Source organism: Pecten maximus, chromosome 17 (assembly GCF_902652985.1).
Source record: "Pecten maximus chromosome 17, xPecMax1.1, whole genome shotgun sequence".
NCBI lineage: Eukaryota > Metazoa > Mollusca > Bivalvia > Pectinida > Pectinidae > Pecten > Pecten maximus.
This window is the reverse complement of record NC_047031.1, coordinates 143,361-210,264: the sequence shown is the minus strand read 5'-3', so window position 1 is coordinate 210,264 and position 66,904 is coordinate 143,361. Positions and strand designations below refer to the sequence as shown.

General features: G+C 33.6%; 1 protein-coding gene across 1 annotated transcript; it reads left to right on the top strand.

Annotated features, from left to right (window-relative positions):
* Positions 1 to 14,189: 14,189 nt before the first annotated feature.
* On the top strand, positions 14,190 to 50,510 carry LOC117315834. Its single transcript, XM_033870237.1, has 7 exons — positions 14,190 to 14,352; positions 16,719 to 20,219; positions 37,311 to 37,528; positions 38,688 to 38,799; positions 41,151 to 41,271; positions 47,489 to 47,604; positions 50,159 to 50,510. Exons 2-7 carry the CDS (start codon positions 16,812 to 16,814, stop codon positions 50,192 to 50,194), a joined length of 4,011 nt encoding a protein of 1,336 aa, XP_033726128.1. The 5' UTR covers positions 14,190 to 14,352; positions 16,719 to 16,811; the 3' UTR covers positions 50,195 to 50,510.
* The last annotated feature ends 16,394 nt before the right edge of the window (positions 50,511 to 66,904 follow it).

Genomic DNA, 66,904 nt, shown 5'->3' with positions numbered 1-66,904 from the left:
AGATCCTATCTTAAGTCGCCTATTATACTAACTTGTTTAGAGTGAAGAGATAAGATTCTAAATTAAGTCGCCTATTATACTAACTTGTTTAGAATGAAGAGATCAGATCCTAAATTATGTCACCTATTATACTAACTTGTTCCGAGTTAAGAGATCAGATCCTATGTTAAGTCGCCTATTATACTAACTTGTTCATAGTGAAGAGATAAGATCCTTTATTAAGTCGCCTATTATACTAACTTGTTCCGAGTTAAGAGATAAGATCCTAAATTAGGTCGCCTATTATACTAACTTGTTCCGAGTTAAGAGATCAGATCCTAAATTAGGTCGCCTATTACACTAACTTGTTTAGAGTGAAGAAATAAGATCCTAAATTAAGTCGTCTATTATACTAACTTGTTCCGAGTGAAGAGATAAGATCTCATATTAAGTCGACTATTATACTAACTTGTTTAGAGTGAAGAGATAAGATCCTAAATTAAGTCGCCTATTATACTAACTTGTTCCGAGTGAAGGGATCAGATCCTAAATTAAGTCGCCTATTATACTAACTTGTTTAGAGTGAAGAGATCAGATCCTAAATTAAGTCGCCTATTATACTAACTTGTTTAGAGTGAAGAGATAAGATCCTAAATTAAGTCGCCTTTTATACTAACTTGTTTAGAGTGAAGAGATAAAGATCCTAAATTAAGTCGTCTATTATACTAACTTGTTCCGAGTGAAGAGATCAGATCCTAAATTAAGTCGCCTATTATACTAACTTGTTTAGAGTGAAGAGATCAGATCCTAAATTAAGTCGCCTATTATACTAACTTGTTCAGAGTGAAGAGATAAGATCCTAAATTAGGTCGCCTATTACACTAACTTGTTTAGAGTGAAGAGATAAGTTCCTAAATTAGATCGGCTATTATACTAACTTGTTTAGAGTGAAGAAATAAGATCCTATATTAAGTCGCCTATTATACTTACTTGTTTAGAGTGAAAAGATAAGATCCTAAATTAAGTCGCCTATTATACTAACTTGTTTAGAGTGAAGAAATAAGATCCTATATTAAGTCGCCTATTATACTAACTTGTTTAGAGTGAAGAAATAAGATCCTAAATTAAGTCGCCTATTATATTAACTTGTTTAGAGTGAAGAAATAAGATCCTTTATTAAGTTGCCTTTTATACTAACTTGTTTAGAGTGAAGAAATAAGATCCTTTATTAAGTCGCCTTTTATATTAACTTGTTTAGAGTGAAGAGATCAGATCCTAAATTAAGTCGCCTATTATACTAACTTGTTTAGAATGAAGAGATCAGATCCTAAATTAAGTCGCCTATTATACTAACTTGTTTAGAGTGAAGAAATAAGATCCTATATTAAGTCGCCTATTATACTAACTTGTTCCGAGTTAAGAAATAAGATCCTAAAATTAGGTCGCCTATTATACTAACTTGTTCCGAGTTAAGAGATCAGATCCTAAATTAGGTCGCCTATTACACTAACTTGTTTAAAGTGAAGAGATAAGTTCCTAAATTAGGTCGCCTATTATACTAACTTGTTTAGAGTGAAAAGATAATATCCTAAATTAAGTCGCCTATTATACTAACTTGTTTAGAGTTAAGAGATCAGATCCTAAATTAAGTCGCCTATTATACTAACTTGTTTAGAGTTAAGAGATCAGATCCTAAATTAGGTCGCCTATTATACTAACTTGTTCCGAGTGAAGAGATAAGATCCTAAATTAAGTCACCTATTATACTAACTTGTTTAGAGTGAAGAAATGAGATCCTAAATTAAGTCGTCTATTATACTAACTTGTTCCTAGTGAAGAGATCAGATCCTAAATTAAGTCGCCTATTATACTAACTTGTTTAGAGTTAAGAGATCAGATCCTAAATTAAGTCGCCTACTATACTAACTTGTTTAGAGTTAAGAGATCAGATCCTAAATTAGGTCGCCTATTATACTAACTTGTTCCGAGTGAAGAAATAAGATCCTAAATTAAGTCACCTATTATACTAACTTGTTTAGAGTGAAGAAATAAGATCCTAAATTAAGTCGTCTATTATACTAACTTGTTCCGAGTAAAGAGATCAGATCCTAAATTAAGTCGCCTATTATACTAACTTGTTTAGAGTGAAGAGATCAGATCATAAATTAAGTCGCCTATTATACTAACTTGTTTAGAGTGAAGAGATCAGATCCTAAATTAAGTCGCCTATTATACTAACTTGTTTAGAGTGAAGGGATCAGATCCTAAATTAAGTCCCCTATTATACTAACTTGTTAAGAGTGAAGAGATCAGATCCTAAATTAAGTAGCCTATTATACTAACTTGTTTAGAGTGAAGAGATAAGATCCTAAATTAAGTCGCCTATTATACTGACTTGTTTAGAGTGAAGAGATAAAGATCCTAAATTAAGTCGTCTATTATACTAACTTGTTCCGAGTGAAGAGATCAGATCCTAAATTAAGTCGCCTATTATACTAACTTGTTTAGAGTGAAGAGATCAGATCCTAAATTAAGTCGCCTATTATACTAACTTGTTCAGAGTGAAGAGATAGGATCCTAAATTAGGTCGCCTATTACACTAACTTGTTTAGAGTGAAGAGATAAGTTCCTAAATTAGATCGGCTATTATACTTACTTGTTTAGAGTGAAGAAATAAGATCCTATATTAAGTCGCCTATTATACTTACTTGTTTAGAGTGAAAAGATAAGATCCTAAATTAAGTGGCCTATTATACTAACTTGTTTAGAGTGAAGACATAAGATCCTAAATTAAGTCGCCTATTATACTAACTTGTTTAGAGTGAAGAAATAAGATCCTAAATTAAGTCGCCTATTATACTAACTTGTTTAGAGTGAAGAAATAAGATCCTTTATTAAGTTGCCTTTTATACTAACTTGTTTAGAGTGAAGAAATAAGATCCTTTATTAAGTCGCCTTTTATACTAACTTGTTTAGAGTGAAGAGATCAGATCCTAAATTAAGTCGCCTATTATACTAACTTGTTTAGAATGAAGAGATCAGATCCTAAATTAAGTCGCCTATTATACTAACTTGTTTAGAGTGAAGAAATAAGATCCTATATTAAGTCGCCTATTATACTAACTTGTTCCGAGTTAAGAGATAAGATCCTAAATTAAGTCGCCTATTATACTAACTTGTTTAGAATGAAAAGATCAGATCCTAAATTAAGTCGCCTATTACACTAACTTGTTTAGAATGAAGAGATCAGATCCTAAATTAAGTCGCCTATTACACTAACTTGTTTAGAGTGAAGAAATAAGATCCCAAATTAAGTCGCCTATTATACTCACTTGTTTAGAGTGAAGAGATAAGATCCTAAATTAAGTCGTCTATTATACTAACTTGTTCCGAGTGAAGAGATCAGATCCTAAATTAAGTCGCCTATTATACTAACTTGTTTAGAGTGAAGAGATCAGATCCCAAATTAAGTCGCCTATTATACTCACTTGTTTAGAGTGAAGAAATAATATCCTTTATTAAGTCGCCTATTATACTAACTTGTTTAGAGTGAAAAGATAATATCCTAAATTAAGTCGCCTATTATACTAACTTGTTCCGAGTGAAGAGATCAGATCCTAAATTAAGTCGCCTATTATACTAACTTGTTTAGAGTTAAGAGATCAGATCCTAAATTAAGTCGCCTATTATACTAACTTGTTTAGAGTTAAGAGATCAGATCCTAAATTAGGTCGCCTATTATACTAACTTGTTCCGAGTGAAGAAATAAGATCCTAAATTAAGTCACCTATTATACTAACTTGTTTAGAGTGAAGAAATAAGATCCTAAATTAAGTCGCCTATTATACTAACTTGTTTAGAGTGAAGAGATCAGATCCTAAATTAGGTCGCCTATTATACTAACTTGTTTAGAGTGAAGAGATAAGATCCTAAATTAAGTCGCCTATTATACTAACTTGTTTAGAGTGAAGAGATAAGATCCTAAATTAAGTCGTCTATTATACTAACTTGTTCCGAGTGAAGAGATCAGATCCTAAATTAAGTCGCCTATTATACTAACTTGTTTAGAGTGAAGAGATCAGATCCTAAATCAAGTCGCCTATTATACTAACTTGTTCAGAGTGAAGAGATAGGATCCTAAATTAGGTCGCCTATCACACTAACTTGTTTAGAGTGAAGAGATAAGTTCCTAAATTAGATCGGCTATTATACTTACTTGTTTAGAGTGAAGAAATAATATCCTATATTAAGTCACCTATTATACTTACTTGTTTAGAGTGAAAAGATAAGATCCTAAATTAAGTGGCCTATTATACTAACTTGTTTAGAGTGAAGAAATAAGATCCTAAATTAAGTCGCCTATTATACTAACTTGTTTAGAGTGAAGAAATAAGATCCTTAATTAAGTCGCCTTTTATACTAACTTGTTTAGAGTGAAGAGATCAGATCCTAAATTAAGTCGCCTATTATACTAACTTGTTTAGAATGAAGAGATCAGATCCTAAATTAAGTCGCCTATTATACTAACTTGTTTAGAGTGAAGAAATAAGATCCTATATTAAGTCGCCTATTATACTAACTTGTTCCGAGTTAAGAGATAAGATCCTAAATTAAGTCGCCTATTATACTAACTTGTTTAGAATGAAAAGATCAGATCCTAAATTAAGTCGCCTATTACACTAACTTGTTTAGAATGAAGAGATCAGATCCTAAATTAAGTCGCCTATTACACTAACTTGTTTAGAGTGAAGAAATAAGATCCCAAATTAAGTCGCCTATTATACTAACTTGTTTAGAGTGAAGAAATAATATCCTTTATAAGTCGCCTATTATACTAACTTGTTTAGAGTGAAAAGATAATATCCTAAATTAAGTCGCCTATTATACTAACTTGTTTAGAGTTAAGAGATCAGATCCTAAATTAGGTCGCCTATTATACTAACTTGTTCCGAGTGAAGAAATAAGATCCTAAATTAAGTCACCTATTATACTAACTTGTTTAGAGTGAAGAAATAAGATCCTAAATTAAGTCGCCTATTATACTAACTTGTTTAGAGTGAAGAGATCAGATCCTAAATTAAGTCGCCTATTATACTAACTTGTTTAGAGTGAAGAGATAAGATCCTAAATTAAGTCGCCTATTATACTAACTTGTTCCGAGTTAAGAGATCAGATCCTAAATTAATTCGCCTATTATACTAACTTGTTTAGAGTGAAGAGATAAGATCCTAAATTAAGTCGCCTATTATACTAACTTGTTTAGAGTGAAAAGATAATATCCTAAATTAAGTCGCCTATTATACTAACTTGTTTAGAGTGAAAAGATAATATCCTAAATTAAGTCGCCTATTATACTAACTTGTTTAGAGTGAAGAAATAAGATCCTAAATTAAGTCGCCTATTATACTAACTTGTTTAGAGTGAAGAGATCAGATCCTAAATTAAGTCGCCTATTATACTAACTTGTTTAGAGTGAAGAAATAAGATCCTAAATTAAGTCGCCTATTATACTAACTTGTTTAGAGTGAAAAGATAATATCCTAAATTAAGTCGCCTATTATACTAACTTGTTTAGAGTGAAAAGATAATATCCTAAATTAGGTCGCCTATTATACTAACTTGTTTAGAGTGAAGAAATAAGATCCTAAATTAAGTCGCCTATTATACTAACTTGTTTAGAGTGAAGAGATCAGATCCTAAATTAAGTCGCCTATTATACTAACTTGTTTAGAGTGAAGAGATAAGATCTCATATTAAGTCGACTATTATACTAACTTGTTTAGAGTGAAGAAATAAGATCCTAAATTAAGTCGCCTATTATACTAACTTGTTTAGAGTGAAGAGATCAGATCCTAAATTAAGTCGCCTATTATACTAACTTGTTTAGAGTGAAGAGATCAGATCCTAAATTAAGTCGCCTATTATACTAACTTGTTTAGAGTGAAGAAATAAGATCCTAAATTAAGTCGCCTATTATACTAACTTGTTTAGAGTGAAGAAATAAGATCCTAAATTAGGTCGCCTATTATACTAACTTGTTCCGAGTGAAGAGATCAGATCCTATCTTAAGTCGCCTATTATACTAACTTGTTTAGAGTGAGGAGATAGGATCCTAAATTAGGTCGCCTATTATACTAACTTGTTTAGAGTGAAGAGATAAGATCTCATATTAAGTCGACTATTATACTAACTTGTTTAGAGTGAAGAAATGAGATCCTAAATTAAGTCGCCTATTATACTAACTTGTTTAGAGTAAAGAAATAAGATCCTAAATTAAGTCGCCTATTATACTAACTTGTTTAGAGTGAAGAGATCAGATCCTAAATTAGGTCGCCTATTATACTAACTTGTTTAGAGTGAAGAGATCAGATCCTAAATTAAGTCGTCTATTATACTAACTTGTTTAGAGTGAAGAAATAAGATCCTAAATTAAGTCGCCTATTATACTAACTTGTTTAGAGTGAAAAGATAAGATCCTAAATTAAGTCGCCTATTATACTAACTTGTTTAGAGTGAGGAGATAGGATCCTAAATTAGGTCGCCTATTATACTAACTTGTTTAGAGTGAAGAGATAAGATCTCATATTAAGTCGACTATTATACTAACTTGTTTAGAGTGAAGAAATGAGATCCTAAATTAAGTCGCCTATTATACTAACTTGTTTAGAGTGAAGAGATAAGATCCTAAATTAAGTCGCCTATTATACTAACTTGTTTAGAGTGAAAAGATAATATCCTAAATTAAGTCGCCTATTATACTAACTTGTTTAGAGTGAAAAGATAATATCCTAAATTAAGTCGCCTATTATACTAACTTGTTTAGAGTGAAGAAATAAGATCCTAAATTAAGTCGCCTATTATACTAACTTGTTTAGAGTGAAGAGATCAGATCCTAAATTAAGTCGCCTATTATACTAACTTGTTTAGAGTGAAGAAATAAGATCCTAAATTAAGTCGCCTATTATACTAACTTGTTTAGAGTGAAAAGATAATATCCTAAATTAAGTCGCCTATTATACTAACTTGTTTAGAGTGAAAAGATAATATCCTAAATTAGGTCGCCTATTATACTAACTTGTTTAGAGTGAAGAAATAAGATCCTAAATTAAGTCGCCTATTATACTAACTTGTTTAGAGTGAAGAGATCAGATCCTAAATTAAGTCGCCTATTATACTAACTTGTTTAGAGTGAGGAGATAGGATCCTAAATTAGGTCGCCTATTATACTAACTTGTTTAGAGTGAAGAGATAAGATCTCATATTAAGTCGACTATTATACTAACTTGTTTAGAGTGAAGAAATGAGATCCTAAATTAAGTCGCCTATTATACTAACTTGTTTAGAGTAAAGAAATAAGATCCTAAATTAAGTCGCCTATTATACTAACTTGTTAAGAGTGAAGAGATCAGATCCTAAATTAGGTCGCCTATTATACTTACTTGTTTAGAGTGAAGAGATAAGATCCTATCTTAAGTCGCCTATTATACTAACTTGTTCCGAGTGAAGAGATCAGATCCTAAATTAAGTCGTCTATTATACTAACTTGTTTAGAGTGAAGAAATAAGATCCTAAATTAAGTCGCCTATTATACTAACTTGTTTAGAGTGAAAAGATCAGATCCTAAATTAAGTCGCCTATTATACTAACTTGTTTAGAATGAAGAGATCAGATCCTAAATTAAGTCCCCTATTATACTAACTTGTTTAGAGTGAGGAGATAGGATCCTAAATTAAGTCACATTTTATACTAACATAGTAATAAAGCGTGATGGTACCTCACCTCACTTCGAACGACTTAAAAACATCTATTATAACAGATATACTACATGTATATACTATGTACGACTGACATCCAGCTTACTCTCTATCATCTTACTCACTAGAGATTTTATGTCTGACTCATAGTAACATGTTAAAACATTCCTGACTTTTTCCTTACAGCGTCCTTTCCATATTATTTGGAATTACCTGAACGTCAAAAATATCTATAGACAATGCTATAGGTGAATCACACTTATATGGAATGTAAGTAGAGTGTGTATTGCTGTTCCATGACTTAAATTTCAAAGTTAAAGGCTGTTGTTATGGCTAATCATCCCGTTTCTACCAGACACGAGATCAACGGTTGTCTGAATGTATTCAATATGATCATCTCGTTGATCAAACCTGGTATAATTTGTAACAAACCTTTAAACATAACAACAGTTATCGATGTTTTTCACCATCAGATGGAAATACCTAGATTGTTATGCTTGAATAAGTAAAATCCGACCTAGTTTGTTATGTTTGAATAAATAAAATCTGACCTAGTTTGTTATATGAGAAAAAGTAAAATCTGACCTAGTTTTTTTATATCAGAAAAGTAAAATCTGACCTAGTTTGTTATATGAGAATACGTAAAACTGACCTAGTTTTTTATATCAGAAAAAGTAAAATCTGACCTAGTTTGTCAAAATGAATAAATTCTTACCTAGTTATGTTTGAATAAATAAAATTCGACCTAGTTTGTTTTGTTTGAATAAATAAATTCTGACCTAGGTTGTTATATTAGAATAAGTAAAATCTGACCCAGTTTGTTATGTCAGAATAAGTCAAATCTGACATAGTTTGTTATGTCAGAATAAGTCAAATCTGACATAGTTTGTTATGTCAGAATAAGTCAAACCTGACATAGTTTGTTATGTTTTAATAAGTAAAATCTGACCCAGTTTGTTATGTCTTAATAAGTAAAATCTGACCTTGTTTGTTATATAAGACGTAAAGTCTGACCTAGTTTGTTATAGCAGAATAGTTATATAAGAATTTATATCTAAAATAGGATTATCTACAGAAAATTGTATCCTGACTTGGTGATATTTAGTGTGTCCTGTACATGATATATAATCACAGCTATATACATCATGAATAAACAGATCCGATATTAAAGGGCATACGTCAGCTCATGTTAATATGTTTGATACATTATAAAACGTGAAAGGGGTCTCTGTCTGTCATAGATAATATAAACATTTATTATTACCAGTTATATCAGTTAAATTATGAATATTTTAGTGAAAAAGTCATTCATACGCACGTGTAAAAACTTACCCAGGTACCCTGTGTGTACCTGTGTGTACCTGTGTGTTCCTGTGTGTTCCTGTGTGTTCCTGTGTGTACCTGTGTGTACATGTGTGTACCTGTGTGTACCTGTGTGTACCTGTATGTATGTCTAGAATTAGAGCCGTATTTTCTCTTAATCGATCTACAATCATAATTAAATGTATAAAGGTAATTTCAACCGTTTGACAGGTAGGAATTATGGTGAAAGCATTATTTCTATGGTATGCAGTGTCACTAGGTGGCATGACGATCTGTTATTTGCACGTGCAAATTTCTAAAGCGCGTTACTTTTGTTTACATCAACAAAAATATTGGGAGCAAGTTCAGACGGACATAGAATTCGAATAATTAGATTAATTTCATAATTGATTTACATATATTGGTAGTCAGCGATATGGAGAGTAGTCTGCAAAAGTATTCACAATGGGGGAACTGTGTGTTTAATTTATAATCATATGTAATCCTTTGTCTATAACATGAACTGTTGTGTATCAAACCACTTCGTTTATGAAATCAGTCGCATTGCCTCAGACGCAGTGAAATACATGTCTCTATCTGAAATTAAATATCTCTATCCCAAAGATAGAATTAATCTTGTTTTGACATACACGTATGTTGTAAATTAAGTTTTCCTGCTATCTTACCTTTTCGGTGGGCTTCCATTTTTCGCTGTAGGCAAAACTGAATATACCAATTATAGTGTACATTTTTTTTTTTTTTTTTTCATTTTTTATGCATATCATAATACAGGAGTTATTTGCTTAACAAAAAATTCGCTCCATGGCCAGCCTGTCCTATTGTAGTGTGCTACGTGACACTTTATCACTAGTCCTCCATCTCTGGGTTGCAAGTTCGAAACCTACGTTGGGCAGTTGCAAGGTACTGACCGTAGGTCGGTGGTTTTTCTATGGGTACTCCGGCTTTCCGCCACCTGGCAAACCTTGCACGTCCTTAAATGACTCTGGTTGTTAATAGGGCGTTACAAAAAATAAACCATAAAATTGGTACTGACTAAACAAATCTGGCATGACAGAACACCTACCTGGCATATTCCAAAACAAAAATGGTTTAGTTCCGTATTGATGTTCCACTCCGTCCGTACACAACTTTACACCTAAAATAAAAGCATCTGCTGTAAACTAAAGGGTATAAAAAACCTTTCTAAACCAATCATATTTGACTTTACAAATGACTTTGGCTGAAACTTTCATTTAATGGCCATGGATGTGTAATTTAGCAAAATGACCAGTATAATTGCCGGTCGGGTAATATCAAGGTTTCAAGGTTTTCAAGGTTTTATTGATATCACTCTATCACTGTCAGGGGATATTCTCCAAGGTCACTACCAGGGGATATTCTCCAAGGACACTACCAGGGGATATTCTCCAAGGTCACTACCAGGGGATATTCTCCAAGGTCACTGTGAGGAGATATTCTCCAAGGACACTGTCAGGGGATATTCTCCAAGGACACTACCAGGGGATATTCTCCAAGGACACTACCAGGGGACATTCTCCAAGGTCACTACCAGGGGATATTATCCAAGGTCACTACCAGGGGATATTATCCAAGGTCACTGTGAGGAGATATTCTCCAAGGACACTGTCAGGGGATATTCTCCAAGGTCACTACCAGGGGATATTCTCCAAGGTCACTACCAGGGGACATTCTCCAAGGTCACTACCAGGGGATATTCTCCAAGGACACTACCAGGGGATATTCTCCAAGGACACTACCAGGGGACATTCTCCAAGGTCACTACCAGGGGATATTATCCAAGGTCACTACCAGGGGATATTATCCAAGGTCACTGTGAGGAGATATTCTCCAAGGACACTGTCAGGGGATATTCTCCAAGGACACTACCAGGGGATATTATCCAAGGTCACTGTGAGGAGATATTCTCCAAGGTCACTGTGAGGAGATATTCTCCAAGGACACTGTCAGGGGATATTCTCCAAGGACACTACCAGGGGATATTCTCCAAGGACACTACCAGGGGATATTCTCCAAGGTCACTACCAGGGGATATTCTCCAAGGTCACTGTGAGGAGATATTCTCCAAGGACACTACCAGGAGATATTTACTGAGATGTCGGTGAGTTTTAATTATTTGTATGTGTGTATGTGGAGAAACTTAATGTTTCGCTGAAAATTATTTATCTGTTGCAGGATAAAATTGTTTATCGGCGGTGATGTGATATACATGTTGTTGTGTTTTGTTTGTTTGTTGTTTGTTTGTTCCGCCATATCAATCAATCAATAGGATCTCAATGAATATCATTTGATGCAAATAATTAAAAAAAAATCCTATTTAGCTATTTCTCAATTTATATACATGTGTACATGCAGTATGTATTGTGAAGAGGCCCTTAGTAATGTTGTAATAACTTGTGCCTAATCCTTTATACGTTTCAGAGACCTGTATACTATATAGATCTCTGTACGTTTGTAGTAAATACAATATGCTAAAAAATACATCTTATACAAGTATGTATATCTGTGTGTAAAGGGGTATGCACAATGCGTGTATATGTTCATTTATGGAAAGAAAAATATGCTCACTGAAACCGATATCTTGTCCCTATCCGCTGGTCTAAATCCGAACGCAGATATGATTACGTCACTGTTCAGTGTTTAGAGTACGTCACTGTTCAGTGTTTAGAGTACGTCGCTGTTCAGTGTTTAGAGTACGTCGCTGTTCAGTGTTTAGAGTACGTTACTGTTCAGTGTTTAGAGTACGTCACTGTTCAGTGTTTAGAGTACGTCACTGTTCAGTGTTTAGAGTACGTCACTGTTCGGTGTTTAGATTACGTCACTGTTCAGTATTTAGAGTACGTCACTGTTCGGTGTTTAGATTACGTCACTGTTCAGTATTTAGAGTACATTTTGTACGTCACTGTTCAGTGTTTAGAGTACGTCACTGTTCAGTGTTTAGAGTACGTCACTGTTCAGTGTTTAGAGTACGTCACTGTTCAGTGTTTAGATTACGTCACTGTTCAGTATTTAGAGTACGTCACTGTTCAGTGTTTAGAGTACGTCACTGTTCAGTGTTTAGAGTACGTCACTGTTCAGTGTTTAGAGTACGTCACTGTTCAGTGTTTAGAGTACGTCACTGTTCAGTGTTTAGAGTACGTCACTGTTCAGTGTTTATAGTACGTCACTGTTCAGTGTTTAGAGTACGTCACTGTTCAGTGTTTAGAGTACGTCACTGTTCAGTGTTTAGAGTACGTCACTGTTCAGTGTTTAGAGTATGTCACTGTTCAGTGTTTAGGTTACGATGATTTGTACTGTATCTTTACTGCTATCCCGATATAAACACATGTATACCATCAATATGTATGTAACCAGGCAATGCATGTTACCATACATGTGTAGTTCAACTTTTGTAATTTTACCGAATGCTGTGCTACATCTAACATGTAGTTTGTGCAATATCTTGATCCCCAAGGGACCTGATATTTGTTACAGTTTTTTTTTTATTCAGACCTCCCATATTAGTGTGTATAGAAACGAGGGTGTCATTTTATAAAATTTTAATCTAGGCGGCAAAACAAGTCTTAGAATATGTTATAAATGTGCTTTACGCAATACGGACGGTCCAATACACGTACATATATATATAATGTACATTCAAACGAATTATCATGTCCCTGTGATACACACTACGGATAGTCAAAAAACACGTAGATTATAACGAATTATCATGTCCCTGTGATACACACTACGGATAGTCAAAAAACACGTAGATTATAACGAATTATCATGTCCCTGTGATACACACTACGGATAGTCAAAAAACACGCAGATAATAACGAATTATCATGTCCCTGTGATACACACTACGGATAGTCAAAAAACACGTAGATTATAACGAATTATCATGTCCCTGTGATACACACTACGGATAGTCAAAATACACGTAGATTATAACGAATTATCATGTCCCTGTGATACACACTACGGATAGTCAAAATACACGTAGATTATAACGAATTATCATGTCCCTGTGATACACACTAGGGAAGTTACAATAATCGTTCAAAGTCCCTGTGCCCCACTTTTAGCAGTTGAACAAGTTTTCCTTTTTGAAACTGCTTTGCACTTTTTTCAATAAAGATATAAACGAAATCATTTAGGGTACTGCAACTTTTTATCTAAGACGTAAAACCATACAGTAGGCCGAGATACCTCGGTAGCAATACTTGATTGGCAGTATAAATTTCAGCAGTAAGGGAACCCTAACGTGACGCAGTCAGCCTAACACGAGAGAAATGAGAGAAAATATTTGTTTTGGTCAGATCAGAGACTTGTATATCAGGTATATACGTCAAGTGAATTCCTCTCAAAGCGAAATCGACAAAAGTACGTAGTCTTGACATTAATTTTATAATGTATAACATCAAGTGCTTTATTGAAAGGGTATAGCTCTAATTGAAATGTATTTCCTAATTATTATTTTTTCTGCAATTATCTGTTTAAAGGGTCTAATTAATTCGAAGTTGATAAACATTGCCAATATTTCACAAAAAGTGTCGTAATTTTGTAAACAATCTAATTTCATGTATCACAACGCTTTCCGGAAATCAAATGCATGAAGAAACTATTGAAATCTAACCATTTAGTCCCTTTGAAATGTTTAATGTTATAAAACCTTTTTTTTTTTTTTTATATTTCAAATACATCGGTTACTGTGTAAGTGGAGACAGAGCAGACATCACTGGTAGGGCTATCCCCAACCCTTAGACAACCCTGGCCGTGCTACAGTGTCCACACTTTTTTTAACAGACATATTTATCTAAATATCTTTCAAATCTAAGCCATATAATTCACAATCAGTTACCGTTGTATACACTTTTATGTTTGTTTTTTTTTTAAAGTTTTATCTATCTTATTCATTTTGTATATATATGTGCATGTCTTTTACTATTTTAGTCGGTTAGAGCAGAGACTTGTATATCAGGTATATACGTCTCTGGTTAGAGCAGAGACTTGTATATCAGGTATACGTCTCTGGTTAGAGCTAATGTTAATTTGTTATGATATGTACCGACTATAAATAAAGTTTGAATTGAATTGCATAAGTTGCGTTGCGGAGTACTTTCCCTTGTCAGAACTCTTTTTCGTCTAGAGAGCATAAGTGGTATTGATTTCCTTCTCGCATAAATTGGTGAGTTTCGCCGACTAGAACCAAGAACATTGATGTTTTTGAGTTAAAGGAATGACAGGCAATACCAGGGCGTCCAGGAGTATCTGATTATTGTTCCAAAAAACGGTATGCACAATTAATTTGGATTCATTGTTTGCTTAGATTTGGAAATTGCAGTGGATGCGTTATGTCTCGACTCCATGGAGCCAAGTGAAGCTCGGCCCATGGGATGATGCATACCTTGGTAGCATCACGTAGATTTTTCGCACAATTAATACTTATAAATGTTTATGATATAGTACTTCAGAAGATAATAAAACATACAGAGTTGATTTAATTACGATTTTATAACTTAGGAACTGCTAAATTAATTATGATAATTTACAAATAAAATCTAATATTTTAACCTAAAAACTAGCTGATATAGATACGTATGTATATATATGTATAAATCTTGCACTATTTAAAATTGATGATCGATACATCAGGGTCAGTCACCAGACTATCACTCTCTGTATCAGGTGAAATATGACAAAATATAGTTGTATACTGAGTATATGATGTACTACATAAACGATCGCAAATGTTTTGATAATAGTGAAATGTTTCTTTCATCTATTTGATAGACATGGTTCACACGGGCAATGAGTACAACGTTTCTTCATGAAACAAATAAATCCAATTGTAACAGAGTGCATGATTAGTTTAATCTCTAACTCTACCTCCACTATGGATCAAACCATGGACCTCTGGCGGCTTTCCAGTCTTATGCTCAACTGATCGAGCTAATAAAAAAATCTCTCTAGTCTAGTTGCCAGGTACTGACTGTAGGCCGGTGGTTTTTCTCCGGGTACTCTGGCTTTCCTCCACCTCCAAAAATGGTACATCCTTAAATGACCCTTGCTGTTAACAGGACGTTAAACAAAATAAACCAAAATACTAATAACTCAGGTAAATGTTACTACAACAATGTTAGAGGTTGACACTGTGAGATGATTGACACAATGTAACCACTAGCTTTCCAATGGCGATTTATTTGAAGCTGGCTGTCACATTTTCAAAACTGGGAGTGCAATCACATTTTGTATTTTTTGCATTAATGTGAATCAACAGATAGTTTAAAGAGTGTGTCCTTATCAACTCTTTTGCCAAAACATGGATAGATAATATTTTTTTCTTATTCCAATGTGAAGATGATAGAACTTCACTAAAGAGATAAGAAGAGGTCATGTTTAAATATAAAAACAGAATGTATATATTCTACACGAAAATGAAAACAGAGTTGCTTCCCTTTTCATTACTAGGATTTATTTAGTATTAAAAAATGAATTTGATTGTTGTATTGACCAAAACCAAATATAGGTCAAAGGTCAACTGAGCCATGGACTGCACATGAGAGATTCTTTAATGATACATAATTATTTGCATGTTTTCTGAGAGTGATTGGAGCATTTAAATGGGGTGATTAATGCATTATATATTATCATTTATTTAAATTTGTCAAAATCATAATATGCAGCATGCTTTTACACTTCTCATTTCTTAAGGGGTCACCATCTTGTGTGCCACATTGCCAGCCACTGGCAGAGTTAGTGTTGGGAATCGGTTGGGAAATCATAATCGATAATCGGTTGAAGACAACTTACTAATTATCGATTATGTAATCGGTTGGGACGGTTGCTAAATAGTCCAACATAAGTTACAACTTACATGAATGAAAGTTACAACAGTGAACAGTCATTCTTTCTGTCAACATTCGCTAAAAATGCATAGCAGAACAACAACTGAGCTATGTTTCAGACTCAATTCAGAGAACCCGGAGCAAAAGTGAAATTGACTTCAATTCGCGGAACACCGATTCTAAAACGAAACTAGTTTCGTGCACTTAGTCTAACCTTTGTTGGCATATGACCGCCTGCACAGTTTGCATATCGCCTTGATCATATCCAGATTTTCCCATTCTCTTATTTTATAGAACCCGAAATGGGTCCAAACCCGCGACCAGGCTTTGCCGCCTGGATAGGGATAGATTGGGGCAACCGCGTCCATTTTATTTTACAGCGGAGGTACCTTCGGAAGGTTACACGTTCGGAACATTTTTGTTACTTTCGTTTTCAATGTACCAAATTAAATCTACCGCCGATGGACCAAAACCAACTACGTTACAACCGTTTCATAATAAGGAAATCACAATCGTTTTCAATTAAGAAGAACAGTTCTAAAACTGTTAATAACGTATTTCTTTTTGGGATATAATGTGTTATATTCACTTGATAATAATAGTACATGTAGTTATGTGTGTGTTACCTCCCGTCCTATATAATCGATTATAACCGATAATCGTCCCAACACTAGGCAGAGTTCTCACTGATGTGCTGTACTATCATTATAAACAGAAATAGAATGTTATTTAAAAGAAAATATGTTTGAAAAATGAAATATGTTCAGTCAGTGTTATAATTTTATAACCAGGCATTTATGTTTAATTACAGGTTGTATGGTTATACCATTGCATCATCATGGATAAAGGGAGATAACTCTTTGGGAGGACAGTTTATGTTTTGTGCAACAGTTCTTCCTGTAAAATGAATCAGAGTACAAAATTTTCCTACTCTGGCCAAGGAGCAAGACCAAAGGCATTGACAAACTCGGCTATGTTGTCCTCAAATGCATCCATGGCCACAACAAACACATGTACTGAAGTTTTCATTGATGACCACAAGAGTCGTTCACCTGATGAATCCAGTCACAGCAAAAAGGCTACTGTCCCGAATGGAGATATACATTGTCAGGAGGTCAAAGTTCAAAATGAAAATGAATGTTGTCAAAAGTTACAGCCTAGACAAGGAAATCATGGATATTCAGAGGTTAAAGTTGAATGTTCAAAAGGTCATCCTGAAAAAGATTCTGGATATGGAGACTGGCTTATTCAAGACTTAGAGGTCAAATTTGACACCAGAAATTGTCAGCAAATGACAGAACTGGGCTGTACAGATAATCCATATCATGAAGTCAAAGAACAAGAGGTCAAAGGACAAGAGGTCAAAGGTCCAGTCATAGACTCAGGATTTGAAGATGTTGATGTCTTTTGCTCAAGAACAAACAGTACAGACATTCATGTGGAGAAGATGTCAGTCAGTGATGAATTTCTCAAGGGAATCAATGAGGTTTGTCAAAACAAACATTTTAATGACCATGAACAGTTTCTTCTTAAGAAGTGGCGTGAATCTGGCTTGAAACTGTGGAAAATTCTCCATGAAAGAGAAGAATGTAGCAAAAAGAAAATTAATAATTCAAGTAACTCTGAAAGGTTAATTGGAGTCTGTCATGATACAAATTCTCATCCAACACAACCTTGTACAAATGTCCATAACTCAAAAATGTGTAGTTTGGAAGAACTAGCTTACAAGCAAGCTATAAACCATACTAATCTGGTCCCAAAACATCCAGACAGAGCGTGTTCATCTCACAGCTGTGTTGACTCAGATCTTCAGGAAGGACAGGCAGCGGTTTTAACACTCGAATCGCAGCCTGAATTTTGGACTCTTACTGACAAAGAACATGTTTTAAATTCTAATCCAGAAGACCTTGTTCAAAAATCAAGATTTATGGAGAGCTTCAATATTCAGTCAAGCAAAGAACCTGTAGAATCTGTAGCTGAAGTGGCCAGTGAAGACACGTCTGGATGTAACTCTGTATTGAAACTCTGTGACATTGTGGATGTTCCCGCATTGAAGGAAGAAAATTACCATAAAAACCAGTCTGCAGGTCCTAAGTCCTTAAATTTTAACTCTGAACTCTGGAATGATCCTGTATCTACTGTTGTAGAGAAAGGTCAGGAAGACAAACTTTTACTTGTAACCAAATCTGGCCATTTTCCTCACATTCCGTTTTTCTGTGCTGGTCCTGACTCGTGCTGCTCAGATCTCCTGTGGCGTGAACCGGGTTTGGATTTAAATCAAAGACCCTGTAAACCTGTCCAAAATCAAAATGTTACAGCTAAGACCACCATCAAAAACACATTACCACGATCTGAGGAGGTGGGAAAACCAGCCGAGGATTTTATAAATGTACACAACACATCGGGTACAGAACAGGGAGTATTAAGTCCCCAACACATGTGTAGATGGTCGAACATTGTCAGAGGGGATGGTATTCTCGGTACACAGTTACAAGACCAGTTACTACTACATGATGAAGAAAATAATAGCGACAGCTATGAGGAGTCTATAGATCTAGAGTTTAATGATAATTCTCGTCCCATTGTTCAAACTTCACTTCAGGCAGAGAGTAATACTAGACCAGCTGTTTCACCATTAAACAATCAGTGTAATTTTAGAGAGCATCTGTTAAAATCACTAGACCAGCATCAATCTCCGACATTGTCGTCTGATTCAGCCACAACTGATCTGGACAGAAGCTCCACCAATGACTGGGCTGACGCAGACTCGAGTGACGTCAACGCTCGGTACGGACAAAGTAAGAGGAACAGTTGTCCCAATCCAGGATACAGTCGTGATTCCTGTATGTCAAAGTCATGCGCAAGATACTCGCCAAAGAGATACAGAAAGAAAACACATTCAAGGTCAAGGTCAATGGAACATGAGGTCGTCATGGATCTTATTCGAAATCGTGTAATGGCAGGAAACGGAATCGACTCTGATTCAACAGAAGAGTCCTCAGTTGGAAAAAATGCACTTATAGCTAAAGGTCAAGGTCACCAAGCAGATTGTAAAGGTCATACATTACAGGCAGAAGTTTCAGAACATTTCATTGACCTTGACACAGATAGCCATGAGAATCCCACCATGGACAGCTGTTCAGAAAGTAGCCAATCAGCGGACAGTCATTGTTATACCGGATGTGGGCCTGCCACCGGTATACTAGGCCTGAGATACGCCATCCCGTACCTGTCAGAAAGACTCAAGATGAGTTTGGCAAAAAGGATTGAATCTGGAAACTCGGGCAAGCAAACATCACAAAAACATCGACAAAAGAGCCCCGAGGACATTAGCAGACTTGAAGCAGGTATCCAAAGTGATCCAGGATGTTCAACGCATACACAGCAGGCCCTGAATGACCTTGACCAATGCGGAGAGTGCAACATTAAGTCCCTAGAACACGGACTCCGTCGCAATGTTTCCAATATGTGTGAAACTAACGTTCTGCCCCTGTCAGATAGGGAAGGAATTGTGGGTAAACTCTGGGGACTCAAAGACTGTCACCTTAATGGCCAACATTCCAATATCTCAAATAACATTCCAAATAAATTCCAGACTCAAGAGCCATATTTTCTAGGTCAAGGTCATGCTGTGGTTAAAGATAGATATTTGAAGGGAAAATGTGTTTGTCCTATCTCCAATGATGATTGTAGCCACGATGAAATTTCTCAAACGGACGAAAGTGAAGGCCTTGAGATCTCTCATTCCTTTCAATATATAGACATATCTGATGGTGAAATGGACACTTTCGATCATTCCCAGTTACAAACTGATCTTGTAACGGATTCAGATTCACTTAAACAAACACAGGTTTCCAAGCTGTATACAGATAGTGTATCATGTGATGATATATGCAACTCTCTAAAATCTCAGACCAACCTTCCTGGTAAATCTCACTCGTCCCATCAGAGTTATGTCCCTTTAGGAGAATTCTCCCAATCCGCACTACATCCCAGCGAAACAACACAGCAACCTAGTCAAATACCTCTTCATAGTTACACCTCTTGTGTCCTAGAATCTAATCCTTGTAAAACGGAACTCTCAGAATCTCTCAACCAAATTAGTTTTCTTCCTTGTGAGGAAATCTCTGAATCTCTGAAGCTGATTGGACAAGGTGAGGACACAGAGAATTGTAGCTGTGCTGAAACAGGATTTCTCTCCACGGACGGTATAGACCTGGAGGATGTGGAGGAAAGTCGCACCGATCTACAGTTCTTGTCTATTGAGCAAGATACGTCTGACTGTAGCTCCATCCACTCCGATACAGACAGGGTAAGATCTGTGTCATATTTATGTCATAGTCTACACGACACGCTTATACATTATAGATTTACCTTGATATACATAACAACACTCTTATACAATTATAGATTTAACCTTGATATACATAACAACACTCTGATACAATTATAGATTTAACCTTGATATACATAACAACACTCTGATACAATTATAGATTACCTTGAACAAATAGTTAAACATAAAAATCTAACAAATAATTAACCCTTTAAATTCATCCCCCAAAAAAAAGATTTTAAAAATAAAAAAACCCTTAACCATTTAGAATTTGATTCACAAAACCGGCAATTAAATTAACTTGATTTAAAAATCATAAATTAAATTTTTCTAAACATTAATTATTAATATTTAAGTTTCCCCAAACAACCTAACCCCAAATTTATAATTAAAACCATAACAAATAAAACACCTTGTTAAGATTTCCTTTGTAAAAAAACCCGTCCAATTAATCTTCTATAAACTAATCTGCAAGAAATTTAATGAATACAAAATTTATACTTTAATAAAAATTTTCAAAACTTAAAATTTTTTAACAACAAGGGTTTTTTTTCCTTACGTATCACCTATACAAAAGATTTGTTTAAAACAACATTTTTAAAATTTTAACCTTATTAACCACCTTTAAAAATTTAATTTACCTTGATATAAAACAACACATAAAATAATTATCCAAAAACACCTTCATATAATTTAACTTGATATACATAAACACTCTTACAATAATTTCCTTTACATAAAAATCTTTTTAAAATTTAATTGAAAATAAAACCCCAAATTATTTAAATTTACCTTGATATAAACCGATAATTAAATTTCCGATTCATAAAAAGATACAATTTTGATTAAACTAACCCCCCTTATAAATTTAGATTTAATGATTACATAACAACACTCTATCAATTATAACCTTGAATACAAACACACTCTGACAATTAAGTTTAACCTTGATATCCCAAAACACCCTTACAATTATAATTACTTAACAAAAAAACCCTATAAATTATAGAATCTTGTTAAAACTAAAACATTTAAATTTAATTTAAATATACATAAAACACTCTGATAAAATTTAAATAATTTAACCTTGAAACTAAAACATTATAATTTACTTTAATATAAAAACCCCCTTGATAAAATTAATTTAAAACCGTTATAACTAACAACACTCTTATACAATTATAGATTACTTGATATACATAACAACACTCTGATACAATTATAGATTACCTTGATATACATAACGACACTCTGATACAATTATAGATTTAACCTTGATATACATAACAACACTCTGATACAATTATAGATCTTGATATACATAACAACACTCTGATACAATTATAGATTTAACCTTGATATACATAACAACACTCTGATACAATTATAGATCTTGATATACATAACAACACTCTGATACAATTATAGATTTACCTTGATATACATAACAACACTCTGATACAATTATAGATTTACCTTGATATACATAACAACACTCTGATACAATTATAGATCTTGATATACATAACAACACTCTGATACAATTATAGATTTAACCTTGATATACATAACAACACTCTGATACAATTATAGATTTACCTTGATATACATAACAACACTCTGATACAATTATAGATTACCTTGATATAAAACACACTTAATACAATTAAAAATTTAACCTTGATATACATAAACAAAAATTTCAATTTTTTAACAAAACACCTTAACTTATAATTTCCTTGATATACTAACAACACCTTATCAATTAATTTTTACCTAAAACTCACTCTTGAATACAAAATTGATAAATAAATTATCCATAAAAAAACCCTTTGATAATATATTAACCTTGATACTTAAATTTAACCTTATATATTTAAAACAACCCAAATTTTCTTATTATACAAAAACCCGATACAATTAAAATTTTATACAAAACCCCATACAATTATAGTTTAAATCCCATAACAACACTCTGACAATTATGATCTTAAATACCATAAAACACTCTACAATTATAGATTTAACCTTATAAAAAAAACCCTCATTATAAATTTATCCCTTAATACTAAAAACTTTATACATAAATTTAAATTTAATCCCATCTAAAAATTAATTATAACCTTGATATACATAACAACTTTTATACAAAAATTTTAACTTAAAAACAACCCTGATACAATTAATTTAATTATAACATAACAACACTCTTACAATTTAATTTACTTTTCCCAAAAACACCTTATACAATTAAGATAATAAAAAAACCACTCTGATACAATTATAGATTTACCTTGAATACATAACCTATACCTTTATATTGATAAAAACCAAACTCAAAAATTTATTTAACTTAAACTTAAAACCTTATAAATTAAATTTTAATATAACTTAACATTAAAATTTTAATTTTAACCAAATTTTTAAAAAAACTTAATAACAAATTTATAAATTAAAATAACAACACTTAACAATGAAATTTTAAATTGAATACAAAAAACATTTAAAATTTAAATTACCTTAAACAAACACCTATACTTATAGATTTAACTATAACAAAACACAATTATTATAAATATAAAAACCTTGAAAAAACCTAAATTATAAATAAAATTGTTTTAAATAAAACCTAAAAGAAAAATTTTTAAAATTAATTACATAACAACCTCTGATACAATAAAGATTTTATACAAAACAACCCAACACTTTAGATTTAATTATAACATAACACACTCTTAAAAATTATAGATTTTTTAACAAACACCTCTATAAATTATGATTTTTTAATAACTACAACACTTGAAATTTAAACAAAACATAAATCTAAAATTAAAAAACTCTGTATAATAAATAATTTATAACAACTTTATACATTATAGATTAAACTAAACTAACAATTAAAATTTAACCTTGATATACATAAAAACCCTCAAATAATTTAAGATTTCCTTGAATACATAAAAACACTCTATAAATTATATTCCCCTTATATACTAACACTTTTAAATTATAGATTTACCTATATACATAAAACACTTACATTTAATTAACCTTGATAACTAAACATTAACTTATGACAATATAAATTTAACATTAAATAAAAACCCCCAAACTTATAAATTTAACTTATAAACACAATCAAAATATAGATTACCTTGATAACAAAAAAATCATTATAAATTAACCTTGTTATAAAACAACATTTAAATTTTAAATTTAACCTTGAATTACAAAACACCTTTTAAAAAAATTAATAGATTAAAAAATAAAAACCTATAAATAAAAATTTCCCTTATAAAAACCCTGAATTATAATTAATTTATCAATAAAAACCTTGATAACTATTATAATTTAAACCTTATATAAACAACATTTACCCAAATTTATAAAATTTAAAAATAAAAACCCAAATTTAAAATTTATTTTTTACCTTAATACATAACCCCTTATACAAATAACCTTGAATAATAAACTCTTAAAATTTAAACCTTGAATACTAAAACCCCTTTATACATAATAGTTTAAACTTGTATCATACCAACCCTACAATTATGTTTTAAACCCTTTATACAAAAAACCCTTTATAAATTATAATTTTAACTAAAATTATACAATAAATTTTAAACTTTTATAATAACCTGATAAATAAATTTAATTATTAATACAAACCTATATACATTAAATTTTAACCCTGATTAATAACAACCTTATAAAATTATTTAAAAAAAACTCTGATAAAATTTATAATTTAACCTTTTTACTAACAACACTTTTATCCAATTAAATAGTTTAATAAACAAAAAAATTAAATCTTTTAACTTATAAAACACTATTACAATTTATAAATAATTTTAAAACCCTAAAACTTTAAAATTTAAATTAAACCTTGATATACATAACAACATTAAAATAGATTTAACCTTATAAAACACACTCTGAAAAATTAAAATTTAAACCTTAAACATAAAACACTTATAAATTAATTAAACCTTAAAAACATAAAACCTTATACTAAATTTAACCTTATAAAAATACAAATCTGTTTACAATATGATTTTAAAAAAACCTCATTCTATTAAAATAACCTTATATACAAAAACTTTTAACATTATTTTAACCTTATTACATAAAACCTGATAAATTATAGATTTAACCTTGATATACATAACAACACTCTGATACAATTATAGATTTACCTTGATATACATAACAACACTCTGATACAATTATAGATTAACCTTGATATACATAACAACACTCTTATACAATTATAGATTTAACCTTGATATACATAACAACACTCTGATACAATTATAGATTAACCTTGATATACATAACAACACTCTGATACAATTATAGATTTAACCTTGATATACATAACAACACTCTTATACAATTATAGATTTAACCTTGATATACATAACAACACTCTGATACAATTATAGATTTAACCTTGATATACATAACAACACTCTGATACCAATTATAGATTACCTTGATACATAACAACACTCTGATACAATTATAGATTTAACCTTGATATACATAACAACACTCTGATACAATTATAGATTTAACCTTGATATACATAACAACACTCTGATACAATTATAGATTTACCTTGATATACATAACAACACTCTTATACAATTATAGATTAACCTTGATATACATAACAACACTCTGATACAATTATAGATTAACCTTGATATACATAACAACACTCTGATACAATTATAGATCTTGATATACATAACAACACTCTTATACAATTATAGATTTAACCTTGATATACATAACAACACTCTGATACAATTATAGATCTTGATATACATAACAACACTCTGATACAATTATAGATTTAACCTTGATATACATAACAACACTCTTATACAATTATAGATACTTTGATATACATAACAACACTCTGATACAATTATAGATTTAACCTTGATATACATAACAACACTCTGATACAATTATAGATCTTGATATACATAACAACACTCTGATACAATTATAGATCTTGATATACATAACAACACTCTGATACAATTATAGATTTAACCTTGATATACATAACAACACTCTGATACAATTATAGATTTAACCTTGATATACATAACAACACTCTGATACAATTATAGATCTTGATATACATAACAACACTCTGATACAATTATAGATTTAACCTTGATATACATAACAACACTCTGATACAATTATAGATTAACCTTGATATACATAACAACACTCTGATACAATTATAGATTTAACCTTGATATACATAACAACACTCTGATACAATTATAGATTTAACCTTGATATACATAACAACACTCTGATACAATTATAGATTACTTGATATACATAACAACACTCTGATACAATTATAGATTACCTTGATATACATAACAACACTCTGATACAATTATAGATTTAACCTTGATATACATAACAACACTCTGATACAATTATAGATTTAACCTTGATATACATAACAACACTCTGATACAATTATAGATTTACCTTGATATACATAACAACACTCTGATACAATTATAGATTTAACCTTGATATACATAACAACACTCTTATACAATTATAGATCTTGATATACATAACAACACTCTGATACAATTATAGATTTAACCTTGATATACATAACAACACTCTTATACAATTATAGATTTAACCTTGATATACATAACAACACTCTGATACAATTATAGATTTACCTTGATATACATAACAACACTCTTATACAATTATAGATTTACCTTGATATACATAACAACACTCTGATACAATTATAGATTTAACCTTGATATACATAACAACACTCTGATACAATTATAGATTTAACCTTGATATACATAACAACACTCTGATACAATTATAGATTTACCTTGATATACATAACAACACTCTGATACAATTATAGATTTAACCTTGATATACATAACAACACTCTGATACAATTATAGATTTAACCTTGATATACATAACAACACTCTGATACAATTATAGATTTACCTTGATATACATAACAACACTCTGATACAATTATAGATTTAACCTTGATATACATAACAACACTCTGATACAATTATAGATTTAACCTTGATATACATAACAACACTCTGATACAATTATAGATTTAACCTTGATATACATAACGACACTCTGATACAATTATAGATCTTGATATACATAACAACACTCTGATACAATTATAGATTTAACCTTGATATACATAACGACACTCTGATACAATTATAGATTTAACCTTGATATACATAACAACACTCTGATACAATTATAGATCTTGATATACATAACAACACTCTGATACAATTATAGATTTAACCTTGATATACATAACAACACTCTGATACAATTATAGATTTAACCTTGATATACATAACAACACTCTGATACAATTATAGATTTAACCTTGATATACATAACAACACTCTGATACAATTATAGATCTTGATATACATAAAGACACTCTTATACAATTATAGATTTAACCTTGATATACATAACAACACTCTGATACAATTATAGATTTAACCTTGATATACATAACAACACTCTGATACAATTATAGATTTAACCTTGATATACATAACAACACTCTGATACAATTATAGATTTAACCTTGATATACATAACAACACTCTGATACAATTATAGATTTAACCTTGATATACATAACAACACTCTTATACAATTATAGATTTAACCTTGATATACATAACAACACTCTGATACAATTATAGATTTACCTTGATATACATAACAACACTCTTATACAATTATAGATTTAACCTTGATATACATAACAACACTCTGATACAATTATAGATCTTGATATACATAACAACACTCTGATACAATTATAGATTTAACCTTGATATACATAACAACACTCTGATACAATTATAGATTTAACCTTGATATACATAACAACACTCTGATACAATTATAGATTTACCTTGATATACATAACAACACTCTGATACAATTATAGATTTAACCTTGATATACATAACAACACTCTGATACAATTATAGATTAACCTTGATATACATAACAACACTCTGATACAATTATAGATTTACCTTGATATACATAACAACACTCTGATACAATTATAGATTTAACCTTGATATACATAACAACACTCTGATACAATTATAGATTTAACCTTGATATACATAACAACACTCTGATACAATTATAGATTTAACCTTGATATACATAACAACACTCTGATACAATTATAGATCTTGATATACATAACAACACTCTGATACAATTATAGATTTAACCTTGATATACATAACGACACTCTGATACAATTATAGATTTAACCTTGATATACATAACAACACTCTGATACAATTATAGATCTTGATATACATAACAACACTCTGATACAATTATAGATTTAACCTTGATATACATAACAACACTCTGATACAATTATAGATTTACCTTGATATACATAACAACACTCTGATACAATTATAGATTTAACCTTGATATACATAACAACACTCTGATACAATTATAGATCTTGATATACATAAAGACACTCTTATACAATTATAGATTTAACCTTGATATACATAACAACACTTACACAATTATAGATTTAACCTTGATATACATAACAACACTCTGATACAATTATAGATTTACCTTGATATACATAACAACACTCTGATACAATTATAGATTTAACCTTGATATACATAACAACACTCTGATACAATTATAGATCTTGATATACATAACAACACTCTGATACAATTATAGATCTTGATATACATAACAACACTCTGATACAATTATAGATTTAACCTTGATATACATAACAACACTCTGATACAATTATAGATTTAACCTTGATATACATAACAACACTCTGATACAATTATAGATTTACCTTGATATACATAACAACACTCTGATACAATTATAGATTTAACCTTGATATACATAACAACACTCTTATACAATTATAGATTTAACCTTGATATACATAACAACACTCTGATACAATTATAGATTTAACCTTGATATACATAACAACACTCTGATACAATTATAGATTTAACCTTGATATACATAACAACACTCTGATACAATTATAGATTTAACCTTGATATACATAACACTCTTATACAATTATAGATTTACCTTGATATACATAACAACACTCTGATACAATTATAGATTTAACCTTGATATACATAACAACACTCTGATACAATTATAGATTAACCTTGATATACATAACAACACTCTGATACAATTATAGATTTACCTTGATATACATAACAACACTCTGATACAATTATAGATTTAACCTTGATATACATAACAACACTCTGATACAATTATAGATTTAACCTTGATATACATAACAACACTCTGATACAATTATAGATTTACCTTGATATACATAACAACACTCTGATACAATTATAGATTTAACCTTGATATACATAACAACACTCTGATACAATTATAGATTTAACCTTGATGTACATAACAACACTCTGATACAATTATAGATTTAACCTTGATATACATAACGACACTCTGATACAATTATAGATCTTGATATACATAACAACACTCTGATACAATTATAGATTTAACCTTGATATACATAACGACACTCTGATACAATTATAGATTTAACCTTGATATACATAACAACACTCTGATACAATTATAGATCTTGATATACATAACAACACTCTGATACAATTATAGATTTAACCTTGATATACATAACAACACTCTGATACAATTATAGATTTAACCTTGATATACATAACAACACTCTGATACAATTATAGATTTAACCTTGATATACATAACAACACTCTGATACAATTATAGATCTTGATATACATAAAGACACTCTTATACAATTATAGATTTAACCTTGATATACATAACAACACTTATACAATTATAGATTTAACCTTGATATACATAACAACACTCTGATACAATTATAGATTTAACCTTGATATACATAACAACACTCTGATACAATTATAGATTTAACCTTGATATACATAACAACACTCTGATACAATTATAGATTTAACCTTGATATACATAACAACACTCTTATACAATTATAGATTAACCTTGATATACATAACAACACTCTGATACAATTATAGATCTTGATATACATAACAACACTCTTATACAATTATAGATTTAACCTTGATATACATAACAACACTCTGATACAATTATAGATCTTGATATACATAACAACACTCTGATACAATTATAGATTTAACCTTGATATACATAACAACACTCTTATACAATGATAGATTTAACCTTGATATACATAACAACACTCTGATACAATTATAGATTTAACCTTGATATACATAACAACACTCTGATACAATTATAGATCTTGATATACATAACAACACTCTGATACAATTATAGATTTACCTTGATATACATAACAACACTCTGATACAATTATAGATCTTGATATACATAACAACACTCTGATACAATTATAGATTTAACCTTGATATACATAACAACACTCTTATACAATTATAGATTTAACCTTGATATACATAACAACACTCTTATACAATTATAGATTTAACCTTGATATACATAACAACACTCTGATACAATTATAGATTTAACCTTGATATACATAACAACACTCTGATACAATTATAGATCTTGATATACATAACAACACTCTTATACAATTATAGATTTAACCTTGATATACATAACAACACTCTGATACAATTATAGATATTGATATACATAACAACACTCTGATACAATTATAGATTTAACCTTGATATACATAACAACACTCTGATACAATTATAGATTTAACCTTGATATACATAACAACACTCTGATACAATTATAGATATTGATATACATAACAACACTCTTATACAATTATAGATATTGATATACATAACAACACTCTGATACAATTATAGATCTTGATATACATAACAACACTCTGATACAATTATAGATTTAACCTTGATATACATAACAACACTCTTATACAATTATAGATTTAACCTTGATATACATAACAACACTCTGATACAATTATAGATTTAACCTTGATATACATAACAACACTCTGATACAATTATAGATCTTGATATACATAACAACACTCTTATACAATTATAGATCTTGATATACATAACAACACTCTTATACAATTATAGATTTAACCTTGATATACATAACAACACTCTGATACAATTATAGATTTAACCTTGATATACATAACAACACTCTGATACAATTATAGATTTAACCTTGATATACATAACAACACGCTTATACAATTATAGATTTAACCTTGATATACATAACAACACTCTGATACAATTATAGATTTAACCTTGATATACATAACAACACTCTGATACAATTATAGATCTTGATATACATAACAACACTCTTATACAATTATAGATTTAACCTTGATATACATAACAACACTCTGATACAATTATAGATCTTGGTAACCTTGATATACATAACAACACTCTTATACAATTATAGATCTTGATATACATAACAACACTCTGATACAATTATAGATTTAACCTTGATATACATAACAACACTGTTATACAATTATAGATTTAACCTTGATATACATAACAACACTCTGATACAATTATAGATTTAACCTTGATATACATAACAACACTCTGATACAATTATAGATCTTGATATACATAACAACACTCTTATACAATTATAGATTTAACCTTGATATACATAACAACACTCTGATACAATTATAGATATTGATATACATAACAACACTCTGATACAATTATAGATTTAACCTTGATATACATAACAACACTCTGATACAATTATAGATTTAACCTTGATATACATAACAACACTCTGATACAATTATAGATCTTGATATACATAACAACACTCTTATACAATTATAGATATTGATATACATAACAACACTCTGATACAATTATAGATTTACCTTGATATACATAACAACACTCTGATACAATTATAGATTAACCTTGATATACATAACAACACTCTTATACAATTATAGATTTAACCTTGATATACATAACAACACTCTGATACAATTATAGATTTAACCTTGATATACATAACAACACTCTGATACAATTATAGATCTTGATATACATAACAACACTCTTATACAATTATAGATCTTGATATACATAACAACACTCTTATACAATTATAGATTTAACCTTGATATACATAACAACACTCTGATACAATTATAGATTTAACCTTGATATACATAACAACACTCTGATACAATTATAGATTTAACCTTGATATACATAACAACACGCTTATACAATTATAGATCTTGATATACATAACAACACTCTGATACAATTATAGATTTAACCTTGATATACATAACAACACTCTGATACAATTATAGATCTTGATATACATAACAACACTCTTATACAATTATAGATTTAACCTTGATATACATAACAACACTCTGATACAATTATAGATCTTGGTAACCTTGATATACATAACAACACTCTTATACAATTATAGATCTTGATATACATAACAACACTCTGATACAATTATAGATTTAACCTTGATATACATAACAACACTCTTATACAATTATAGATTTAACCTTGATATACATAACAACACTCTGATACAATTATAGATCTTGATATACATAACAACACTCTTATACAATTATAGATTTAACCTTGATATACATAACAACACTCTGATACAATTATAGATCTAACCTTGATATACATAACAACACTCTGATACAATTATAGATTTAACCTTGATATACATAACAACACTCTGATACAATTATAGATTTAACCTTGATATACATAACAACACTCTGATACAATTATAGATTTAACCTTGATATACATAACAACACTCTGATACAATTATAGATTTAACCTTGATATACATAACAACACTCTGATACAATTATAGATTTACCTTGATATACATAACAACACTCTGATACAATTATAGATCTTGATATACATAACAACACTCTGATACAATTATAGATTTAACCTTGATATACATAACAACACTCTTATACAATTATAGATCTTGATATACATAACAACACTCTGATACAATTATAGATTTAACCTTGATATACATAACAACACTCTGATACAATTATAGATTTAACCTTGATATACATAACAACACTCTGATACAATTATAGATTTAACCTTGATATACATAACAACACTCTTATACAATTATAGATTTAACCTTGATATACATAACAACACTCTTATACAATTATAGATTTAACCTTGATATACATAACAACACTCTGATACAATTATAGATTTAACCTTGATATACATAACAACACTCTGATACAATTATAGATTTAACCTTGATATACATAACAACACTCTTATACAATTATAGATTTAACCTTGATATACATAACAACACTCTGATACAATTATAGATTTAACCTTGATATACATAACAACACTCTGATACAATTATAGATCTTGATATACATAACAACACTCTGATACAATTATAGATCTTGATATACATAACAACACTCTGATACAATTATAGATTTAACCTTGATATACATAACAACACTCTGATACAATTATAGATCTTGGTAACCTTGATATACATAACGACACGCTCATACAATTATAGATCTTGATATACATAACAACACTCTTATACAATTATAGATTTAACCTTGATATACATAACAACACTCTGATACAATTATAGATTTAACCTTGATATACATAACAACACGCTTATACAATTATAGATCTTGATATACATAACAACACGCTTATACAATTATAGATCTTGATATACATAACGACACTCTGATACAATTATAGATCTTGGTAACCTTGATATACATAACGACACGCTCATACAATTATAGATCTTGATATACATAACAACACTCTTATACAATTATAGATTTAACCTTGATATACATAACAACACTCTGATACAATTATAGATTTAACCTTGATATACATAACAACACGCTTATACAATTATAGATCTTGATATACATAACAACACGCTTATACAATTATAGACCTTGATATACATAACAACACGCTTATACAATTATAGATCTTGATATACATAACAACACTCTTATACAATTATAGATCTTGATATACATAACAACACTCTGATACAATTATAGATTTAACCTTGATATACATAACAACACTCTGATACAATTATAGATCTTGATATACATAACAACACTCTGATACAATTATAGATTTAACCTTGATATACATAACAACACTCTGATACAATTATAGATTTAACCTTGATATACATAACAACACTCTGATACAATTATAGATTTAACCTTGATATACATAACAACACTCTGATACAATTATAGATTTACCTTGATATACATAACAACACTCTGATACAATTATAGATCTTGATATACATAACAACACTCTGATACAATTATAGATTTAACCTTGATATACATAACAACACTCTGATACAATTATAGATTTAACCTTGATATACATAACAACACTCTCATACAATTATAGATCTTGATATACATAACGGCACTCTTATACAATTATAGATTTAACCTTGATATACATAACAACACTCTGATACAATTATAGATTTAACCTTGATATACATAACGACACTCTGATACAATTATAGATTTAACCTTGATATACATAACAACACTCTTATACAATTATAGATCTTGATATACATAACAACACTCTGATACAATTATAGATTTAACCTTGATATACATAACAACACGCTTATACAATTATAGATTTAACCTTGATATACATAACAACACTCTGATACAATTATAGATTTAACCTTGATATACATAACGACACTCTTATACAATTATAGATCTTGATATACATAACAACACTCTTATACAATTATAGATTTAACCTTGATATACATAACAACACTCTGATACAATTATAGATCTTGATATACATAACAACACTCTGATACAATTATAGATTTAACCTTGATATACATAACAACACTCTGATACAATTATAGATTTACCATGATATACATAACAACACTCTGATACAATTATAGATCTTGATATACATAACAACACTCTTATACAATTATAGATTTAACCTTGATATACATAACAACACTCTGATACAATTATAGATCTTGATATACATAACGACACTCTTATACAATTATAGATCTTGATATACATAACAACACTCTGATACAATTATAGATTTAACTTTGATATACATAACAACACTCTGATACAATTATAGATCTTGATATACATAACAACACTCTGATACAATTATAGATTTAACCTTGATATACATAACAACACTCTGATACAATTATAGATTTAACCTTGATATACATAACAACACTCTGATACAATTATAGATTTAACCTTGATATACATAACAACACTCTTATACAATTATAGATTTAACCTTGATATACATAACAACACTCTGATACAATTATAGATTTAACCTTGATATACATAACAACACTCTGATACAATTATAGATTTAACCTTGATATACATAACAACACTCTGATACAATTATAGATTTACCTTGATATACATAACAACACTCTGATACAATTATAGATCTTGATATACATAACAACACTCTGATACAATTATAGATTTAACCTTGATATACATAACAACACTCTTATACAATTGTAGATCTTGATATACATAACAACACTCTGATACAATTATAGATTTAACCTTGATATACATAACAACACTCTGATACAATTATAGATTTAACCTTGATATACATAACAACACTCTGATACAATTATAGATTTAACCTTGATATACATAACAACACTCTTATACAATTATAGATTTAACCTTGATATACATAACAACACTCTTATACAATTATAGATTTAACCTTGATATACATAACAACACTCTGATACAATTATAGATTTAACCTTGATATACATAACAACACTCTGATACAATTATAGATTTAACCTTGATATACATAACAACACTCTTATACAATTATAGATTTAACCTTGATATACATAACAACACTCTGATACAATTATAGATTTAACCTTGATATACATAACAACACTCTGATACAATTATAGATCTTGATATACATAACAACACTCTGATACAATTATAGATCTTGATATACATAACAACACTCTGATACAATTATAGATTTAACCTTGATATACATAACGACACTCTGATACAATTATAGATCTTGGTAACCTTGATATACATAACGACACGCTCATACAATTATAGATCTTGATATACATAACAACACTCTTATACAATTATAGATTTAACCTTGATATACATAACAACACTCTGATACAATTATAGATTTAACCTTGATATACATAACAACACGCTTATACAATTATAGATCTTGATATACATAACAACACGCTTATACAATTATAGATCTTGATATACATAACGACACTCTGATACAATTATAGATCTTGGTAACCTTGATATACATAACGACACGCTCATACAATTATAGATCTTGATATACATAACAACACTCTTATACAATTATAGATTTAACCTTGATATACATAACAACACTCTGATACAATTATAGATTTAACCTTGATATACATAACAACACGCTTATACAATTATAGATCTTGATATACATAACAACACGCTTATACAATTATAGACCTTGATATACATAACAACACGCTTATACAATTATAGATCTTGATATACATAACAACACGCTTATACAATTATAGATCTTGATATACATAACAACACTCTGATACAATTATAGATTTAACCTTGATATACATAACAACACTCTGATACAATTATAGATCTTGATATACATAACAACACTCTGATACAATTATAGATTTAACCTTGATATACATAACAACACTCTGATACAATTATAGATTTAACCTTGATATACATAACAACACTCTGATACAATTATAGATTTAACCTTGATATACATAACAACACTCTGATACAATTATGGATTTACCTTGATATACATAACAACACTCTGATACAATTATAGATCTTGATATACATAACAACACTCTGATACAATTATAGATTTAACCTTGATATACATAACAACACTCTGATACAATTATAGATTTAACCTTGATATACATAACAACACTCTCATACAATTATAGATCTTGATATACATAACGGCACTCTTATACAATTATAGATTTAACCTTGATATACATAACAACACTCTGATACAATTATAGATTTAACCTTGATATACATAACAACACTCTGATACAATTATAGATTTAACCTTGATATACATAACAACACTCTGATACAATTATAGATCTTGATATACATAACGACACTCTTATACAATTATAATAGATTTAACCTTGATATACATAACGACACGCTTATACAATTATAGATCTTGATATACATAACGACACTCTTATACAATTATAATAGATTTAACCTTGATATACATAACGACACGCTTATACAATTATAGATTTAACCTTGATATACATAACAACACTCTTATACAATTATAGATCTTGATATACATAACGACACTCTTATACAATTATAGATCTTGATATACATAACGACACTATTATACAATTATAGATTTAACCTTGATATGCATGTTTTCATTTCGAAAATTTTGAAGCTTTTCACTGACATTGATTGAGATTTAAATTTAGATTTGTTGTGGGATCCCAAAACTGTAAGTGAAAATGTTAAACCATATTACTTCATTGTCGTACAATTAGCCAATACCACTAATTTGAACCAACGTTGTTAACGTTCTGGACTTCAAATGTATTACAGAGTAGCATTTGGTAATGATGATAATTGTGAAATTACAATCAATGTATTCTGTAGCATAAGATTTCTGATTATAGAGTAACCTGAGCGAGGAACTTCCTGTTCGCAGTCTGTTTAGTACACACAGTGATTCGGACAGCGGTGAAGCCGATGATGAATTTGAATGCGAGTGTGAGCATTGTCTTCAACTGAGGTCAAGAAATGACAGTACCCTTAGAAGTCAAGATCAAGGCCACGTTCATCCCAGTACCAGTGACCTATCTGTGGTTGAGGATGAGGCTCAAGGTCATCAAAGGTCAGTTGAAGGTGAAAAACATATCAGTGTTTCAGATTACCAGGATGTACATTGTAAGGTTACCAGTGTGGAAGGTTACCAGTTTATAAGGTTACCAGTATGGAAGGTTACCAGTGTGGAAGGTTACCAGTGTGGAAGGTTACCAGTGTGTAGGGTTACCAGTGTGTAGGGTTACCAGTGTGTAGGGTTATCAGTGTGAAAGGTTACCAGTGTGGAAGGTTACCAGTGTGGAAGGTTACCAGTGTGTAAGGTTACCAGTGTGTAGGGTTACCAGTGTGTATGGTTACCAGTGTGTAGGGTTACCAGTGTGTAGGGTTACCAGTGTGGAAGGTTACCAGTGTGGAAGGTTACCAGTTTATAAGTTTACCAGGGTGTAAAGTCACCAGGTGTATGGTTTATGGTGTGTGAGATTACCAGGGTTTAAGGTTACCAGTGTGGAAGGTTACCAGTGTGGAAGGTTACCAGTGTGTAAGGTTACCAGTGTGGAAGGTTACCAGTGTGGATGGTTACCAGTGTGGAAGGTTACCAGTGTGGAAGGTTACCAGTGTGTAGGGTTACCAGTGTGTAGGGTTACCAGTGTGGAAGGTTACCAGTGTGGAAGGTTACCAGTTTATAAGTTTACCAGGGTGTAAAGTCACCAGGTGTATGGTTTATGGTGTGTGAGATTACCAGGGTTTAAGGTTACCAGTGTGGAAGGTTACCAGTGTGGAAGGTTACCAGTGTGTAAGGTTACCAGTGTGGAAGGTTACCAGTGTGGAAGGTTACCAGTGTGTAGGGTTACCAGTGTGTAGGGTTACCAGTGTGGAAGGTTACCAGTGTGGAAGGTTACCAGTGTGTAGGGTTACCGGTGTGGAAGGTTACCAGGTGTGGAAGGTTACCAGTGTGGAAGGTTATCAGTTTATCAGTTTACCAGGGTGTAAAGTCACCAGGTGTATGGTTACTGGCGTGTAAGGTTACCAGGGTCAATGGTTACCAGGGTGAAAGGTTACTATGATGGGTTCTAAGATATAAAGTTATTTCGGTGAAAGGTCGATAAATGTCTTCATATTCTTCAGCAAACTATGATATGTGATAATTTTACGATCTGTATCCAGAGAATAGGTATCAAACATGGTAGTACTGTTTGTAATCAGTCTGAACTAGAAATGATTTTGTACAGGTTACCAGATGGAGAGTTGGAGGAAGGTCTCTACAGGATCAGTATAGCAGAGTTAAGTCCCCTTAGTAGTATAATGAACAGCCGACGTAATGAACTGGAGTTTATGTTTGAGGTAAGTTGAGTACATCTGGATATATATCTGGATTATCTCTGCTAGGGGACCCTCTGTAATACGTGACCAGCGGCACCATAGTTTCTTCCCTGTCATCACAATCACTCTAATAATGAACACAAGTCTCCAAAAAATGCCTTCTGTTGCCATTTTCACCTTAGTAACACCCAAGTATGAAGATAATCGTAATGTTGTCAGACTTCAGAACACTCCTTGGGAGCCTCACTATCTTAATGCCATCAGAATTGATAACACTCCTTGGGAGCCTCACTATCTTAATGCCATCAGAATTGATAACACTCCTTGGGAGCCTCATAATCTTAATGCCATCAGAATCAATAACACTCCTTAGGAGCCTCACTATCTTAATGCCATCAGAATCGATAACACTCCTTGGGAGCCTCACTATCTTAATGCCATCAGAATCGATAACACTCCTTGGGAGCCTCACTATCTTAATGCCATCAAAATCGATAGCACTCCTTGGGAGCCTCACTATCTTAATGCCATCAGAATTGATAACACTCCTTGGGAGCCTCACTATCTTAATGCCATCAGAATTGATAACACTCCTTGGGAGCCTCACTATCTGAATGCCATCAGAATTGATAACACTCCTTGGGAGCCTCACTATCTTAATGCCATCAGAATTGATAACACTCCTTGGGAGCCTCACTATCTTAATGCCATCAGAATTGATAACACTCATTGGAAGCCTCACTATCTTAATGCCATCAGAATTAATAACACTCCTCGGGAGCCTCACTATCTTAATGCCATCAGAATTGATAACACTCCTTGGGAGCCTCACTATCTTAATGCCATCAGAATCAATAACACTCCTTGGGAGCCTCACTATCTTAATGCCATCAAAATCGATAGCACTCCTTGGGAGCCTCACTATCTTAATGCCATCAGAATTGATAACACTCCTAGGGAGCCTCACTATCTTAATGCCATCAGAATTGATAACACTCCTTGGGAGCCTCACTATCTTAATGCCATCAGAATTGATAACACTCATTGGAAGCCTCACTATCTTAATGCCATCAGAATTAATAACACTCCTCGGGAGCCTCACAATCTTAATGCCATCAGAATTGATAACATTCCTTGGGAGCCTCACTATCTTAATGCCATCAGAATCAATAACACTCCTTGGGAGCCTCACTATCTTAATGCCATCAGAATCGATAACACTCCTTGGGAGCCTCACTATCTTAATGCCATCAGAATCGATAACACTCCTTGGGAGCCTCACTATCTTAATGCCATCAAAATCGATAGCACTCCTTGGGAGCCTCACTATCTTAATGCCATCAGAATTGATAACACTCCTTGGGAGCCTCACTATCTTAATGCCATCAGAATCGATAACACTCCTTGGGAGCCTCACTATCTTAATGCCATCAGAATTAACAACACTCCTTGGGAGCCTCACTATCTTAATGCCACCAAAATCAATATCACCCCTCGGGAGCCTCACTATCTTAATGCCATCAGAATTGATAACACTCCTTGGGAGCCTCATTATTTTAATGCCATCAGAATTGATAACACTCCTTGGGAGCCTCACTATCTTAATGCCATCAGAATCGATAACACTCCTTGGGAGCCTCACTATCTTAATGCCATCAGAATTTATAACATTCCTTGGGAGCCTCACTATCTTAATGCCATCAGAATTAATAACACTCCTTGGGAGCCTCACAATCTTAATGCCATCAGAATTGATAACACTCCTTGGGAGCCTCATTATTTTAATGCAATCAGAATTGATAACACCCCTTGGGAGCCTCACTATCTTAATGCCATCAGAATTGATAACACTCCTTGGAAGCCTCACTATCTTAATGCCATCAGAATTGATAACACTCCTCGGGAGCCTCACTATCTTAATGCCATCAGAATTGATAACACTCCTTGGGAGCCTCACTATCTTAATGCCATCAGAATTAATAACAGTCATTGGGCGCCTCACTATCTTAATGCCATCAGAATTGATAACACTCCTTGGGCGCCTCACAATCTTAATGCCATCAGAATCAATAACACTCCTTGGAAGCCTCACTATCTTAATGCCATCAGAATCAATAACACTCCTTGGGAGCCTCACTATCTTAATGCCATCAGAATCGATAACACTCCTTGGGAGCCTCACTATCTTAATGCCATCAGAATTGATAACACTCCTTGGGAGCCTCACTATCTTAATGCCATCAGAATTGATAACACTCCTTGGAAGCCTCACTATCTTAATGCCATCAGAATTGATAACACTCCTTGGGAGCCTCACTATCTAACTGCCATCAGAATCAATAACAATCAGTTATCATATTTTATTTTAACAGAACGTGATTCTGCAGATGTTAGCAGTCCATCCTGACTTACTATCGGACGCCACACCTCCACCAGCCGATCAGTCTGTGATCGACACACTCCCCTCTCTGCCTGTAAGCCAGGGACATCTTGGTATGTCTTCACAATGTTTATTGATGTCGTTCCATGTAATTTAGCATGTCTACCATATATAGGTTTGGGGGGGGGTATTGATTTCTAACTTAGCATGTCTACCATATATACGTTTGGGGGGTATAGATATATAGGTTTGAGGGGTATAGATATATATGTGTTTGAGGGGTATAGATATATAGGTGTGAGGGGTATAGATATATAGGTTTGAGGGGTATAGATATATCAATTTGAGGGTATAGCTTATCGGTGTGCAGGGGTCACTAGATCTACTCGCTTTGCGGGGTACTCAGCTCTCTAGCTTGGGGGTCTCGATATATAGGTGTGAGGGGTACTAGATCCTAGGTTGCGGGCCCTGGATCTACTCGGTTTGAGGGGTCTCGCTATCTCGGTGTGCGGGGTCTCGCTCTCTAGGTTTTGCGGGGTCTCGCTCTCTCGGTGTGCGGGGTCTCGCTCTCTCGTGTGCGGGGTCTCGCTCTCTCGGTTGGGGGGGTCTCGCTCTCTCGGTGTGCGGGGTCTCCGCTCTCTCTCGGTTTGCGGGGTCTCGCTCTCTCGGTTTTGCGGGTCTCGCTCTCTCGGTTTGCGGGGTCTCGCTCATATCGGTTGGGGGTCTCGCTATATCGGTTTGACGGGGTCGTTGCTCTCTCGGTTTGCGGGGTCTCGCTCTCTCGGTGTCTGGGTACTCGCTCTCTAGGTTTGAGGGGTCTCGCTCTCTCGGTGTGCGGGGTCTCTCTCTCTCGGTTTGCAGGGGGTATCGATATCGCGGTTTGGGGGGTCTCGCTCTCATCGGTTTGCGGGGTATGGATCTCTCTCTTTTCGGGTCTCGCTCTCTCGGTGTGCGGGGTCTCGCTTCTCGGTTTGGCGGGCTCTCGCTCTCTCGGTTTGCGGGGTCTCGCTCTCTCGGTGTGCGGGCTCTCTACTCTCGGTTTGCGGGGTCTCGCTCTCGCGGTTTGGGGGGTCTCGCTCTCTCGGTTTGCGGGGTATGGCTCTCTCTCTTTTACGGGGTCTCGCTCTTGGTGTGGGGGAAAATATTGGTTGAGGGGTAATTTGGTTGGGGTATGTTTGGTTTTGGGGTTAGTTTTTTTGGGGGGTTGTTATAGGTTTAGGGGTTGTATTTTGTTGGGGGTTGTTTAATATTTGGGGGTTGTTTGGTGTGGGGGGGTTGTTTTTTTTTGGGTTGTTTTTGGGTGTGCGGGGTTTTGGTTTGGGGTTGTCTCGGGGGTTTTGGGGGGTTTTTTGGTGTGGGGGTTGTTAAGGTTTGGGGGGTTTTTTTTTTGGGTTGTTTGGTGTGGGGGTTTTGTTGGTTGGGGTTGATTTGGTTTGGGGGTTGTTTGGTTGGGGTTGGTTTGGTTTGGGGGGTTTTTTTTGGGGGTTTAAATTTGGTTGGGGGTATTTATGTTTGGGGTTTTTGGGTGGGGGGGTTTTTTTGGTTTGGGGGTTTAAAAATTTGGGTTTTGGGGGTTTGTTTTTTGGGGGGTTTTTGGTTTTGGGGGTTTTTTGGTTTGGGGGTCGTTAGCTCGGTTGCGGGGTCGCGCTCTCTCGGTGTGCGGGGTCTCGCTCTCTCGGTTTGCGGGGTCGCGCTCTCTCGCTTTGCGGGGTGTCGCTCTCTCGGTTTGCGGGGTCTCGCTCTCTCGGTTCCCGGGGGTCTCGATCGATCGGTTTGACGGGGTATAGCTCTCTCGGTCTGCGGGCTATCGCTCTCTCGTTTGCGGGGTCTCGCTGTATCGGTTTGAGGGTACTCGCTCTCTCGCTTTGCGGGGTATCGATATCTCGCTTTGCAGGGGTCTCGCTCTCTCGCTTTGAGGGGTATATCTCTATCTCGGTTTTGCGCGGGTCTCGCTCTCTGGTGTGCGGGTTCCGCTCTCTCGGTTTGCGGGTCTAGCTCTCTCGGTTTGCGGGGCCGGCTCTCTCGGTTGCGGGGTTAGCTCTCTCGGTGTGCGTGGTTCTCGCTCTCTCGGTTTGCGCGGTCTCGCTATCTCGGTTTGCGGGGTCTAGCTCTCTCGGTTTGCCGCGTCTGCTCTCTCGGTTTGCGGGGTCTCGCTCCTCCGGTTTGCGGGTTCTCGCTCTCTCAGGTTTGCGGGTCTCGCTCTCTCTGTTGCGGGGTCTCGCTCTCTCGGTGTGCGGGGTCTCGCTCTCTCGGTTTGCGGGGTCTCGCTCTCTCGCTTTGCGGGGTCTCGCTCTCTCGGTTTGCGGTGGGTCTCGCTCGTCTCGCTTTGCGGGGTTCTCTCATACTCTGCGGTTTGGGGGGTCCTCCGCTCTCTCACGGTTTTAGCTGGGTCTTCGGCTCTACTCGGTGTGCGGGGTCTCGCCTCTCTCGGTTTAGCGGGGTCAGCGCTCGTCTCGCTATCATGCGGCGGTGGTCGCTCTCTCGGTTTGCGGGTCTCGCCTATCTCGGTTTACAGCCGGGGTCTCGCTCTCATCGGGTTTGCCGGGGTCTCGCTCTCTCGGGTCTGGACGGGCTCATCGCTACTCTCGGTTTGCGGGGTATCGCCTGTCTACGGGTTTGCGGGGTCTACGCTCTCTCGATTTGCGGGGTCTCAGCCTTATCAGCTTTGCCTGGGTTCTCGCTCCCTCGCCTTTGCGGGGTAGCTCATCACTAGGCTCAGGGTGTTGCGGGTGTCATCGACTATCTCGAGTTTAGCGGGGTCTCTCTCATCGCTCGGTGGTGTTTGCGGGGTCTCGCTCTCTCGGATTTAGCCGGGGTCTCGCTCTCTAGTGTGTGAAGGGTTCTACGAGCTCTCAAGGGTTTGAGGGGGTATAGATATATAGGTTTGAGGGGACGGATATATACAGTGTTCGAAAGTAAAGGTGGTCCGATGGTCCGAGGCTATAGAAAACCTGGTCGGTCTATGTAAAATTTCAAAGTGTTGACCCCATTGGCTATGAAAAGTTTGAGCCCTGACATACATTACAATTCATGAAAACAACATTCCATTATTTTCTGACAAATGATCATATGAAATCAGAGCTTACAATAGAGTTTATTTTACCCATAACAGTGTGTTATTACTGGATGATGCAAGCATTTGGGTGACAGTTATGAGCCTACTTTCAACAATGTTTAAAAAATTGGTCTATCGAAAAATGACTTGGGCTATGGGATTTGAATTTTCTGTAGACATACTGTCTAAGGAATTCTCATATATAATTTCATACACTGTATATAGGTTTGAGGGGTATAGATATATAGGTGTGAGGGTTATAGATATATAGATTTGGGGGGTATAGATATATAGGTTTGGGGGGGTATAGATATATAGATTTGGGGGGTATAGATATATAGGTGTGAGGGGTATAGATATATAAGGTTTTGAGGGTATCGATATATCGGTTTGAGGGGTGTATCGATATATCGATTTGAGGGGTATCGCTAATCTCGGTTTGGGGGTCTGGCTATCTCGGTTTGGGGGGTCTGGATCTCTCTCGGTGTGCGGGGTCTCCTCTATCGGTTTGCGGTGTCTCGCTCTCTCGTTTGCGGGGTCTCGCTCTCTCGGTTTGGTGGGTCTGGCTCTCTCGGTTTGGGGGTCTGGCTCTCTCGGTTTGGGGGTCTGGCTCTCTCGGTGTGCGGGGTCTCTCTGTCTCGGTTTGCGCGGTCTCGCTCTCTCGGTTTGCGGGGTCTCGCTCTCTCGGTTTTGCGGGTTCTCGCTCTCTCGGTTTGCGGGGTCTCGCTCTCTCGGTGTGCGGGGTCTCTCTCTCTCGGTTTGCGGGTCTCGCTCTCTCGGTTTGCAGGGGTCTCGCTCTCTCGGTGTGCGGGGTCTCGCTCTCTCGGTTTGCGGGGTCGCGCTATCTCGCTTTGCGGGTGTCGCTCTCTACGGTTTGCGGGGTCTCGCTCTCTCGGTTCCCGGGGTCTCGCTATCTCGGTTTGCGGGGTATCGCTCTCTCGGTCTGAGGGATCTACGGCTCTCTCGGTTTGGGGTCATCGCTGTTATCGTTTTGCGGGGTCTCGCTTCTATGCTATGAGGGGTCTCGCTCTCTCAGCTTTGCGGGGTCTCGCCCGCTCTCTGCTTTGCTGGGTATCTCTCTATATCGGTTTGCGGGGGTCATCGCTCTCTCGGATGTGCGGTTTATAGACTCTCTACGTTTTGCGGGGTCTAGCTCTCCTAGGTGTGTGAGGGGGACGGATCTATAGGTTTGAGGGGTTACGATATATAGGTTTGAGGTTATAGTTATAGGTTTGAGAGGTCTCGCTATATTAGGTTGAGGGGTCCTCGCTTCTCGGTTTGAGATTCTCGCATCCTCTGGTTGGCGGGGTCTTCGATTCTCGGTTATGCGGTCTCTGCTCTCTCGGTTGTAGCGGGTTCTCCCTACTCGGTTTGCGGGGTCTCGACTCTCTCGCCCCTGTAGCGGGGTCTAGCTATATAGGTGTTGCGGGGTCCTCGCTCTCTCGCTTTGCGGGGGTCCGCGTCTCTCGGTTTTGCGGGGTCTCGCTCCTCTCGCTTTGCGTGTTTTTTTTTTTCCTTTTTTTTTGTTTTTTTCTTTTTTTTTTTTTCTTTTTCCCCTTTCTTTTTTCGGGTTTTCTTTTTTTTTTTCCCTTTCTTTTTTTTTTTTATTTTTTTTTTTTCCCCTTCTTTTTTTTTTTTTCGTCTTTTGTTTTTTTTTTTTTTCTTTTTTGGTTTTTCCCCTTTTTTTTGGTTCCCTTTTTTTTTTTTCTTTCTTCTTTTTTTTTTTCCTCTCTCTTTTTCTTTTTTCCCCTCTTTTTTTTTTCTTTTTTTTTCTTTTTTTTTTTTTCTTCTCTTTTTTTTTTTTTCTCCTTTTTTTTCTTTTTCTCGCCCCTTTTTTTGGGGTTTTTTCCCTTTTTTTTTTGCTTTTTTTTTGGGGCCCCTTTTTTTTTGGGGTTGTTTGGGTTTTGTTTTTTTTTTTTTTTTTCTCCTTTTTTTTCCCTCTCTCTTTTTTCGGGTCTCGCTCTCTCGTTTGCGGGGTCTCGCTCTCTCGGTTGCGGGTCTCTTTCTTTCGGTGTTTCTTAGGGGTCTCGCTCTCTCGGTTTGGGGGTCTCTTTCTCTGGTTTGGGGGTCTCGCTATCTCGGTTTGGGGGGTCTCGCTTCTCGGTTTGCGGGTCTCGCTCTCTCGGTTTTGGGTTCTCTCGCTTGCGGGTTCGCTTCTCGGTTTGGGGTCTCGCTCTCTCGGTCTGGCGGTCTCGCTCTCTCGGTTTGCGGGGTCTCGCTCTCTCGGTTTGGGGTCTCGCTCTCTCGGTTTGGGGTCTCGCTCTCTCGTTTGCGGGTCTCGCTCTCCCGTTTTGCGGGGTTCTGGCTCTCTCGCTTTGGGGGTCTCGCTTCTCCGGTTTCTCCTTGGTTTGCTTTCGCTCTCTCGTTTGCGGGGTCTCGCTTTCTCGGTTTGCGGGGTCTCGCTCTCTCGCTTTGCGGGGTCTCGCTCTCTCGTTTGCGGGTCTCGCTCTCTCTTTGCGGGTCTCGCTCTCTCGTTTGCGGGGTCTCGCTCTCTCGGTTTGCGGGGTCTCGATCTCTCGTTTGCGGTTCTCCTCTCTCGGTTTGCGGGGTTTTTTTCGGGTCTCTCTCTCTCTTCGGTTTGGGGGTTCGCTCTTCTCTCGGTATGTCCCTCACTCTTCCCCGTGTGCCTCCTTTTAAAATGTGATGAATCGATCTCACACAGGGTAGAAAAAGACAAGTGCTCTGTTGCCACTCACAGTAGGTCAGCATCATCATTTTATGAGGCGTTACCACAGTCACCAACTACTTATATGATGTCATCAACTTTGGTGCAAGTATTGATGATGGCACAATGAATAGGAATCGCAACAACGTATAGTTTGTCAATTTAACTTTGTGAGAAAGTCCATCCAAAATTGGTGTATGACAGGGATATCTAAACCTATGAATAAGTTTTGCTGGCCCTGGCAAGTACTCCCAGGCCTCCTGCTGACCAAACTCTCCCACTTGACAGGCCTCCTGCTGACCAATCTCTCTCACTTGACAGGCCTCCTGCTGACCAAACTCTCCCACTTGACAGGCCTCCTGCTGACCAAACTCTCCCACTTGACAGGCCTCCTGCTGACCAATCTCTCCCACTTGACAGGCCTCCTGCTGACCAAACTCTCCCACTTGACAGGCCTCCTGCTGACCAATCTCTCCCACTTGACAGGCCTCCTGCTGACCAAACTCTTACACTTATAATAGGCCTGCTGTAAATATTAATTTAATTTTAATATTTATTTTATTTTGATATTCCATTAATTTTGAGAATTCCTGATGTCCTTTGTTTCCAGCCATCAGTCTATCTTGTCCTATCTGTCTATGTGTATGTGAAGAGAAAGAAGTACTGAGTTGTCTCCCCTGCCAACACCTCTTTCATCAGCTGTGTATACAGGCCTGGTTGATCAAGGTAAGACAACTCCTTGTGATCTGCATTTCTTAATAGAATCTTCCATTGGTCTATCCTATATATGAAATGTAAATTTTTCATTGTATTTGTCTGTTCCTTTCCAATATTTTTGTCATTTGAACTTAGGGACATAGTTTAACCAATGTGAGATGATGTGTGATGTACCAACAGTATATAAGTGTCTGTGTGATTGGATTAAGTTATTTACCAAAATCAATGTTAATCACTTCATACTATTCACAGATTGTTTTTAACAATGTTTGAGAACAGAAAATTAACTAATAACATATGTCAGAAAATAATTCAACTGCAATGCTACACACAGGATTCTGCTCTATATAAAACAGACCTGTCTAATGTAGAACCTTAAACATGTATACAGTTGATAATTAGGGCCCCGCATCGAGAGATGCGGGTGCCCTATAGTAATTAGGTTGTCCGTCCGTCTGTCTGTCCGTCCGTCTGTCCGTTTTTTTTCTTCTGCACAAAAATGATTGAAGGAGATGAAGGATTTGTATCAAATTGGAACTGATGATTCCTCATGCATCCTAGATCAGATGTGTAGTATTTCATGCAAATCGAATTCAAAATGGCTGTTAGGCGGCCATATTGGATTTTAACATTAACATGAAAATACTGGATCTTTGTTGTTTTTAACTGTTCACTATTCGATTATGCAAAGTTGTCAAGAAATAAACCAAGAGTTAACTGACAAAATGATCAAACTCATAGTTCAAGGTCACAAGTTCAAAGGTCAACGGTCAAGGTCATCCTGGGTCGGCTTCAAAATGCCAGGTAATCGACCCTTTTGGATTTTAGCAGTCAAAACAATTTTGACATTTCTTATCAATGAATGATCTTGTTTTTGATATGCTTTTATATAAATTTGAAACATTAGTTATAGCAGATTGCAGAATTGTTTATTAGGGCCCCACATCAAAGATGCGGTGCCCTATAGTAATCAGGTTGTCTGTCTGTCCGTCTGTCTGTCCGTCTGTCCGTTTTTTTCTTTTGCGCCAAATTATTGACAAGAGTTGGAGGATTTCGGTGAAAATTGGTACATAGTGGTATTTAGGGAAGCCAAACACAATATTAATGGTACCACTTACAAAATCGTCTGTTGCCATGGTAACAAATGGAGGTTTCTGATTGGTTGAAATTTCGATATTGTTCGATTTCGGTGAAAATTGGTACATAGTGGTATTTAGGGAAGCCAAACACAATGGTACCACTTATGAAACCGTCTGTTACCATGGTAACAAATGGAGGTTTCTGATTGGTTGAAATTTCGATATTGTTCGATTTCGGTGAAAATTGGTACATAGTGGTATTTAGGGAAGCCAAACACAATGGTACCACTTACGAAACCGTCTGTTGCCATGGTAACAAATGGAGGTTTCTGATTGGTCAAAATTTAGTTATTGTTCGATTTTGGTGAGAGAATTGGTATATAGGGGTTTTGAGGGAACAATGGTTCACCTTTCCAAAACCTGTGTTGTCATGGGAATGAAACAGAGGCTTCTGATCAAAAATGATTGCGGCGAAAATTGGTACATACAGGTATTGAGGGAAGCCGATTTTCGATGATGTAACATTTTACATATTGACATAAAACCACAATACACACATACATATACAATACTATTACAGTCTTCCATTAGCATAATTTATGACTTATGCAAAGTTGGTCACAATCAAACAAGATATCAACTGACCAAAGTTCAAAGTCAATGGGTCATATGTTCAGGTCGGTTTGACATTTTTTAAATGGTATTAAAGATTTTGTTATGACATTATGAAGGTAAGTTGGTGTCAAGCGACCAAATTTTGAAGTTGATTGGGTCTAAATATAAAAAGTTTTAAAACAAAAAAAGGTGAAAAAAGTACTGGTTTGGATTTCTTATACCTCAAATGACAAAAAAAGGACATTATTAAAATATTTTAAAAAAATACTTTTTTTCTCCCCTTTTCTTCACATTTGGTATGTTTTGTTTTTCAGAAAACCCTCTCAAGTTTACATTATTAGAATAACTGCATTGAGTTTATATCAGTTTGTGTGCTCCTTGATATTAGATTTGAAACAAATTTGAAAAGTTAAATGCTTGTAGAATTCTTTTAGCTAGCTTTTCCATACAATAATAATAAGCAGTATTGTCAGTGGCCCTATTAATGCTAACATTAATGAAACAATAGCAAAGGTTAATCAAAAACATACATGTATATCTAATAGTTTCATGTCAGTATATTACAATCAGTGTTTTTCCTGGGTATTTTTACAGTGCACAGTGTATTCCTAAAAACGAAACTGGGAATTTTTTCATTGATTGTGAAAAGTCGTCATACAAATGTTATTTGGAATTTTCGAGTTGATTTTGGGAAAACATCAGGCTAAAACGCATTGAGAATGGGGTCGTTTGGCGCACCCAGTTATATAGGCAGGAAAAACACTGACAATAATTATTACATTTACCCTGAAGGGTCAGACACATAGCGGGGCCCTTTCTGACGTGTCAGTGTTCTAGTTAAAAATAATATTTTTTTCTTTGTTTTACAGTCTGGAACTTGCCCCGTGTGTAGACGAACCCTCTGACGACACTTTTATTAGGATGTCAATTATTTATTATATCTAGTCTGTCAATCACTGTCTAATTATAGTGAGTCATTATGATACTCTAACATGTTGTATGGTTTGTGAAGTCTACTATACTTTTAATATATTACTCTCTATACAGTATACTAATTAATTACCTGATGTTGTGGATGGACATCAACACTAATTAATTACCTAGTGTTGTGGATGGACATCGACACTAATTAATTACCTGATGTTGTGGATGGACATCAACACTAATTAATTACCTGATGTTGTGGATGGACATTGACATTAATTAATTACCTGATGTTGTGGATGGACATTGACATTAATTAATTACCTAATGTTGTGGATGGCCAACGACACACTGCTCTGTACCATATTTTTATCAATCAATTTTCTCACTTTGTCATATAGATACAGTATTGTTTGTAACAGTGTGTAACAGCCTAGCATCAAGTCTTTTTACACTACAGATATCTGCCATTAGTAACCCATGTACTAATAATTATCTTTCATCTTCCTCTCTCAGTTCTAAAACCTCTTAAAATGTTAACTTCAGTATTTGTAAAAAAATTATGGAAAGATTTTCTTTCACTTTAATTTTAAATTATCTTATCTGTCAATTTGCAGAATTTCACCTTTCTGAATTTTAAGCAGAATTTGCAAGCTATCAGACTAATACACCATGTCAACTCAACATCACTGTTCAAAACGCACGTTGCTGTTGTCTGTCTGTAAACAATTTGTATTATCTCTATTTCCTGAAAAGTCTCGAAAGGATCTGTTCCAAATTACATGGGTTTGAATTTGAGATTGATCGGAAAACAAAATGGCCGAGGGACAACCGTTTGGCTTTTGACTTTTAAAGAGTAAGAATCTTCAGGCATTGTTCCTCTGATGTACCTTGTTTTTCATATCAAATTTTGAGACGGATCAATAAAGTTGCTGATAGATGACCATGTTGAATTTTTTACATCTGATGTTTGTCATCACTTTTTCCCAGATTTCAATGTATCAGAATAAGTTCCCCTTGGTCTTCAAATTGTGTGTTTTGGATTTTTAGACTGATTGGAATACAAGATACCCATTAAGGATTTTGGATTTTTAGACTGATTAGAATACGATATACCCATTAAGGATTTTTAGACTGATTAGAATACGATTTACCCGTTAAGAATTTTGGAATTTGAAGACTGTTATGCTGCAGTTTGTATAACTCAGAATGTTCTTCGTGGATCTTTCTAAAATTTCAAAGGTTCGTTTCCCTGACTCACATATTGTGCAAATTGATTTTTTTATTGTTTTTGTTTTTTTTTTACAGAAGATCAGTCATGGAACATTTAAAATTTATAGTGAAAGTTTGTTATCTCTATCAGAAAATTCTTCACGGAATATTTAAAAATGATAGTGAAAGTTTAAAAGTTTGTTTTTTTCTATCAGAAAATTCTTCTTGGAACATTTAGAATTGATAGTAGAAGTTTGTTATCTCTATCAGAAAGTCCTACATTGGTCTTTCATATAATGAGAGGAAAGAAGGGAAATGAAGAGAAAAAATCAGTCTTCCATTAACTTAGAACCAATAAAAATCCTTCAGTAGTTGGTGAACAGATTCTTACGGGATTGTTTTTTCTTTCTTTCTTTTTTTTTCATAAACTTTCATTATGACAAGTACAAGAAAATATTTTACACTTTAGTTGAAAACTGATTAAAGGTGATGCTGAAATGAGGGTTATGATGAAAACCTTGTTTTTTAAAATTCCATTTTTCCAACTGGTGAGGGTACCCTGTATTAGTAACTGGTCTCTGTACTTTAATTTGTAACAGTCGTACATTATGTACATGATGTATGTTAATTTATTATCCTGCAAAATTTCATTCTGTCATATGCAAAATGTTGTATGTAAATTACCATACATACAATGTTGTATGTTAATAGCCATACATACAATTTTGTATGTTAATAGCCATACATACAATGTTGTATGTAAATTACCATGCATACAATGTTGTATGTTAATAGCCATACATACAATGTTGTATGTAAATTACCATGCATACAATGTTGTATGTTAATAGCCATACATACAATGTTGTATGTAAATTACCATGCATACAATGTTGTATGTTAATAGCCATACATACAATGTTGTATGTTAATAGCCATACATACAATGTTGTATGTTAATAGCCATACATACAATGTTGTATGTTAATAGCCATACATACAATGTTGTATGTTAATAGCCATACATACAATGTTGTATGTAAATTGTCATACATAAATGAATGGACTGTATCTAAAACAATCTGATAAAAGTTTCTCTGGTGAAAATTTACTTACTCTGTAGTTTAATGTATAAAGACTGTGTTGTTATTGATATTTATACATCTGTCTACATTACCTACATCCGACTGTTTACTATTAGTGTTACGCTACAATGGTAATGTTTAATTACCGGCTTAAAGCATTTCAATTCAGATTAACACCCAACTTTGCTTCACACACTATATTAAAATTCTTATTTAAAAAAAAACTTGTATGGCACAAAAAAATATGCAAAACTAACCAGATTAAACTCTCACTTCAACTCCTACAGGATAGAGACCAATAATTTGTAGTATTAATCTCCTAGAGGAGACAGACCCAGTATTTGTGTCTTAACCTCCTAGATGAGAGTGACCCAGTATTTGTGTCTTAACCTGATAAGAGTGACCCAGTATTTGTGTCTTAACCTGATAAGAGTGACCCAGTATTTTTGTCTTAATCTCCTAGATGAGACAGATCCAGTATTTGTAGTCTTAACCTCATAGATGAGAGTGACCCAGTATTTGTAGTCTTAACCTCATAGATGAGAGTGACCCAGTATTTGTGTCTTAATCTCATAGATGAGAGTGACTCAGTATTTGTGTCTTAATCTCCTAGATGAGAGTGACTCAGTATTTATGTCTTAACCTCATATATGAGAGTGACCCAGTATTTATGTCTTAACCTCCTAGATGAGAGTGACCCAGTATTTGTGTCTTAATCTCCTAGATGAGAGTGACTCAGTATTTATGTCTTAACATCCTAGATGAGAGTGACCCAGTATTTATGTCTTAACCTCCTAGATGAGAGTGACTCAGTATTTGTCTTAACCTCCTAGATGAGAGTGACTCAGTATTTGTGTCTTAATCTCCTAGATGAGAGTGACTTAGTATTTATGTCTTAACCTCATATATGAGAGTGACCCAGTATTTATGTCTTAACATCCTAGATGAGAGTGACTCAGTATTTGTGTCTTAACATCCTAGATGAGAGTGACCCAGGATTTGTGTCTTAACCTGCTAAGAGTGACCCAGTATTTGTGTCTTAACCTCCTAGATGAGAGTGACCCAGTATTTGTGTCTTAACATCCTAGATGAGAGTGACCCAGTATTTGTATCTTAATCTCCTAGATAAGAGTGACCCAGTATTTGTATCTTAATCTCCTAGATGAGAGTGACCCAGTATTTTTGTCTTAATCTCCTAGATGAGAGTGACCCAGTATTTGTGTCTTAACATCCTAGATGAGAGTGACCCAGTATTTGTATCTTAATCTCCTAGATAAGAGTGACCCAGTATTTGTATCTTAATCTCCTAGATGAGAGTGACCCAGTATTTTTGTCTTAATCTCCTAGATGAGAGTGACCCAGTATTTGTGTCTTAACATCCTAGATGAGAGTGACCCAGTATTTGTGTCTTAATCTCCTAGATGAGAGAGACCTGGTATTTGTAATCGTTCACTTGTGAATGCATTTGAAATATTATCAAAATATTTTGTACCGAAATTGTTTGATAGAAAAAGAATGATGGATACAGAAATGGTTTAATAGGAAAATAAGGAAACATATAACTACAGAGAATCACATGATTACCACATCTACTAAACATATAACTACAGAGAATCACGTGATTACTACATCTACTAAACATATAACTACAGAGAATCACGTGATTACTACATCTACTAAACATATAACTACAGAGAATCACGTGATTACTACATCTACTAAACATATAACTACAGAGAATCACGTGATTACTACATCTACTAAACATATAACTACAGAGAATCACGTGATTACTACATCTACTAAACATATAACTACAGAGAATCACGTGATTACCACATCTACTAAACATATAACTACAGAGAATCACGTGATTACCAGATCTACTAAACATATAACTACAGAGAATCACATGATTACTACATCTACTAAACATATAACTACAGAGAATCACATGATTACCACGTCTACTAAACATATAACTACAGAGAATCACATGATTACCACATCTACTAAACATATCACTACAGAGAATCACGTGATTACTACATCTACTAAACATATAACTACAGAGAATCACGTGATTACTACATCTACTAAACATATAACTACAGAGAATCACATGATTACTACATCTACTAAACATATAACTACAGAGAATCACGTGATTACTACATCTACTAAACATATAACTACAGAGAATCACGTGATTACTACATCTACTAAACATATAACTACAGAGAATCACATGATTACTACATCTACTAAACATATAACTACAGAGAATCACGTGATTACTACATCTACTAAACATATAACTACAGAGAATCACGTGATTACCACGTCTACTAAACATATAACTACAGAGAATCACATGATTACTACATCTACTAAACATATAACTACAGAGAATCACGTGATTACTACATCTACTAAACATATAACTACAGAGAATCACGTGATTACTACATCTACTAAACATATAACTACAGAGAATCACATGATTACTACATCTACTAAACATATAACTACAGAGAATCACATGATTACTACATCTACTAAACATATAACTACAGAGAATCACGTGATTACTACATCTACTAAACATATAACTACAGAGAATCACATGATTACCACATCTACTAAACATATAACTACAGAGAATCACATGATTACTACATCTACTAAACATATAACTACAGAGAATCACGTGATTACTACATCTACTAAACATATAACTACAGAGAATCACGTGATTACCACGTCTACTAAACATATAACTACAGAGAATCACATGATTACTACATCTACTAAACATATAACTACAGAGAATCACATGATTACTACATCTACTAAACATATAACTACAGAGAATCACGTGATTACTACATCTACTAAACATATAACTACAGAGAATCACATGATTACCACATCTACTAAACATATAACTACAGAGAATCACATGATTACTACATCTACTAAACATATAACTACAGAGAATCACATGATTACCACATCTACTAAACATATAACTACAGAGAATCACATGATTACTACATCTACTAAACATATAACTACAGAGAATCACATGATTACTACATCTACTAAACATATAACTACAGAGAATCACGTGATTATCACATCTACTAAACATATAACTACAGAGAATCACATGATTACCACATCTACTAAACATATAATAGTACAGAGAATCACGTGATTACTACATCTACTAAACATATAACTACAGAGAATCACATGGTTACTACATCTACTAAACATATAACTACAGAGAATCACGTGATTACTACATCTACTAAACATATAACTACAGAGAATCACGTGATTACTACATCTACTAAACATATAACTACAGAGAATCACATGATTACTACATCTACTAAACATATAACTACAGAGAATCACATGATTACCACATCTACTAAACATATAACTACAGAGAATCACATGATTACTACATCTACTAAACATATAACTACAGAGAATCACATGATTACTACATCTACTAAACATATAACTACAGAGAATCACGTGATTACTACATCTACTAAACATATAACTACAGAGAATCACGTGATTACTACATCTACTAAACATATAACTACAGAGAATCACGTGATTACTACATCTACTAAACATATAACTACAGAGAATCACATGATTACTACATCTACTAAACATATAACTACAGAGAATCACGTGATTACTACATCTACTAAACATATAATAGTACAGAGAATCACGTGATTACTACATCTACTAAACATATAACTACAGAGAATCACGTGATTACTACATCTACTAAACATATAATAGTACAGAGAATCACGTGATTACTACATCTACTAAACATATAACTACAGAGAATCACGTGATTACTACATCTACTAAACATATAATAGTACAGAGAATCACGTGATTACTACATCTACTAAACATATAACTACAGAGAATCACGTGATTACTACATCTACTAAACATATAATAGTACAGAGAATCACGTGATTACTACATCTACTAAACATATAACTACAGAGAATCACGTGATTACTACATCTACTAAACATATAATAGTACAGAGAATCACGTGATTACTACATCTACTAAACATATAACTACAGAGAATCACGTGATTACTACATCTACTAAACATATAACTACAGAGAATCACGTGATTACTACATCTACTAAACATATAACTACAGAGAATCACATGATTACCACATCTACTAAACATATAACTACAGAGAATCACATGATTACTACATCTACTAAACATATAACTACAGAGAATCACATGATTACTACATCTACTAAACATATAACTACAGAGAATCACGTGATTACTACATCTACTAAACATATAACTACAGAGAATCACGTGATTACTACATCTACTAAACATATAACTACAGAGAATCACGTGATTATCACATCTACTAAACATATAACTACAGAGAATCACATGATTACCACATCTACTAAACATATAACTACAGAGAATCACATGATTACTACATCTACTAAACATATAACTACAGAGAATCACGTGATTACTACATCTACTAAACATATAACTACAGAGAATCACATGATTACCACATCTACTAAACATATAACTACAGAGAATCACATGATTACTACATCTACTAAACATATAACTACAGAGAATCACGTGATTACTACATCTACTAAACATATAACTACAGAGAATCACGTGATTACTACATCTACTAAACATATAACTACAGAGAATCACGTGATTACCACATCTACTAAACATATAACTACAGAGAATCACGTGATTACTTACATCTACTAAACATATAACTACAGAGAATCACATGATTACTACATCTACTAAACATATAACTACAGAGAATCACATGATTACTACATCTACTAAACATATAACTACAGAGAATCACGTGATTACTTACATCTACTAAACATATAACTACAGAGAATCACGTGATTACTACATCTACTAAACATATAACTACAGAGAATCACATGATTACTACATCTACTAAACATATAACTACAGAGAATCACGTGATTACTACATCTACTAAACATATAACTACAGAGAATCACATGATTACTACATCTACTAAACATATAACTACAGAGAATCACATGATTACTACATCTACTAAACATATAACTACAGAGAATCACATGATCACCACATCTACTAAACATATAACTACAGAGAATCACATGATCACCACATCTACTAAACATATAACTACAGAGAATCACGTGATTACTACATCTACTAAACATATAACTACAGAGAATCACGTGATTACCACATCTACTAAACATATAACTACAGAGAATCACGTGATTACTACATCTACTAAACATATAACTACAGAGAATCACATGATTACTACATCTACTAAACATATAACTACAGAGAATCACATGATTACTACATCTACTAAACATATAACTACAGAGAATCACGTGATTACTACATCTACTAAACATATAACTACAGAGAATCACGTGATTACTACATCTACTAAACATATAACTACAGAGAATCACGTGATTACTACATCTACTAAACATATAACTACAGAGAATCACATGATTACTACATCTACTAAACATATAACTACAGAGAATCACATGATTACTACATCTACTAAACATATAACTACAGAGAATCACATGATTACCACATCTACTAAACATATAACTACAGAGAATCACATGATTACTACATCTACTAAACATATAACTACAGAGAATCACATGATTACCACATCTACTAAACATATAACTACAGAGAATCACGTGATTACTACATCTACTAAACATATAACTACAGAGAATCACGTGATTACTACATCTACTAAACATATAACTACAGAGAATCACATGATTACCACATCTACTAAACATATAACTACAGAGAATCACGTGATTACATCTACTAAACATATAACTACAGAGAATCACGTGATTACTACATCTACTAAACATATAACTACAGAGAATCACGTGATTACCACATCTACTAAACATATAACTACAGAGAATCACATGATTACTACATCTACTAAACATATAACTACAGAGAATCACATGATTACTACATCTACTAAACATATAACTACAGAGAATCACGTGATTACCACATCTACTAAACATATAACTACAGAGAATCACATGATTACCACACCTACTAAACATATAACTACAGAGAATCACGTGATTACTACATCTACTAAACATATAACTACAGAGAATCACGTGATTACTACATCTACTAAACATATAACTACAGAGAATCACGTGATTACTACATCTACTAAACATATAACTACAGAGAATCACGTGATTACCACATCTACTAAACATATAACTACAGAGAATCACGTGATTACTACATCTACTAAACATATAACTACAGAGAATCACGTGATTACTACATCTACTAAACATATAACTACAGAGAATCACATGATTACCAGTATCATATCTCTACTAAACACACCTGTTCCAAAAAGAAAGTTTTCAATAATAAAAAGACCAAACATGTATTTTGTTTGATACAAACTCTTGTTCTAAAATATCACAATTTTATAAAATGAAAAATATTGTATCTTAAATGCTTAAGATGTATCAATTGATCTTGTTTGCAATTATCTTAATATAATTATCTTGATACAATTTTATTTTACCTGTTATAGGTGACATGAAATATTTTTGTGAAATATTCCTGCGTTTTTTCTATACATTTTACAGTATGTCACTGTGTGTGCTATGAACACTTGTATGTTTAAATCTTGTGTTACATATATATAATATTTCTGTTATACTACATTTAAAATGAGCTTTAAATTAATGTGTAATGTCAAGTTGTGGTAGTTTGTATGTGTAAATGTGGAAACCTTAATCCTAAACTTTAATCCTACTTGTCAACCTTAATCATAACTTTAATCCTATATGTTAACCCTAATCCTAAACCCTAACTAGAAACCTTAGTCATAAACCTTAAACTTTAATCCTAAACCTTATTCCTACATGTAAATCTTAATCATGAACCTTGTCCTAAACCCTAACCCTAAACTTCAGTCCTAAACCTTAGACCTTAGTCCTAAACTCTAGTCCTAAACCTTAATCTTGAACTGTAAACCCTAACCCTAAACTTCAGTCCTAAACCTTAGACCTTAGTCCTAAACTCTAGTCCTAAACCTTAATCTTGAACTGTAAACCCTAACCCTAAACTTCAGTCCTAAACCTTAGACCTTAGTCCTAAACTCTTGTCCTAAACCTTAATCTTGAACTGTAAACCCTAACCCTAAACTTCAGTCCTAAACCTTGAGACCTTAGTCCTAAACCCTAGTCCTAAATCCTTATCCTAAACCTTGAGAAGTCCTTGTACTAATCCACTACATAGGATGTTGTTTTCGATCTTTGTTGTAACCCTAATCCTAACCCTAAAATCTTTGCCCTAAAAACCCTATTTTAACTCGTAAACCCCTTATTCTTTATCATGAAATCCATATAATCTGTAAACACCTAATCATAACTGTGGACACCCTAATTATAAACCTAGACATACTTATTATAGATGATATATTAATGTGCCATAACAGGTCAGAATAGATCTAAAATTTTGATGTAACATGTACATGCTAATTATAACCATGGAAATGCTAATTATAACCATGAAATGCTAGTTACAACCATGGAAATGCTAATTGTAACCATGGACACATGAGCACCCTAGTTTTAATCATGGACACTCTTATTGTAGCCATATATACCATTATTGTAACCAAGGATACCAATTTTTGTAACCATATATACCATTATTGTGCCCATGGATACCCTAGTTGTAACCATGGACACCATTATTGTGCCCATTGGTACCCTAGTTGTAACCATGGACACCATCATTGTAACCATGGATACCCTAGTTGTAACCATGGACACCATTATTGTAGCCATGGATACCCTTGTTGTAACCATGGACACCATTATTGTAACGATGGACACCATTATTGTGCCCATTGGTACCCTAGTTGTAACTATGGGCACCATTATTGTAGCCATGGATACCCTTGTTGTAACCATGGACACCATTATTGTAACCATGGACACCATTATTGTAACGATGGACACCATTATTGTGCCCATTGGTACCCTAGTTGTAACTATGGGCACCATTATTGTAGCCATGGATACCCTTGTTGTAACCATGGACACCATTATTGTAACCATGGATACCCTAGCTGTAACCATGGATACCCTAGCTGTAACCATGGATACCCTAGTTGTAACCATGGATACCCTAGCTGTAGCCATGGATACCCTAGCTGTAGCCATGGATACCATTATTGTAACATCTACTGTTAATGCTGTATATGATATATAACAAGGGAAAGATGCCTTCCTACTTCATGCTTATTGTATAGGATTTTAATATAAATCTAGATTTATCTAAGGAAAAGTCATTGGCTTTGTTGTATATGATTTAAATGTAAATCTATAAGACTATATTAAGTCAGTGGCTATGTCAGGCTGGTTTTTAATCTGAATTTATTGAATGTGATTGTATTATGTTCTAATGTGACCACACCCACACGTTAGTTTCCCACTTATTTGTAGGTGGTATTATTGTGATAAATGAAAGGTGTTCCGTTCCTGTGATAATTAATTATCAGATGCCCTGCCAAGGCCATATCGTTATGTTTGCTTACAAGTTTGTTTTTTTTTTCATTTTCTACTTGTACACATGTGAATGTATAAATAGAATGATGACATCATCACACAAATTAACACTACAGTAATGAGGATAGTCCGAAAGGACCTCTGGTTTAAAGTAGAATGTTTATTCCCTAAATGAATCATATGTAATTGTTAGTAGATTGATATGATATATATCAGTTACCCAGAAGATACTCTGAAACAGTTCACAGGATGAAATTGACTCAACAATAGAATTGAGTCAACAAAGAGCAGATTTGATTGAACAGTAGGATTGATTGAACAGTAGGATTGATTGAACTGTAGGATTGATTGAACAGTAGGATAATTGAACTGTAGGATTGATTGAACTGTAGGATAATTGAACTGTAGGATTGATTGAACAGTTGGATTGATTGAACAGTTGGATTGATTGAACTGTAGGATAATTGAACTGTAGGATTGATTGAACAGTTGGATTGATTGAACTGTAGAATTGATTGAACAGTAGGATTGATTGAACAGTTGGATTGATTGAACTGTAGGATAATTGAACTGTAGGATTGATTGAACAGTTGGATTGATTGAACTGTAGAATTGATTGAACAGTAGGATTGATTGAACAGTAGAATTGATTGAACAGTAGAATTGATTGAACAGTAGGATTGATTGAACAGTTGGATTGATTGAACTGTAGGATAATTGAACTGTAGGATTGATTGAACAGTTGGATTGATTGAACTGTAGAATTGATTGAACTGTAGGATTGATTGAACAGTTGGATTGATTGAACTGTAGGATAATTGAACTGTAGGATTGATTGAACAGTTGGATTGATTGAACTGTAGAATTGATTGAACAGTAGGATTGATTGAACAGTTGGATTGATTGAACAGTAGAATTGATTGAACTGTAGAATTGATTGAACAGTAGGATTGATTGAACAGTTGGATTGATTGAACTGTAGGATAATTGAACTGTAGGATTGATTGAACAGTTGGATTGATTGAACTGTAGAATTGATTGAACTGTAGGATTGATTGAACTGTAGAATTGATTGAACTGTAGGATTGATTGAACTGTAGAATTGATTGAACAGTAGGATAATTGAACTGTAGGATTGATTGAACTGTAGGATTGATTGAACTGTAGGATTGATTGAACTGTAGGATTGATTGAACTGTAGAATTGATTGAACTGTAGAATTGATTGAACTGTAGGATAATTGAACTGTAGAATTGATTGAACAGTTGAATTGATTGAACAGTAGGATTGATTGAACTGTAGGATTGATTGAACTGTAGAATTGATTGAACAGTAGGATTGATTGAACAGTAGGATAATTGAACTGTAGGATTGATTGAACTGTAGGATAATTGAACTGTAGGATTGATTGAACAGTTGGATTGATTGAACAGTTGGATTGATTGAACTGTAGGATAATTGAACTGTAGGATTGATTGAACAGTTGGATTGATTGAACTGTAGAATTGATTGAACAGTAGGATTGATTGAACAGTTGGATTGATTGAACTGTAGGATAATTGAACTGTAGGATTGATTGAACAGTTGGATTGATTGAACTGTAGAATTGATTGAACAGTAGGATTGATTGAACAGTAGAATTGATTGAACAGTAGAATTGATTGAACTGTAGAATTGATTGAACAGTAGGATTGATTGAACAGTTGGATTGATTGAACTGTAGGATAATTGAACTGTAGGATTGATTGAACAGTTGGATTGATTGAACTGTAGAATTGATTGAACTGTAGGATTGATTGAACAGTTGGATTGATTGAACTGTAGGATAATTGAACTGTAGGATTGATTGAACAGTTGGATTGATTGAACTGTAGAATTGATTGAACAGTAGGATTGATTGAACAGTTGGATTGATTGAACAGTAGAATTGATTGAACTGTAGAATTGATTGAACAGTAGGATTGATTGAACAGTTGGATTGATTGAACTGTAGGATAATTGAACTGTAGGATTGATTGAACAGTTGGATTGATTGAACTGTAGAATTGATTGAACTGTAGGATTGATTGAACTGTAGAATTGATTGAACTGTAGGATTGATTGAACTGTAGAATTGATTGAACAGTAGGATAATTGAACTGTAGGATTGATTGAACTGTAGGATTGATTGAACTGTAGGATTGATTGAACTGTAGAATTGATTGAACTGTAGAATTGATTGAACTGTAGGATAATTGAACTGTAGAATTGATTGAACAGTTGAATTGATTGAACAGTAGGATTGATTGAACTGTAGGATTGATTGAACTGTAGAATTGATTGAACAGTAGGATTGATTGAACAGTAGGATAATTGAACTGTAGAATTGATTGAACAGTTGAATTGATTGAACTCTAGGATAATTGAACTGTAGGATTGATTGAACAGTAGGATTGGTTGAACAGTAGGATTGATTGAACAGTAGAATTGATTGAACAGTAGGATTGATTGAACTGTAGAATTGATTGAACAGTAGGATTGATTGAACAGTAGGATTGATTGAACTGTAGGATTGATTGAACAGTTGGATTGATTGAACAGTTGGATTGATTGAACTGTAGAATTGATTGAACAGTTGGATTGATTGAACAGTTGGATTGATTGAACTGTAGGATTGATTGAACTGTAGGATTGATTGAACTGTAGAATTGATTGAACAGTAGGATTGATTGAACAGTTGGATTGATTGAACAGTTGGATTGATTGAACTGTAGAATTGATTGAACAGTTGGATTGATTGAACAGTTGGATTGATTGAACTGTAGGATTGATTGAACTGTAGAATTGATTGAACAGTAGGATTGATTGAACTGTAGGATTGATTGAACTGTAGGATTGATTGAACAGTTGGATTGATTGAACTGTAGAATTGATTGAACAGTAGGATAATTGAACTGTAGAATTGATTGAACAGTAGGATTGGTTGAACAGTAGGATTGATTGAACTGTAGAATTGATTGAACTGTAGAATTGATTGAACTGTAGAATTGATTGAACTGTAGAATTGATTGAACTGTAGGATAATTGAACTGTAGAATTGATTGAACAGTAGGATTGATTGAACAGTAGAATTGATTGAACTGTAGAATTGATTGAACAGTAGGATTGATTGAACAGTAGGATTGATTGAACTGTAGAATTGATTGAACTGTAGAATTGATTGAACAGTAGAATTGATTGAACTGTAGAATTGATTGAACAGTAGGATTGATTGAACAGTAGAATTGATTGAACTGTAGAATTGATTGAACAGTAGGATTGATTGAACTGTAGGATTGATTGAACTGTAGAATTGATTGAACTGTAGGATTGATTGAACTGTAGGATTGATTGAACAGTTGGATTGATTGAACTGTAGAATTGATTGAACAGTAGGATTGATTGAACAGTAGAATTGATTGAACAGTAGAATTGATTGAACTGTAGAATTGATTGAACAGTAGGATTGATTGAACTGTAGGATAATTGAACTGTAGGATTGATTGAACAGTTGGATTGATTGAACTGTAGAATTGATTGAACTGTAGGATTGATTGAACAGTTGGATTGATTGAACTGTAGGATAATTGAACTGTAGGATTGATTGAACAGTTGGATTGATTGAACTGTAGAATTGATTGAACAGTAGGATTGATTGAACAGTTGGATTGATTGAACAGTAGAATTGATTGAACTGTAGAATTGATTGAACAGTAGGATTGATTGAACAGTTGGATTGATTGAACTGTAGGATAATTGAACTGTAGGATTGATTGAACAGTTGGATTGATTGAACTGTAGAATTGATTGAACTGTAGGATTGATTGAACTGTAGAATTGATTGAACTGTAGGATTGATTGAACTGTAGAATTGATTGAACAGTAGGATAATTGAACTGTAGGATTGATTGAACTGTAGGATTGATTGAACTGTAGGATTGATTGAACTGTAGAATTGATTGAACTGTAGAATTGATTGAACTGTAGGATAATTGAACTGTAGAATTGATTGAACAGTTGAATTGATTGAACAGTAGGATTGATTGAACTGTAGGATTGATTGAACTGTAGAATTGATTGAACAGTAGGATTGATTGAACAGTAGGATAATTGAACTGTAGAATTGATTGAACAGTTGAATTGATTGAACTCTAGGATAATTGAACTGTAGGATTGATTGAACAGTAGGATTGGTTGAACAGTAGGATTGATTGAACAGTAGAATTGATTGAACAGTAGGATTGATTGAACTGTAGAATTGATTGAACAGTAGGATTGATTGAACTGTAGGATTGATTGAACAGTTGGATTGATTGAACAGTTGGATTGATTGAACTGTAGAATTGATTGAACAGTTGGATTGATTGAACAGTTGGATTGATTGAACTGTAGGATTGATTGAACTGTAGGATTGATTGAACTGTAGAATTGATTGAACAGTAGGATTGATTGAACAGTTGGATTGATTGAACAGTTGGATTGATTGAACTGTAGAATTGATTGAACAGTTGGATTGATTGAACAGTTGGATTGATTGAACTGTAGGATTGATTGAACTGTAGAATTGATTGAACAGTAGGATTGATTGAACTGTAGGATTGATTGAACTGTAGGATTGATTGAACAGTTGGATTGATTGAACTGTAGAATTGATTGAACAGTAGGATAATTGAACTGTAGAATTGATTGAACAGTAGGATTGGTTGAACAGTAGGATTGATTGAACTGTAGAATTGATTGAACTGTAGAATTGATTGAACTGTAGAATTGATTGAACTGTAGGATAATTGAACTGTAGAATTGATTGAACAGTAGGATTGATTGAACAGTAGAATTGATTGAACTGTAGAATTGATTGAACAGTAGGATTGATTGAACAGTAGGATTGATTGAACTGTAGAATTGATTGAACTGTAGAATTGATTGAACAGTAGAATTGATTGAACTGTAGGATAATTGAACTGTAGAATTGATTGAACAGTAGGATTGATTGAACAGTAGAATTGATTGAACTGTAGAATTGATTGAACAGTAGGATTGATTGAACTGTAGGATTGATTGAACTGTAGAATTGATTGAACTGTAGGATTGATTGAACTGTAGAATAATTGAACTGTAGAATTGATTGAACAGTAGAATTGATTGAACTGTAGGATAATTGAACTGTAGAATTGATTGAACAGTTGGATTGATTGAACAGTAGGATTGATTGAACAGTAGGATTGATTGAACTGTAGAATTGATTGAACTGTAGGATAGATTGAACTGTAGAATTGATTGAACTGTAGAATTGATTGAACAGTAGAATTGATTGAACAGTTGGATTGATTGAACTGTAGGATTGATTGAACTGTAGAATTGATTGAACTGTAGAATTGATTGAACTGTAGGATAATTGAACTGTAGGATTGATTGAACAGTAGAATTGATTGAACTGTAGGATTGATTGAACAGTTGGATTGATTGAACTGTAGAATTGATTGAACTGTAGGATTGATTGAACAGTAGAATTGATTGAACAGTAGGATAATTGAACTGTAGGATTGATTGAACAGTAGAATTGATTGAACAGTAGGATTGATTGAACTGTAGAATAATTGAACTGTAGAATTGATTGAACAGTAGAATTGATTGAACTGTAGGATAATTGAACTGTAG

Excerpts from the sequence above, each read along its gene's own strand:
- LOC117315834 (XM_033870237.1), top strand. The coding sequence starts at position 16,812 with ATGAATCAGAGTACAAAATTTTCCTACTCTGGCCAAGGAGCAAGACCA. Across the intron at positions 37,529-38,687 it reads GAGGCTCAAGGTCATCAAAG|GTTACCAGATGGAGAGTTGG; the intron begins GTCAGTTGAAGG and ends GATTTTGTACAG. Across the intron at positions 47,605-50,158 it reads TACAGGCCTGGTTGATCAAG|TCTGGAACTTGCCCCGTGTG; the intron begins GTAAGACAACTC and ends TTTGTTTTACAG.